Source organism: Rhinatrema bivittatum, chromosome 7 (genome assembly GCF_901001135.1).
Source record: "Rhinatrema bivittatum chromosome 7, aRhiBiv1.1, whole genome shotgun sequence".
Classification (NCBI taxonomy): Eukaryota; Metazoa; Chordata; class Amphibia; order Gymnophiona; family Rhinatrematidae; genus Rhinatrema; species Rhinatrema bivittatum.
The window spans coordinates 141,093,638-141,165,726 of NC_042621.1; the positions used below are offsets into that span (position 1 = coordinate 141,093,638).

The 72,089-nt window shown below is 47.0% G+C and overlaps 1 protein-coding gene across 5 annotated transcripts; it reads right to left on the bottom strand.

Moving 5' to 3' along the window:
* Positions 1–1,039: 1,039 nt before the first annotated feature.
* USB1 (U6 snRNA biogenesis phosphodiesterase 1) lies at positions 1,040–52,902 on the bottom strand. 5 transcript variants are annotated; one of them, XM_029609262.1, is made up of 8 exons: positions 52,831–52,902; positions 42,021–42,325; positions 25,635–25,792; positions 25,175–25,358; positions 18,226–18,279; positions 8,705–8,810; positions 8,495–8,578; positions 1,040–6,516 (listed from the first exon to the last, which is right to left on the bottom strand). In XM_029609262.1, exons 2-8 carry the CDS (start codon positions 42,179–42,181, stop codon positions 6,412–6,414), a joined length of 852 nt encoding a protein of 283 aa, XP_029465122.1. In that variant the 5' UTR covers positions 42,182–42,325; positions 52,831–52,902; the 3' UTR covers positions 1,040–6,411. The 5 variants fall into 5 exon arrangements, with proteins under 5 accessions (XP_029465122.1, XP_029465120.1, XP_029465121.1 ...); XM_029609260.1 differs by lacking the exon at positions 52,831–52,902 and adding an exon at positions 52,445–52,801; XM_029609261.1 differs by lacking the exon at positions 52,831–52,902 and adding an exon at positions 52,326–52,801.
* Between the last annotated feature and the right edge of the window lie 19,187 nt (positions 52,903–72,089).

A 72,089-nucleotide genomic window follows, 5' to 3' on the forward strand; every position in this document is an offset into this window, starting at 1 on the left:
GGGAGTAGATTTGTTCGCTCCGAGTTGCGCGAACAAATCTACTCCCACACGCACCTTTTAAAATCTACCCCTTTGCGTCCAATGATGGTGATGAAAGAGCGGGGAATGCGACTGAATGCACTGAAAATCCCTCTTAAGAATGATCTCTTCTCCCTTCCCTTGGCAGCTCTGTAAGAGAGACACCAGACGCCAGATCCCAGACAGAGAAGCAGGCTTGTACAAAGCATGTGGGGATTTTATGTTGTTGCTGTGAGAAACCATCCTTGCTGAAGCTGTTCCAGGCTGTATTTGCTGTTTTGCATGAGTGAGCTATAAAATCTTCTCGTCAAGGCTGGTGCTGAGAGCCCCAAGAACACAGACAGGGGCCACTGGCACCAGCCATGCAATGCTGTCTGATGAGCATCTAGGCTGCAGAGGAAACAGCACACAAAAGACCAGAGGGGTGCTGCCCGGGATACATTCTGGCATGGCAGAAAGAAGTCAAAATTGCAGTGAGCATGCAGTTTAAGAATAAAGCAACTTAAAAAAAAAAAAAAAAAGGTACCCAGAAGGGGAAAAAAAAAATGAAACCTTCCGTCTGCAACTCCTAGTAAGGCAATGAGCAGAATATCGAAAATCTGTGATGGTACTTCCCCTTTAATTTAGGGGAAAGCCCCAAAATAAGATCTACTGTGACTTTATAAACCCAATAGCGACCAGCAACAGTGAGACACAGACCCTTTGCAACTAAAAGTACTATGACTTTCTGTATTCCTTGCCTTTATTCCGATTTGTGTCCCCCCAGTGTTTGTAATATCCATCTCCTCATTCCATGGACCACTCTGACCCATTAAGTGTAAATGCTCGTGTTTAGTGTGATGCTCAGGGTGGGGAGGGAGTCTATTCAGCGCTTAGCTGCCCTTGTTGACCCTTTGCACTTGTGGCACTGTGCCAGCAAAAGACAGACAGCTCCTTCACATGCAGGCAGATGTTTCGCAGCAACTCTAATGTCAGAAGAATCTGGCTTTTGTAAGTTTGGCTCCAGTTACACTACTGCAGGTTTTTTTTTTGGAAGGAATATATTTCTCATAGTCTCCGCCTATGCTACTGTAACTTATGATGCATTTTACATAAGATCCACTTAACCAAAGGTTTTTTCACTTTGGTTGCCATAGGCTCCCATCAGAGACCTGACGGTCCTTTCCCCACAGATCCTTCCACGCTGTGCAATTCTAATGTTTCCCTGACCTTCACTGAAATGCAAGAACAAAAATGCATTAAACGAAAAGAAGTGTGGTGGCCCTATTAGTCCACTTAAATGCACAGAAAAAAAAAGGTTTAAGAAAAACAAAAAAATATATTTCTGTGAAGTAAAAGAAAAGCACATTTGTTCCTGGGCCTGCTCTGCTGTTGCTTTACATCCCCTGCTGCAGCCACTCCCCTCCTGTGCTCTGGATCTGCTACCTCTTCCCTTCCTGCGCTCCAAAGATGGCCAATAATTCTGCACTGTGCTGGCAGATGCTACCGATTTCACTTTGTTTTTTTTAAATGGATGGCACTTGCAAGGAAACCTGTTTCTGCTGACTATACAGTGTACTTGCTGGGAGAAGCTCCACTACCACATGTGCACTGATAGGTAAAGCATGCGGGGGACTAGCTGGATGTGGGAAAGGCTCGGGTTAGTGGATAAGACTTCCTTCCTGCAGGAAGGCAGAGTCCTGTAGGATTTAAAAGCCTATGATACCTGCTACTGGGCTAATAGCATAACAATGTGGCAGCCTGCCTGAAAGGAAACCCTGAGCTCTGACTTATAGATTTCCTCCCATACTGTGCCTAGGAAAGAATTTTTTTTTTTTTTTTTAACAAGGCTTTGATTTTCCCATCTTTTCTTTTTTTTTTTCTCCCTAAGATAACACTTGACTGAAAGTTCTCACCACAAAACCTGCTGTCTCCCACTTGCAGTCGGTGACAAAGTTCCCAAACTTAAAGAATCCTATTTCTTTCCTTCTTTGTTCAGTTTTTGTTTGGTTGCCGAGGCAGTGCATTGACATACTTTGTCGACCAATTTGGTTGCAGGTGTTGGAAGAGGGCCAAGTTTTAAAGGTTTTAGCTGGGACGTTGGGCTTAATTCCAGGTCTCAGGCCCCTGCTAGACTCTGAGAGGACCGTGCGACTGCAGAAATCGAGAGCCATAGGCAAGCAAGCCCTATCTGTGCAGCATACTGTCCTCAACAGAGAAGGAAGGGCTTCAGCACCAGCTGCACACCAACCTCCAAGATGCCTTCGCGGGCTGAAGCAGATGCAGAGCTCTACTCATCCCATCCTGAGATTTTGCCTTAGGGTCCTGCTTGCCCAAAATCTACTGCTGCCCTCCAGTCTTCCCAAAGAAGCATCTGAAGACCTGCCATTGTGCCATCCCCTCCCTCCCTAAGACAAATACTAGACAGCCACCACTACTCTTATCTCCTCCTGCTACCCCCGCCCTCATGCTCCAGCAGCCCACCCAGAAGCAGCGGCCAGAGAAAGACGCCATCGTACCTTCTGCTTCCTCCTCCTCGACAGGGAGGCAGTTCCCCAAGCAGCAGCAGCTGGAGAGTTGCCATTACTACAAAAGCCCCTGCCTCCCTCGAGGAAGTAGCTAAACCTCTACCACCACCACTGCCAAATCCAAAGAGCGATAATCAGAAGAAATGGGCTGCCTGAGAGCCACTACCTCTTTCCTTCCCTCCGAGGAGGCAACAGCTTCTCCTTACAAGCATGGAGCCGGGGTGGGGCTGTACCTGCCATGGGACTTCTCATCTGCAGATCAACACTTGCCTAGCATGCAAATCCTTTTTTCTGCTACAGAGGACCGGGCAGTGATGCTCCAGCGTTCACTCAACCCAGGCAATCGGTGCCTTATTATCAGACCATGAAATTCTCTTCTTGCAGATTTACTCTGCATTCTGCCCAATGCCTTTGGCTCATGCCACCACTAGGAAGAGAGCGTGGGATCTCGCTCCCTGCGCATCTGGTCCCTTCAGGTAAGATGCTGCTGCCACATGGGGACCAGACCTTCCTGACAGAGTGCTTTCTATGTCCCTATTTTCTCCTGCATTCCTTTTTATTGTATCTGAATACTAAAACTGCTGCAGCATTATTTGGAAAGGTGGGCTAAAAATCCAAATACTATTATAGATTATTATTCTAATAGCAGAAGAAAGAAGAGGCGTACAATGCCTGGATGTAGCCTGAGCTTACATGGGTTGAGACACTAACGGCAGGGCAGGGCGTGCACAAACCACACACACTTTTCTTTAAGCAGAAGTCAGCAATGATCCCTGTGGGGTTCCTGTAGCCTCTTTATTAGCACCACTAAGAGAACAAAACCAAAAATCAAGCAAGCCTCATTTGTAAAACACTAAACGTACAAACATCAACTGGATACATTCATTTCAGTCTTTGCTTTATGATATCCAGTGCAGAAAAACGCATCCAAGGAGAAAAACTTGCTTTGGTCCAAGTCCTTAAGCATCACGGCTCCATTACCCAGCAAAGGAGGACATGGGAATACCAAAAACCCATGTTCCTTCTGCCTTCGTAGGGGCAAGGGATAAGGTCTGTAGGTACTCGTTACCCACGCACTTTGCGCCAGTTCTAAAGCTAAACTTGTGCGTGGATTTTTTGCTTTGAAACGGGATGTGAGCACAAGGTACTTGCATGGGCAGACATTTTCTGGAAAGTGCATGCAAAGGTATGAAAATGCCATCTAGGGACATAGTCTTCCTCCCGTGACCTAAACAGGCCCCAGGGATGCCTCTTCTCAGACAGGCTAAAAGTACATGCATTAGTAAACAAAGCACCGACGCTTGGTCACTGCAAGAGAGGGCAATTTGCAGACAGTCAGTTTACATCGCTAAAGTTTTTCACCCATGTAAATCAATTTGTCCTCCTCAACACCCCCTCTCCCCCCAAAATTTGCCCCAAGTGTTCCCCAATCCCGAAAACAACCATTTATCATTTCTTGAAAATTAACGGCTACCCATTTTTTGTCGACACCAGGTCTGCCGTGTGTGCAGCACTACATGCCCACCCCGCCAGTCATGGAGGCGGCCAGGCAGGGGGGGCATACAGCGGTGGGAATAAAGTGTATTGCTGCCGACGCAGCTGGCAGGCAGCCCGGGCCCCTCTAGCCAAAGAGAACATGCGTTGGCAGCAGCATGGCTGGTGGGAAGCCGAAGGGCGCCAGCTAAAGAGGATGCACCCGCAACAGCCCTAAATGGTGGAGGTGTGGGGGGTGCCCAGGTCGCACCACCCGAGGTAGAGATGGCAGAGCTGACCGGTGCTTCACAGGCCAAAATGCAGTAGCGGCCAGCAAGAGAGGTAGGACTGGGTAGAAATGGCACCAATAGTAGGGGATGGAGAGAACAAGAGTGGGGAAAGAGAGGAAACAGGATGGCGGGAGTTCAAGGGAGAATGAGCTATACACACGTACCTTCTTCCCTACATCTCATTCATACGCATACCCTCATTGATACAAACCCCCACTCATGCACATCCCGCAGCTAGATTCACCACTATTCACTCATAGTCTTCTATCCACTTTCATGCAAGTACACACACATGTATCTCACACACATATCCTCCACTTACTCATAGGTCCCCCATCCCCAAACATGTACACGTTACAGCTCCGACCAACCTACACAGTCTCCCACACCCACCTCACTCTCAAACAATACTTGCTGCAACAGCCCTACCAGCCACGAAACCCCAAGAGAGAATGTAAGAAAAGTTAGGGTCCCACAGACTACCTGGAGTAGGGGGGCCTTTTGTGGGCAGGAGTTTGTAGGACAATGGGAAGGGAGTGAACGGGACAAGTTTACTCCTTGGCATCTAGGTTTCCCATCATTCAATGGCAGACTTTTCCACAAGTGCACGGGTGGCCAACTCCAGTCCTCAAGAGCCACAAACAGGCTAAGTTTTCAGGATATCAACAACAAATATGTATGAGATAATTTGCATGCAGTGAAGACAGTGCATGCAAATCTATCTCCTACATATTAATTGCTGATATCCTGGAAAACGTGGCCTGTCTGTGGCTCTTGAGGACCGGAATTGCCACCCCTGCACTAGTTTTAAGCATAAAACCTTTAAAAACCCTGTCCGACACCATTTTTCAGGGCCCAGTAAATCCCAAGCACCGTACCATTTCCAAGAAGTGCGAGTACTCATCTGGTGGCAGCTGTCTGTATGGATGAGAAGACCTGTAGCAGAAGACAGGCAAAAACAGCCCTGTGTGCTTCTTGTTCCTGAGCTTGGACTGCCGAGAGGACAGATTATCGCTGAAGGAACCAGGGAGAAAGAGGCAATGGGAAGGGAAGATGCAGAAGGACCTAAAAAAAAAAAAGAATTACCTGTCATAGCCAAGACCTGAGAGAGACCAGCCTTATCACCCAGGAGGAGAGAGCGGGCCCAGCTTACTGCCATGGAAAAGGGGATGGAGACAGCCTGAATCCTGCAGTGGGAAGCTGAGGGGTGGGGTGGGGAGGGGAAGAGATCAGTCTGCTGCCAGGGGGGGCGGGTCAGGGAGAATGAAATGGGAGGGCCAGAGGACCCAGGAAAAGAGAAAACCTGAGTTGCCAAAAAGACTGGAGAAAAAAAAGGCAGGGAAGGACAGGCACAAGGGAGCAGAGAGAGGCGCAGCTGCAGGGTTTCTGGCTTTGCCTCCTGCTGCGAGTTTTCTTATCCATCCAGACAATGCTGCCAGATCAGCAATGAAACCATATGATGGTGCCAAAGGCATGCTGAGACCTAAAATAGAGATAGATTATTGTATGCTTAAATAACAAAAACAAAAAAAAAGAACTATATCAATTACTGTCCAAGAAATAATGAGGAGTTATATATTGGAGTTTGGGGAACATTTAGGGTGAATTAAAGATTTTGACAGTACTTCCCCTTTAAAATAAACTCTCATACTAAAACACACCAACTCCTTATCCTACTGCTTATACTGAGACAGCAGGACTATACATGGCTTTCTGATGCAAAATTTCCATTTGCCCCGTTTTTGACGTTAGACATCCCAATGTATTGTATATATGACAGCTATATGCAAAGTCTGTCTAACATATCCTCCCCAGTTTTGTAGAAAAGGTTCTGATGCTCAGGAACCATCTGGTCTCTCGCACCCCGTAGAGTATAACATATCTCTGGGGTTCACGCAAATCATCTCTCTCAGTTAAACATTGCAACCCTCACTCCCATCCTGATGGCCAGTGGCCGCAAAATGGGAGCACCAAAGAGGTCATGTGGGTGACGATCATCCTGATTTTTGTCCTTTTGTGCAAGCCTTCCAGCTGTCAGATGTTCATGGGCTGGGACGCAGATCCTTCACCTGCCAGTCGTGAAGCACACAGAAGCCTCTGAGGGGACTGTGGAGAACTTCGCCCTATCTTAAGGGGAGGGAGAAAACTTTATTCCCAGCTTTGCAATTAATTTGCTCCATGTGATGTCTTAATAGCACCGCAGCGTCCTCAAAGCCGTCCACCATCTCCTGCAAGACATACGAAGGGACAGTGAGCTTGTGACATATCGAGGTACGATGACGCGGAGCACGCGTGGCCAGTGAGCCTCATGAGATCTATACATGGAGAGCTGGTGAGTCAGTAATGTCTCTGGACCTACACGGAAGAAGCTTACAAACGTGTGAAACTGATGGAATTCTGGTAGCCCTAGCAGTCCTGCAGAAGACTTTATAGGTTATGACAAGTGAAAAAGGGGCTTGTATGGACTTCAAAGTTTAAATGTTCCTCGCTGAGACACGGAGTGATACCGCTGGCTGTGCACACTTCTCAAACGCTGTTATAGCACACAGAGGACACAGTTTTCTTCTAAGACCTTAGACAAGCTGCATCTTTTTTAAGGCTGACAAGGTAAGAACATAATAAATGCCCTGCTGGGTGAGACTAAAGGTCCATCGAGCCCAGCAACCTCTCTCTCACAGTGGCCAATCCAGATCTGGGTCCAAAGAGAAGATTCAGTTTCTAATTGCTCACTGCCAGGGATAAGAGGTGGCATTCTCATCGTTTCTGGCCTTTTCCTCCAGGAACTTGTCCAAAACCCTCTTATACACCTTTATGCTCGATGCCTGGACCACATCCTTCAGCAACAGTTAGCTTCTCGGAGCGTGCCCCCAGTCCTAGCACTGTTTGAAAGGCTAAACAAGTGTTCCCTATTTACCCATTCCACTCATAATTTTATAAACTTCTTCTCATATCCCCCCCCCCTCTCAGTAGCCTCTTTTTCCCCCCAAAAAGCTTTAATTTGTTCAGACTTGGTCAGGGAGCCATTCCATCTCCTTTATCAGTTATGTCAGCCTTCTCCGCATCTTTTCTAGTTCTGCTTTATCTTTTCTGAGATGGGGGTGACCAGAATTGGATACACGACTCAAGGTGCGGTCATACCATGATCTACAGAGGCATTAAGATATTCTGTTTATTCTCTATTCCTTACCACATTTTTTTTTTTTTACATCCTATTTGCATTTTTGAGGATTTTAACGTATTGTCCACAACGACTCCAAGATCCTTTACGCGGGTGGCACTCCTAATATGGAACCCAGCATAGTGCACCTACAATTTGGATTATTTTTCTTTCTGTGCATCACTTCACACTTGTCCATATTAAATTTCATCTGCCATTTAGATGCCCGGTCTCCAAGTCTTATACAGTTCCTCACATTCTGCTCGTTTTTTGGGGTTTTTTTTTGATAACTTTGAATAATTTTCAGGCATTTGCAAATTTGATCACCTCACTCATTGCTCCCTTTTCCAGACTGTTAATGAGCAAGTTAAACAGCACTGGACCCAGTACAGATCCCTGGGGCACTCTTACTATTTACCTCTCTCCACTGGAAAAACGGATCCTTTAACCCAACTCTGTTACTTATCTTTTAATCAGTTACCAATCCAGAGTAAGAAATCACCTCCAATTCCACCCCCAATAACTGTTTGGTTTTCACTATATGCCAGGGAATCCAAAAGGATCCTGACATGAGTACTTTTTATTTGAATCTAAACATATGTGCATGTGTGCCTCCTGAAAAGCAGCTTTACTAATTCTATCTGGAACTTCTCTTTATTTCCATTCCAGTGAACACTGGTATTCATAGTTCTTCCTCTATGTAGATAGCACTAGCAGACTGGGATGAACTTGGAAACAGCGCCAGGTTCAAGATTTTGGTGCCTGGAGGCAGAGTGCCACGGTGACACCCCTTTGAAATTGTGCCAGCACATGACCCCATGTCAAGCAGAAGCAGATATCTATTTGGCCTGGAGATTTGGTGCCCTAGGCGTTTGCCCTTGACTAAACTCCAGGCCTGCCTGAGAGGCATGGTAGTCTGTAAATAGTCAAGGTATGCACAGCTATTATCACAGGCTATCAATGATTCACAATTCAGGGAGAGGCAGAACCCAGTCTTTAAAAACACGTCATTCTCTCTCCTTCTAAAAGGGAGCAGCCATGCTGCTTACCTGCAGCTCCTGGAGACACGTCCCGTGCAGCTTCCCACTCAGATCCCCGACACACCAGGCTAGGCTAATGTGGAAAGAGGGATTCTGGAAAGAGAAGAGCCAGCAGAAGCTGAAAACACTGTGATCCGCACACACTGCTGGCCCAGCCTGCTCTCACACTGAGCTTGCCACCCCTAGCAGTGACTGCCTCCTGTGCAAAAAGAAAGTCACCTTATAGAAGGTCTGCAGATTAAACTCCTGGAGGACTCTGTCTATCTCTGAGATCAGTTCCATGATCTCAGTGTGCCCAGAAGAGACCGCCAAACCCAGGAATGTCCTAGGTGAAGTAAAAAAAAGAGAGTGAGAAACTATGTGCACAGGCATTTTCTTTTTTTTTTTTTTTTTACAAAACCATAAATACAAAAGGACTTTCTAGTTATTTGTCCTTCATTTCCATTCCTCCTCCTGCAGTCATTTCTGCAATAGAAGCAGGAAAACAAAGTGCTCACTCCTCACCACAGATTTCTATGGCACCAACTGTCTGTTGCTGGTAATGTCCTAGAATCAGTAAAAAGGCAGAGGTCATCTACCTTGGTTTGGAAGTACAAGGTCACTGCAGATCTAATGCCGAATGACTCGAGTGTCCCAGAAACAGTGTTAATGAATACCGTCTACTGTACAACCTGTGCCTCTCCCATATTAAAAAGGGCTGGGTTTTGTGGAAATTATTTTATGCTGGAATAAATGTTTATCCTCGCCATATGCAAAGGACATCACCAAATGTACAGTGTGGAATGACAGTGTGGGACTACACACAATACATAGTAAATACAAATTAACATATTCCTGAATTGCATACACCAGGCATTAATATTCTCATGAAAATGAACCCAAAAAGGTAGGTGAGAAAACCTCATACAAGGATATGTGTGTATATATAAACAAACTACAAAGGCGGAGTAAACAACACGCACATATAGATAAATATCAAACACAAAGAATGTGTGGCAGAAAATAGTACAATACTGTTCAATACATGTTCACAGGTTTATTAATTTTATAGCAAAAAGAGACTGCATTAATACAATGTGCACTTGTGGGGCTTCCTTGAATAATGAGTGCACTGTATTAAAGGCGTTCTCCTTGTTTGCTATAAGATTAAGAAATCTATGGAGGAAAGTCTCACAAAGATGAAATTTTGTACTATGTTCTCTCACCCTAGCTTGATGGTCCCCTGTTATAGAGTGAGAGAACATAGTACAAATGTCATCTCCGTGAGACTTTCCTGACTCCAAATGATGGCAAATCTTCACCGAGGTGTACTGTGCTGTTCACACGTCTCACTCTGCATGAAAAACTGGCCCCTGAACACTAAACCACCAACATCTCTTCTCAAGCTATTAGCTAGCCCTTCTCTAGAAATATAAATACTTGATTACTATGAAGGCCTTACAGATAGTCTCTCTCTCTCAGCACGGGGTGGAAAAGTTTACTGCACCTTGCGATACTACCTATGGTGCAATAACTCTAAAAATTACCCTAAACATGCCCCTTTTCCTTATCACGGGCCTATGCCCACGATATCACAGCATTTTGATGAATCTAGGGGATAGCTGGTTGAGGTTAAACTTATCTGAGTACATGTAACCTGAGGCAGATTTAAAGTTAATCAGATAATTTAGCTGGATAATGCTGAATAATGATGTTATCCAGCTAAGACATCTGACTAATTTAGCTCAACTCTGGAACATCCTTGACTAATCTGACTACGTTTTTAGCTGGCTAACGACTTAGCTGGGTATGTCAGCAGCGTCAAACAGGCAGAAATTTCAAAACCCAGGGTTTGTCCGGCTAAATGTTAAGTTAGCCAGATAAACTCCTTTGAATATGGACCTCATCCTGTTTTGGGTGCCAGGATACTTAGGGGCAGATTTTCAAAGGGATACACGCGTAACCCCCGAAAACCTGCCCTTGCATAGGCTCGGCAGTGCGCGCAAGCCCCGGGACGCGCGTATGTCCCAGGGCTTCGAAAAAGGGGCGGGAAGGGGTGGGTCCGGGGGCATGGTGGGGGGTCTGGGGGCGGTTCCGAGGCCTCCTTCGTTGCAGCCGTGCCAAGGAATGGTGCGCCAGCAGCTGCCCAGAGGCAGGCGTAACTTCTGCAACAAAGGTCAGGATGGGGGTTTAGGTAGGGCTGGGGGGCGGGTTAGGGAGGGGAAGGTGGGGGGTGGCGGAAGGAAAGTTCCCTCCAAGGCCGCTCTGATTTCGGAGCGACCTCGGAAGGAACTGGGACAGGCATCGGGGCTCCCTTAGGGCTCGGCGCATGCAAGGTGCACAAGCATGCACCCCCTTGTGCGCACCGACCCCGGATTTTATAACATGCGCACGGCAGCACGTGCATGATTTAAAATCGGGCGAAGATTTGTTTGCGCCGGGTTGCGCGAACAAATCTACGCCCGCGCGTATCTTTTAAGATCTGGCCCTTAGTGTTTTTCAGTGACATTAATATGATTCTCCTCTGCCACTGCTCTGGGATGCAAATAAGAGAAAAATTAAATTTTTTCCTGGAAAAAAAATAAATTTAGCAGGGAAAATACAAGTTGGGGAAAATGAGAATTTTCACACTTGGCTTTGATTGCCTACTTGGAGCAGTTCCAGTTGATTGTACTTATGGCTGCTCAATTTGTTGATGCAGGAGCAGACAAGGGTGTGAGGCTGAGAAGTTTAAAATTAGTACGTATGAGAATTCACAGAAATCTATAGCCATCAAAGACTGACTTATTGGTGAAAAGAGTTTTGCAGTCATGTATGAATTTAATGGATTCTAATATGGTGATGTGATGGTCATGGGCAGAACTTAAAAAAATAATAGTGATTGGTGGCTATTTTATCAATAGGTCTTCTTTTGTAACATGTGCCATCGTGGTATAACTTCTAAACTATAAAAACAGTAGCAAGCTGGACAGGCATTTGTATATCAGGTCTGTGAGAAGATAGTCTACTCTGGTGTAAATTTTGGTATTGTTTTAAATAGCTTTCTCATGTAACCTCAAGGTTTGGTTTTGAGGTAAGAAAGGAATATGCCATTGAAACAGATATGTGAAAATTTGGCCACATAGGAGAAGTATAGGAAAATTGGTTCTTACCTGCTAATATTTGTTCCTGAAGTACCACAGATCAGTCCAGACAAGTGGCTTTATGCATCCCTACCAGCAGATGGAGGCAGAGAACCAAACTTTGAGGCACTGCTACATAACCAAGATTGCCACCTGTATATCCTCAGTATTGAACCTCTACCCAAACCAAGATGTCTACCTTAACAAACCCCAATAAACCTGGGGCAAACAGAGACAAAGTTGGAGCCTCCTGAAAACTAGGCCCCCTTAACTTAACACAAAGCACATACCAAACTTTGTACACTTCTCATTAATCCGAGTATATCACATACCAGCTCAGCAACATCCAGAAGTGAGGAAGTCTTTCAAAAGATGGGAACGGGTCTCTGGACTGATCTGGGGTACTTCAGGAATGGAAATTAGCAGGTAAGAACCAATTTTCCTTTCCTGTTCATACCCCAGATTAGTCCAGACAAGTGGGATGTACCCAAGCCCCTCTATTCTGAGCAGGAACTCGAAAGATCCACGCGGAACACTTTCCCCAAAAATCGCCTCTTCTGGTGCCCGCACATCCAAGCAATAATGTTTGGTAAAAGTGTGAAGAGAAGACCACGTCACCGCCCGACAAATCTTCTGTGGAGAAAGCAGCTAACACTCCGCCCACAAGGTTGCCTGCGCCCTAGTGGAATGCACTCTCAACCCCGCCGGCACTGACTGGCCCTTACAGATGTAAGCCAAATCTATCGTCTCTTTTAACCATTGTGCAATAGTGCCCTTGGAAGCTTTATTTCCCTTCTTTGCTCCACCGAACAGGACAAATAGATGATCAGATCGCCGAAAGGCATTTGTCACCTTAAGATATCGCAAAAGAATTTGTCGCACAGCCAGTAAATGAAGCTCCTCACCACTGGAGCATCCGCTGACAAATTCAGAAAAGCCAGGAGCCTTTAAAGTGGAAGGAAGAAACCATCTTAGGTAAAAAAGAAGGAACCGTACGTAAAGAAACCCCCTCCTCCGAAAAGCACAGGAAAAGGGCCCTACATGACAATGCTTGCAGCTCAGAAATCTTTCTAGCTGAACAGATAGCCACCAGGAAAACAGCCTTCAGGGTTAAAACCTTTATCAAAGTCCTTTTAACTGGTTCAAAGGGAGGACCACACAGCACCTGAATAACCAAATTCAGATTCCATACTGAACAAATCTTTTGAACTGGAGGATGCAGATGTTTTGCCCCCTTGAGAAAACGAACCACATCTGGATGAGATGCCAACGGTCTTCCCTGAATCCTACCTCAAAGGGAACATAAGGCTGCCATCTGAACCTGAAGGGAATTATAGGCCAAACCCTTAGCCAAGTCACTTTGCAAAAAGGCCAGAATCTATGGAACGTTCATGTTCAAAGGCTGCACCTTGTTCTGCAAACACTATGATTCAACCACTCTCCACACTCAGACATAAGTCAACGACATGGAAGACCTCCTTGCCCAAAGCAAAATTGCAATCACAAGCTCTGAATAACCCTTCAAGTGGAACTGTCGCCTCTCAAAATCCAAGCCGCTAGACAGAAGCAATCCTCCCGGTCTAAAAATACAGGTCCCTGACACAGCCCTGACAGTTGAGTCAAGCAAACAGGACTGTCCACCGCTAGATGAAGAAGGTCTGCAAACCATGGCCTGTGCGGCCACTCGGGTGCCACCAGAATCACCCTGCCCGGATGAAGCTTGATGTGGCATAGCACTCAACCTACAAGAGGCCACTGTGGAAACACATATAGCAACAGATGTGTCTGCCAAGGTTGAATGAGAGCATCAATGCCCTCCAAGCCGACCTCCCTTCTGCGACTGAGAAATCAATTCGTCTTCGCATTTTCTGAAGTCGCCATGAGGTCCATCGCTAGTCTGCCCCACCTGGCCTGAATCAAGATGGAGGCCTCCACCAACTCCCACTCCCCCAGATCCAGACACGGTCTGCTGAGGCCACATGGGAAGCAGCTATTCTTACCAGATGTTTCTCTATCCAAACAAACAGTTCCTGCGCCTCCAGGACTACTAGATGGCTTTTTGTTCCACCCTGTTGATTGATGATGTATGCCACTATCGTCGCATTGTCCGAAAACACTCGCACTGACTTGTCTTGAATGAGTGGGAGAAACGCCAGTAAGGATTCGCGCACTCCCCTGGTTTCCAGCTGACTGATGGACCAGGTTGCCTCATCTGATGTCCACTGACCCTGGGCTGATTTCCCTTGACAAATCACCCCCCAACCAGAGAGGGTGGCATCCATGGTCACCACAACCATGGATGCCACCATGGTTGTGGCATCCATGGTTGCCACCCCATATCCATGTCACTTCCATATCCATCCCTTTCTGTGCCGAGACATCCACCACGAGAGACTAGACCTGGTATCCTCTGGCAACAGCAAAGGAAACTGAAATTCCTCCGAAAGTGGATTCCAACGGGATAATAGAGCCCTCTGCAGAGGACGCATGTGAAAAAAGGCCAATGTAACTAATTCCAGCGTAGAAGCCATGGAACCCAGGACCTGTAAATAATCCCAGACCCTGGGAACCGACAGATGTAGCAGCTGAAGGCCCTGACTCTGCAACTTGATTACCCTCTTTGTTGTCAGAAACACCTTCCTTATCTGGGTATCGAAGTGCGCCCCCAGATATTCCAATGACTGGGCCAGCTTCAAATGACTCTTTTCCAGATTTGTCACCCAGCCCAATGAATCCAGGAGTTGCAGGACTCACTGGACTGAGCAACAACACTCCACTTCCAACTTCGCCCGTACTAGCCAATCGTCCAAGTATGGGTACACCAGGATACCTTCCTTCCTGAGCGCCGCCGCCGCCACTGCTACCATCACCTTTGTAAACACGTGCGGTGCTGATGCCAACCCAAAGGGAAGGGTCCGAAATTTGAAATGTTCCCCTAGGACCATGAACCTCAGGATCCTCCAGTGTTCAGCCCAAATGGGGATATGGAGATAGGCTTCCGTCAAGTCCAATGACACCAGAAACTCCCCTTTGCTGACTGCTGCCATCATCATGTACAATGTCTCCATCTGAAACCGCAGCACCCAGAAGGCAGCACTGACCTTCTGCAGATCAAGAATGGGCCGAAAAGTCCCCTCCTTTTTGGGCACCACGAAGTACATGGAGTACTGACCCTGCCCTCTCTCCTGAGGGGGCACCAGCACAATAGCACGCAAGAGCTGTAGCCATTGCAAATTATCCCGCACCACCTCCCGCTTGTACCGGGAGATGTAGAGGGAGATTACAAAGGTGTCCCTGAGCGGATGAGAAAATTCTAAGACGTAGCCATCACTTACCACCTCCAGGACCCACTGGTCCAACACGATCCTGGTCCACTCCTTGTAAAAGAGGGACAGCCTCCCTCCGATCGCTTCTGGACTAATCTTACTTCCACTTCCCCCTTGGGGGACACCGCCCCTCCAAGGTCTGCATTGGGCTCGAAAGGACTGCTGTCTGCCTGAATTCTGCTTTTGTGCTGCCGGCCAAGGGCTCCTGCCTGCATGAAACCTCCTCGCCTCTCGGAACTGAGCTTGCAGAGAAAAGGACTTCTTGGGGGTTTTCCGTCCTCAGGTAACTTATTGCCCTTCGACTCCCCCAACTGCTTCATGAACTGCTCTAGATCCTCCCCAAACAGCAGCTTTCCTTTGAAGGGGAAATTAGACAGCTGGGCTTTAGATCACACATCTGCTGACCAATTTTGCAGCCATAGGAGTCTTCGCGCCATAACTGCAGAGACCATACTCCTAGCCGAAGTCCGGATCATGTCATAAAGGGCATCCGCCACATAGGTCATTCCTGCTTCCAAGGGGGCAGCCCGACCGCTTATCTTGAGCCTTCTGCAACCAGCACAAGCAGGCTCTCTGCATCAAGCTTCAGCACACTGCCGTATGAAGGCTCAAAGCTGATACCTCAAACAGTCTCTTAAGTAGAATCTCCAGTTTCCGATCCTAGATATCCTTCAGAGTGGCCAAATCTATCACCAGGATGGTCGTCTTCTTGGTAACCATGGAAACCGCCGCATCCACCTTGGGAATCTTCCATGACTCCAAGGTCTGTTCCGGCAAGGGATATAACTTAGCCATAGCCCTGGCTACCTTCAGGCCCACTTCAGGAGATTCCTACTCCTGATCCACCAACTTCTTCACCTTCTTAGGCAACGGAAAAGCCTTAGGGGGGCCCTGTAACCCCTCCAGGATTGAGTTTACCCTCTCATTATCCGAATCTTCCTGTGTGACCTTAATCCCCAGCTCATCCAGCACCTGGGGAATTAGCAGGCCCAGCTCATCCCTACGGAACAGGTGGACCACCCGAGGATTGTCATCATCTGTGATCAGAACCTCGTTCAGATCCTGCATTGGATCCCCCAATGCACTAACAGGATCCCGGTCCGGATCCTGCATTGGATCCACCAGTGTACTAATAGGGTCCTTGCCGGTCCACCAGACTTCCCTGCATCAGATCAGGATCATCCATCTCATCAGCGGGAAACAGAGTGGGAGAGGAGTCCCGAGGCTCTGAAACAGCATCCTGACTCCCAGCACGTGTAGACAAAATGGCTGCCGGCTTCCCTGACCCCTTTCCCCCCCCCTCCACCGGGATCTCCAGAACCAGCCCAACTAACCTTGGGCTCCTGCCAGTCCCTGGGGGTCCCACAGAGGTCACAGCCCCTCCGGAGACACATTCCAGGCAAAACATGGTTGAATTTAGCCGAGCCCATTTCGATCTACAGCCATGACAAACTTTGCCATGCAGCGTGGGAGGCAGCATGTCGGCATGATCAGGCCTAAAAATAGCCCCTGCAGATGCGAGCTAACAGCGGCGCTGTCCAACGCCAAAAAGGCACCCAACCCCGGACATATGAATTTGGCCCCACTTACCCTTACCTGCCTCCCGGCAGAGAAAGAAGTCAGCCACTCAAAGTGCTGCCTCAGCCCTGCTCTTGGCTGCTGCCTTCCTGTTTGTTTTTTTAACTTAAAGAAACACACACAGAGTGACCAGGACAGGGAATAAAATCAAAATACTTCCCTGATTCCGGAAGGAGGCTGAGCGCTGAAGGTGACAGGGACCCAGAGAGGGTGAGGGAACCAGGAGCCCTGGCTTTCACACCCCCCCCCCCCCCCCGATGACAAGGTGCCAGCACAGGGATCACCAACCCCCTGCACATGCTGCTCTATCCGAGGGATGGCCCACAAAAGAACCTAACACCTCTGGGAGCCGAATTCTCCTTACTCTTCTTTTCTCTCCCTTTTTTTTTTTTTTTTAAACTCTATAATGCAGGTTTGCACCTCTACCATCTGCTGGAGACAGAGAAATACTGAGGGACTACAAGTGGCACTCTCGGTTATGCAGCAGTGCCTCAAAAGTTTTGTTCTCTGCCTCTATCTATTGGTAGGGATGCATAAACCCATTTGTCTGGACTGATCTGGGGTATGAACAGGAATCAGTGGTATAAGTTGGGCCTTTTCACTAACAAGCAGCCTAAAGGGAACAGGAGAGGACAGGGATGAGGCTGATGAGTGTAGGAGGAAAGGCATTCTGGTCCCTAATCCAGCCCCTCCCCTTTTCCTGTCCTGAAAGGATCAGGAATGGAGGGGAGGGGGGAGGTTAGCATGGACAGAGAAGTAGCCAAAATGTTTGATCCCTCAAAGATTTCTTAAATCAAATCAAAGATGATTTTGATATAATTGCTGGATGGAGTTTTTAAATTCTTCTAAAGGGACATATTTATATAAAGGTTCTTGCACCTGCCTATGTGGCCACTCATACACTAGCTACAAAGACTTGGATGTGTTTTGGAAGTCTGCAACTGCTGCTGTTTCACTGCTGGAGGAGAAGGGATTAACTTCAATTCATGGAAGCCCTGATGACTGGCGCTACTGCTCACAAGTTTCAAATTTGTGCTAATTCAACCTCTTTTTGTCTCTGTTACCATGTGTCCAATCTATGTGCACATATTTTTCTGTGTAATTAACAGCCAAGACAAACTGCTGATACTGAGGGCATTTTCAGCATACATAAATTCATATACTCAGAAAGAAGACGAGGACTCTCTGAAGAAAATATAAAAAGGAGGGTTGCACTATATTATTTCAATTCAAATCCTGATATTTCACAGTTAACAGTTTGCAACCTATATATTTCTACCTGATAATTAGCTGATGTCTGTAATAAGTAAATGTATTTGTATAATAATATAATTTACATATTGTTTAAAAAATGTGAAATATTTTCAATAAAAACTGATCTTTTTGCACAATGAGAGGTGAATCTTTATGCAAAGTTCTGCAAATCTGCCACATAACTGCTGTAGAATTTTGAAAAAAATCTGACACAGAATTTGCTCTTGCCGCAGAATCTTAAAAATCTGCCTAAATGTGCTGTACGTAGCTCTACTCTAACAGTTTTCTGCCCCAGGGAGACTGCTTCCTCTCATTCTGTGCAGTGAAACAGGCCATTTACTATTCCGCAGCAGTACTGAAGTCAATCATCCCACTAGGGGAGGAGGTGATGGCTTAGTGTGTGATTTCATTGGTTGAAAGCCCTCGACGCTTTTAAACTGATCAATTACCACCCTGCTTTTTCCTGGTCCTTAACACCTACCGTGTTTTCTCCTGGTTTGTGTAAACCTTCACTTGGTCTATGACGCAGAAGAACCTAACAATTAACAAAAATACATCATCAAAATGTATACACTGAAAACATCTGAACCTCCAAAATTGTGGTTTCCTTTTAGCCCAGGCAACAAGGGAGTTAATAAAGAGCAGGTGACGCAGAGCAGCTTCAATAGTGAGGGGCCTCCAGCAACATCTGTGCAGCCACCTCTTGAACGGAATGCAAAGAAATCAACTCTCATGACACTCAGAGTGGAAAGCATAATATGAAGGCAAGGAGGAGGAATGCTAATTTATTATTGCAGACCGCAAGAGGAAAAATTAAGACAATGTAATCTGTCCAAGAGTAAAGACAGGAGGCAAAAGAGTTGGGATTAGAAGACATGCGTTTTCCCAACCCTACCCACTTCAGGGGTAAGCAACACTGCAGTAAGGGGGGGGGGGAGAGAGAGGGGTGAGACTGCTATTACTACTAAACATTTCTATAGCACTATAGACGTATGCAGTGCTGTACAAACACACAACAGGGAAACTGGCTCTTGCCTACTAATTTTCGTTCCTGGAATACCACAGATCAATCCAGCCAAGGGTTTTCCCTACCAGCAGATGGAGGCAGAGAATAAAACCTTTTCAGGTTCTACTACTTAACCTGTACCCAAGCCAATATGTCTAACCCCAAACTCCAAGGATCTCTCCCTCTCAAGCAAGCTGAGGAATAAGTTGAAACTCCCAACCAAACTGAACCCCGAACTAGGGTAAAGCAAGAAATTTTGAGTCTCAAATAACTGAAAACTATGTACAACCTCATTCAAAATTCTGCAGTACAAAACTTGAATTTGGCATCACCAGCAGCATCCAGAAGCAGGATAGGTCTTTCAAAAATAATCATAATAATAATCATAATGGGAGGGGAGTCTGGACTGATCTGGGGTATTCCAGGAACGAAAATTAGCAGGTAAGAACCAATTTTCCTTTCCTGTTCATATCCCACATCAGTCCAGACAAGTGGGATGAAGCCAAGCCCCTCTACACTGGGTGGGATCCCGAAAGACCTACATGCGGCACACTTGGAGGCCTCCTCTAGAGCCCTGACATCCAAACGGTAATGTAAAAGTGTGCAAAACAGGACCAAGTTGCAGCTCGACAAATCTCTTGTGGAGATACCAACTGACACTCCGCCCAGGAGGCTGCCTGTTCCCTAGTGGAATGCGACCGACCTTTACAAATATAGGTCGAAACTATCGCCTCCTTTAACTGAGCAATCGTACTATTAGTCGCTTTGTAACCCTTCATTGGTCCACTGAATAACAAAGAGATGCTCCGAAATCCATTAGTCACCTTGAGATATCTTATGAAAACCTGACACACATTCAAAAGATGAAGTTTATTTAATTTATTTATTTATTTATTTAATTTCTTTTTATACCGATGCTCAAGACTAGGTCTTATCGTACCGGTTTACAATGTAACTGAGGGGAAACCAATTAACATCAAGGTAGAAAGTAAAGTTACATTAAACAGGGAGCATAAAACCTGGGCAATGGAAGACAGTACAGAGTTTAAACTAAGAAACAATTAGAGAGAGATAAATATATAAATCAACAAAAACTGTAAGATACAAAAACATAGGTTTATCCTAGGCAGTTATTAGCATCCATTGAATGGGTTCCATTGAATGGGAAGAATCAGACGTCAGATGTGAAAACCCCAGCAACGCCACCATCTGGCTAAGATGAAAAGCTGACAAAGGAAAAAAGGAAGGAACAGCACGCAAAGAAACATAATCATCGGAAATTCGCAAAAAGGGCTCTCTGCATGACAGGGCCTGGAGCTCTGAAATTCATCTCACCAAACAAATTGCAACCCAACACACCATTTTCAGGGTAAGGTTCTTCAAAGAAGCCCTTCTCAAAGGGAGGTCCACACAGCTTTCGGAGACCCAAATTAAGATTCCAGGATGGCCAAATTCTATGGACTGGAGGATGCAAATGCTTCGCTCCCTTAAAGAAACATACTACATCCAGATGAAATGCTAAGGGTCGTCCCTGCAACCTTCCCCCTAAAACAATCTAAGGCTGCCACCTGGACTCAGAGAATGATAGGCTAAACTCTTTGACAAGCCCTCTTGCACTATGTCACTATATGATATAATTTGATTGATGGTGTGATATATTATTAAATTTGCCAGGATTGTTTATCTCTTGCAAAAAGGCCAAGACTAGGGCAACATTCACCTGCAAAGGCTCAGCGCCATGGACCCCACACCAGGACTCAAACACTCTTCGAACTCTGATATATGCTAAAGAAGTAGAGGATCTTCTAGCTTGAATAAGAGTAGTAATCACTTGCTCTGAATACCCCTTCAAGTGGAAACGCCGCCTCTCAAAAGCTAGGCCGCTAGACAGAAGTGATCTGCCTGTTCCAATAAGATGAGTCCTTGATGCAGCAATTCCCTCAGGTGGCTTAACCGGAAGGGCCCATCTACCGCTAGCTGAACTAGATCCGCAAACCATGGACGGCATGGCCACTCCAGCGCTACCAGGATCACTCTTCCTTGATGCTGCTCGATGTGACACAACATCCGACCTATGAGCGGCCATGGGGGGAAGACATATAGCAGGAGCCTCCCTGGCCATGGCTGATCCCTGTGGAGCCGAACCCCCTCTGGCGGCTGAGAAACGTGGCTGCCTTGGCATTCTTCCTCATTGCCATGAAATCGAACTGGGGAATGCCCCACATGCTGAATGAGTGCAAAGGCCTCCGCTGACAGTTCCCATTCTCCCGGGTCCAGCTATTGCCTGCTGAGATAATCCACCTGCACATTTGTCCACACCTGCCACATGAGAGGCTGCAAGTGCTGCTAAATGAAGTTCCACCCAAGCAAAGAGTTCATGAACCTCCTGAGCCACCAAGCGACTCTTCGTTCCGCCCTGCTGATTGACATAGGCCACCATCATCGTGTTGTCCAAGAACTCACGTATCGCCTGTCACTGAATCCAAGGAAGAAAGAACAGTAGCACCCTCTGGACGGCCCTTGTTTCCAGATGGTTGATTGACCAGGACACTTCCATCGGAGACCACTGCCCTTGGGCTACAGATCCCTGACCTACTGCTCCCCAACCACTAAGAATGGCATCCGTGGTCACTACCACCCAGTCTGGAACTTCCAGATCCATTCCCTTCTCCAAACTGGGCCGCGACAGCACCACGAGAGACTGAACCTGGACTCCTCCTGGAGCGGCAATGGTAGCTGAAATTCCTCTGATAATGCATTCCAACAGGACAGGAGTGCCTTCTGAAGAGGGCACATGTGCGCAAAAGCCCATGGCACCAAATCAAGTGTAGAAAAAGCATGGACCCTAGCACCTGTAAATAATCCCAGACTCTGGGGACTGGCAAGTCCCGTAGACAAACCACTTGTGACTGTAACATGATCACCCTTTCTAGAGTAAGAAACACCCTGCCCAACTGGGTGTCGAATCATGCTTCCAGATAATCCAAGGACTGAGACGTTCTAGATGGTTCTTTGCCAGGTTTATCACCCAGCCCAGGGACCTTAGACACTCTGTCACTCGCTGAATAGAACAGCAACACTCTACCTTCGACTTTGCCCGAATGAGCAAATCGTCCAGGTACGAATGCACTAGTAACCCTTCTCTTCTGAGGGCCACTGCCACCACCACTACCATCACGTTTGTGAACGCTCTTGGTGCAGTAGCCGGCCTAAAGGGAAGAGCTCAAAACTGAAAATGCTCTCCTAGCACCATGAAACAAAGAAACTTCTGATGGTCTGCTCTGATGGGAATGTGGAGATATGCCTCCATTAGATCCAAGAAGAATAGAAACTCCCCCTTGTGCAGCGCTGTGATCACTGTTCGCAATGTCTCCATCTGAAAGCATGGCATGTGCAAGGCTGCATTGACTCTTTGCAGATCTAGAATGGGCCAAAATGAGTCCTCCTTTTTGGGAACCACAAAGTACACAATATACTTTCTCGACCCTGTTCTTCTTGTGGCACCAGGATGAGTGCTTTCAAGTGCTGCAGCCGTAGAAGAGTGTCCCGCATTACTGCCTGCTTGATGATCGAAGCACAATGGGACAACACAAAAGTCTCTTTGAGGGGTCAAGAAAATTCTAAGGTCAGAAGTGATTCTGGTCCACTCCTCATAAAAACGGAACAACCTTCCTCTGACAGCCTCTATGGAGGAGTGGACCAGCCCTGTCTTCATTGGACGAGCTTCGCACCTCTGGAACACTGTCCTGCACTATCTCTGGTCGGATTTCCAGAATCCTGCTTGTGCGAGGATCTGGAAGAACCTCTGTTGCAGCGAAATTTCCTTATCTCACGAAAGCCAGCGCGCAGTGGGAAGGTCTTCTTACTTCCTTTCTTATCATTGGGCAATCTATTCCCTTTAGAATCTGCCAAATACTTCATCAGCTTCTCCAGGTCCTCCCCAAACAACAACTTTCCTTTGCAGGGGAGATTAAAAAGTTGCACTTTTGACCAAACATCCACTGACCAATTGCGTAACCACAGGAGTCTTTGAGCGGCCACCATGGACAACATATTCCTGGCAAAAGTGTGAAGCATATCATAGAGGGCATCTGCCACATAGGCCAATCCTGCCTCCAACTGAACATCCTGACCAGGATCAGCAGAGGTCCCCGCAGTCTTCTCCTGCGCCTTCTGCACCTGTCACAAACAAGCCCTCTGCATCAGACTAGTGCAGACCACAGCCCTAAGGCCTAGAGCAGAGATCTCAAACAGCCTCTTTAACAGGATCTCTAGCTTCCAGTCCTGCCATAGGGATGGTCATCTTCTTTGACACCTCTGCATCCACCTTTGGCAGCTTCCAAAGCTCTAAGGTGTCCTCCGGCTGGGGATACAACCTGGCCATAGCCCTCACCACCTTCAACCCTGCCTCTGGGAAATCCCATTCTCGGTCAATCAGCTTCTTCACTTTCTTCGGTAAAGGGAAGGCCTTCAGCGGTCCATGCAGCCCATCCAAAACCAGGTTTGCGCCCTCGTTGTTGGAATCCTCCTGCAAAACCTTAATCCCCAGCTTCTCCAGAACCTGAGGGATGAAAGGCCGCACCTCTTCCTTACGGAATAACCTGACCACCCTTGGGTCATCCCCTTCTGCCAGAAGGACATCATCGGCATCCAGGTCACCACCCACTGGACCATTTGCAGGATCTCCACCCTGACCATCACCCTGGTCGATATTCGAGCTCCCTGAGGATCATCGCTGTCAGAATCCTCAGAGGAGTCGTCCTCCACTTACGATCGATCCAGGCCCAGCAGGTGCAAAATGCCCCCCGACCGCGGAGGTGTCCCAGCCCAATACTTCTTGGCCTTACCTCGGGAACTCTGTGCGATCAGCCGCTAGATCGCACAGAGTTCCCGAGGCACAGAGTTCCCGAGGCACAGAGTTGCATGAGGCCTATTTTGCCAAGAAGGAACTGGCGGGTGCCAGTTCCTTCTTGGCAAAATAGGCCTCATGCAATAACAAAACAAAATCTGCAGAAAATCCATCGTGGTCCCCCTGCTCTGCAGCTGCCAGGTCCTCCCCTGGTCCCGTTGGCACCTCTCCACCTTCTCTAGACTCCTGGTGCTCTGGAGAAAGCAGAGGAGGGGAGTCTCTGTGCTCCCTGTCTATGGCAGGGCTCCTTCCATGTGGAGCTAGAATGGCCGCCGTCTCCTTCACCCCCCACTGGGGCCTCCTGCACAGGGCCTGCCAGCTGATCCTCTGCCAAGGCTCCCTCGCCTCCAGAGGCACAGCCAGAGCAGAGAAGGGCTGCATTAAGGCGGGATCGCCTCCCACCGCAGGCTTGATAGGCTTTCCTGTGCTCCGTAGGAGGTGGCATGATCAGCAACATGGCCTGCAGCTAAAAATAACCCTGAGTGGGAATGAAGAAAGCCGCTGCTGCAGCCACCACCATCCCTAGCTCTGGGTGTTGAAAAACAGCAAGAGCTGCGTGATTCCCTGCACTCCCCAACGCAGAGTCGACTGACGACCACTGCTGCCGAGAGTAGGCCTACCCAACACTACTTTCTTTTCTTAAAGAAACAGTCACCTGAGCAACCCAGGAAAAAAAAATGCAAAAAGAAAGATACACTTTCCTGTTTCTGGGTGCTCCTGGATGTTGCAGATGGCCAGACTGGGTGAGAGGGACTCAGGAGGAGTGAGGGAACCAGTACCCCTGGCTTTCCCTCCCTCTGGAATCAAGGGTCGAGTCTAGTCAGGGATTTCCAACCCCTCGCCCACCCTGTTCAACCAGAAGGATGACCCATGAAGGAACTTAACACCTCTGGGAACTCCGTCTTCACTTCTTCTGTCTTCTCTCTAAATCTATTCTATCCTAAAACTATATCTTCTTCTTCTTCTTTTTTTTTTTTAATTAAGATCAGACTGCAGGTTTGCACCTCTACCATCTGCTGGAGACAGAAATACTGAGGGACTGCAGGTGGTACTCTCTGTTAAGTAGCAGTGCCTCAAAGTTTTTATTCTCTGCCTCCATCTGCTGGTGGGGATGCAAAACCCACTTGTCTGGTCTGATCTGGGGTATGAACAGGAAAAGACAGTTCCTTCTCAACAGAGTTTACAATCTTATAAGACAAACATCCAGGACAAGAGACTTGGGGCATTTCATAAAGGAAGACAATAGTTAAAAAAGAAAAGAAAAAGGAAATTAGTTAATAAGGTTAAAAGCAGACAATCAGGCGTGATATTTAAAAGCAGCCTCAAAAAGGTGGGTCTTTACTTGGAATTTAAACACGACAAGAGAGGGAGCATGATGCACCAGTTCAGAAAGACTATTCCAAGCACACCGTGCAGCCAGGTGGAAAGCACGGAGTCGGGATTTGTTTATAGACAGAGATGAACTTACTGCTAAAGCACTGCAGCTTTGACTGATGGGCGAGCCCTGGCTCCTACCTGTGAACAGAGAGCAGCCTGTCTCTCAGGGACTGAACAAAGGGGTTTATCCAGTGATGGCGCAGTACCACTGTCTGGGACAGGCTGATGTGAAACTCTTCCATCCTGACCAGTGACAGCCCATACGTTCGAGTGTGACACACGAGGAGATCCAGCAGGTCAAAAAATTCCTCTTTGGCTTCATCTGATGGGAGAGCCATGCATTTAAATACTCATTACTTTATTATAGCTCATGGCTAGACTAACCCTGCCTGCACTATCTTTGCTCTATGGTGAAAGGGCTTCAGTCTCTAGTATGGCCGGTCTGTCTCTGTCTCGGTGATATACAGAGGGGTTTCAGGCTCCAGCACTGTTTGCTCCTGTCTATCCTGGTTTGTGGTGTACAGAATAGGTACAATCTCCAGCAGTCTGTCCCTCCTCTTTGAGATACAGAGTTAAGTTATAATAAGGATTTACTTACAGGGTGAATAGACATATGTTGCCCAGTTGCCTCGCTCATGTGGGAAGCTGCGCACACGTCCACCATGCCTGGCGTCATCAGCACTGCGGTCTTCTTCCTCCTGGTCCTGGAACATGTTTAATACGCTGGCTGGTACCGGCAGGCAGACCTGGGCTTTGCTGTAAGAAGACAAAGTTGTTAGGAAGAGAATGAGACAGGGCACATTTTCTACAGCCGCCATATATGCAGCACTAGAGGGAGCCACCATGAGCCGAAGGAAGAGGGAATGAGCTGCCACCAGGGCCCCACGTTCCAAAACTGAAATGTTTTAATATGGTGCAAAGTGTGTGTGTAGTCGGTGGGGCTTGGCCTCTGTGCTGGCTTGTGCACACAGGACCCCAGGTGTTGCTTCCTCTCGAGCAGGTGGGACCCGGGTTCCTTGCCTGCCACTCTGGTCAGTCTCCCCTGGTACATTTGGTGTTTGTCAGGCTGTGCGTGTTCAGGCTGCAGACTGCATAGCACTATGTGCAGGCCATACTAACGGATTAAGCACACAAATTACTACCTTTTAATGGTGGAATATATTGCTGCTTCAGGAGCCAACCTGGGACACTGTTGGTGCGAGTCCTTGATCGAGACCTGTTTGCCAGTAAACTAATACCCTTCTGCTGTGCGCCACCTCTGCCCTATCACCCACTCCACTGCAATAAGATCATCTTCACCTGACCATAAAGCCAAGCCAGATACCTTCTGAAGGGGCAAACCTAAGGAAGGTCACCTCTTTGGGAGCTCCTTCAGGAATGACTGGGAGGGATCTGGCTTTCGTCACCTGGCCAGGGTGACAGATGAGTAGGATTTAGGTTTTTTGATTATTGTTGCATTACTGGTTGGGTGGGTTTTGAGCTGTGGCAGCTTACGTTTTGTTTAAATTTATTGCATTTTATTATATTATTTATTGCATGGTTTAACACTCGGTATATATTTTATTTTACTGTATTTATACTTGACTTTTTTCAAGGAAAGTAGTTTATAAATGTAATATAACATTAAAATGGACTGTGATATTTTGGTTTTGTAACTCAGAGTGCATATTTTTTGTAAAAAGGTGAGTATTATAAGCATTAAATCAAATTCCATCCCTTTCTTTCCAAACACCTTTAAAAAAAATCTTTATCCACTCCCTCATCGCCTCCTCACAGGTCTCCCACTGAACCATTCAAAATTCAGCTGTACAACTGATCTTTCTCCAATATTACTATGGCAATGTAATCCCCTCTCTCAGGCGATTACATCAACTCCCCATCCATAGGCACTTAAAGCTTCTCTTCTCATCATCTTGCCTAACTTCTCCTACAACCCTGCTTGCAACCTTGTTCATTGAGCAGGCTGCTTTTATCTCTACCTTTTTCCTTCCATCGCCAACTCTCCGCTTCCTACCTTGCTGCACCCTATGCCTGAAACTGCCTGCCCGAGTTGGTGTCTCTGGTCATATTCATATCCCCATCTAAAGCACCAACATTTTGAGACTACTTTTGATTTTTAAACTATGGCTCTTCCCATTCAGTCTTGGTTTGCTACGTTTTAAATAAATAAATAAATAAATAAATAAATAAATAAATAAATAAACCCCCCTCTCATCTCTCTGATCAGTCATGACTGTGCAGAAGTGTGCACATGAAACTGGGCTGGCCGAGCGGCTTAGTGGCAGTACTCTACACTGCCAGGCAGAAAGCTCCTGGTTTGATCCCCGAGTTGGGGCTTCTGCTCCCTGTTCAGCTGAGGATGCTGCGGAGGCTGAAGGGTGAGAGTCATGCGTGACTCCTAGTGGACAGATTCAGGGCTCATAACGGCAGGGTTCTGGAAGGAGATCTGGTGCAATAATCAGTCTAGGATTGTTGTTTGGAGCAAGGGGTCCGCCCTCACGACCGATGGCCTTGAATCTTTAAGGTATCTAGCGACACACCTGCCCTGGCTCCGAAAACTGTTTGCTTGGCACCTAAGTTTCAAAATATTTTTCCATCCCAGTTTGCCTAAAATTTGGGGCATGGTGTCTTGAGCCTGGTACCACAGCAAGCCCAACAGGAGCCGCCACAGTTTTTTGGGGCCCAGTGAAAGATGCTGCTGCTCTACCAACCCAGAAAACAGAGCAGTGCCTTTCCTGTTGCCACTGGCCCGGGCCCAGAAAGAAAGGGTTTCTGTTGCCACCAGCCCAGGAAGAGCACATTCAGGCCACCTGTCCGAGCCAAGAGCACCACTGCTGCTGCAAATGGCCCAAGAAGAAAGCACCACCAGCTAGGGAAGGGGACTAGGCAGAGAACAACAAAGACAAAAAGAGAAAAAAAAAAAAGAATAAATAAGTTAAAACATCTGTCAAAAAAAAAAAAACAAAAGTAAAAGAAAGCAACAAACAAATATTCAGGGGTGGGGTGAGGGGGACCTAAAAAATTGATGGCTGGTACCCAGCTTTTCAGAAAAGTTTTCCACCCCTGCTCCCTGAAAATCCTACCCGCGTCTTCCTCTGACATCTTTATATCCAGCTCTCATCTGTCAAGCAGCCTAGGATGAGATTCCCCACAGACGGGATCCAGAGAGCTTGAAAAGCGCCATCTCCAGGGCAGCCAGCAGGCTTGAGAGCTGCAGATGCACCTCCTTGTGACAAAGCATTGCCTGCAACTGAAGAAAGGCAGACAACGAGACAGAAACCCTGTAAATCAGAATCCAGGCACTCGCTCAGAGGTCACCCACCCTAAACAAGTGACTGAAGAGGAAGCACCTCTGAGCAAGCTAGAACAGGAGAGGCTGGAGAAAGAACCTCAGGGTTTGTGTAGGTAACTTCAAAAGTGAGCCAGACCCTGACCGCTAAAGCATTGAATTTAGCTGGCTTCTGACCACAGGCAGCTTTCTATATATTTATTTACAAATATATTACCTGCAACAGCCAAAGGTCTATGTGAATTACAATTTAAAACACATTCATAAATACAACCTACACATACCATAACACAATAAAACAAACAAGAGCCACTGCAGAAAAACAGATAAAACCAAGGTCATGTATTCAGGTCAACTCAGTCTGCATCTAATGCATTACCCACTGACCCCTCTCCCTGATGGTTTGAATGTCAATGTATAAAGAAATATTTTCAATTGCTTTTTGAATGATGGTAAGGAAGCCTCAACTCGCAGAGTCTCGGAAAGCAAGCTCCACAACGTGGGGCCTGCAACAAAAACAGCCCTTTTTCGAGTCTTTACCAAATATGCCACCCTAACGAGGGGGAACATCTAAAAAAAACCAAAACATTCCCGTTGAGCAAAGAGCACATGGAGGTCTATAATAGCGCAGCTCACTGCTTCAACGGCAGGGGGGAATGAAGATAAGAGGATGTACATTCAGAAATCTACCATCAAGGACTGAATTGCATAGTCTGGGTAAACAAATAAGCGTGGGAGTAACTTGCTTATTGCGGCGGTTACTACCCCTAACCAATTAGGCTTGATACTTCACTTTTATGCAGCTCCAGCACTGCTCTCTACATTAATGGCGGGGGTGGAAGGAAATTAGAACCAAAACGTTACCAATAACTGAACTCAGCGGTCAAAGTAACAGATAAGTATGAGAAAAATAAGTGTGAAAGCTTGCTGGGCAGACTGGATAGGCCGTTTGGTCTTCTTCTGCCGTCATTTCTATGTTAAAGATTTACATAGAAACAAAGTAGTGAAGTATTCCGGATCCTCACTGCTCAGTGTCTTATGGAAAAAAAATGTTTTGAATTTAATGTGAGCTTGAATGGGAAGCCAATGTAAAGCGGCAAGAACAGGAAAAATATGTTCCCACATCAAGTCTCCAGTCAATACTCTGGCAGGCACATTCTGAATAGTCTGCAAAGCTCCGATAGATGACAGAAATCAACATATTACCCTATGATAGTGCCAAAGCTTGTAACACTGATCTAGAGTCATTAGCAGGTAGATAGGATTTTAATCTGCACAAAAGACGAAGCTTAAAAAATGAATTCATAATCATTTTTAATTTGTGCTCGCATTGAGAGGGAGGAATCAAAGATGACCCCCAAGATTTCATACCTCGTAAGACATGGGAATCTGAATATTCTCAAACAGGAGAAAAGAGGATACTTCTACAGTGAGAAAATGGTTTAATATAACAATTTCGGTCTTAGAAACATTCAAAACCAGTTTGTTGGAGAACAGTCAAAACCTCAGCAGGATGAGACAAACAACTGATGACCTCCACCACTCCCGACTGCTTGTGCTTCATTACTAGTTGCCTTTTTCTATTTCCAACTAAGCCATCCTAGAATCCCTCTTTTTTTCTTCTTTTCGGCCGCAATAGCAATCACAGAGGCAATTTTCCCAACTGTCCGCTTTTGTGTTAATTCTGTGGGTACTTTTCACCCCCAGACCAGGCACCAAATTTCAAAGTACGTGTGCGCTTTTCCTTCGAAATTTGGCACGGTACCCACCTGGTTTCTGTGTGGACGGATCTTTCATGGAAAATAGCAGGGTTAGTCGTCTTTCTGGTTAAATTACGGACTTAGCCAAACTGAACGCCTCCGACTTCTCTGGCGAAGAGGTAGACTTTAAAAGCCTGGGGAGGGGGGGAGCGCACATCAATTAGGGGATGTGAGCACAAGTCGGGCTCTCGTGTATCCACCTAATTTAAAAAGCCTCCTCAGACGCGCACCCATCTCCCGCTGCGTGCACATCTCAAAAGTTTTCAAAAAGCGGCAGGGTGCGGGAGAGGTCTGAACGGGACAAGAGCGTTTCAGGGCGTGGCCAAGAGATATGCACGTGAATACTGACACGCCTGGGCGCATGCCCACATCCCCTGCTTGCTAAGTTTACTTCTGCTATGGAGGAGGTGCAAGTTTAAAAAAAAAAAAATAGGGGTTTAAAGGGTCTGGAATAACTGGGGGCGTGCAGACTATCAAAACAGGGGGGGGGGGGGGTGGAGCTGTTAACTGGGAGAACTGGTAGACGAACTGGTGAAACTGGCAATGTTGTGGATGCGCATCCCTTTTAAAATTCCCTGACTTCCCTGGTAGAAAAGGGATTTGAGCGCATAGCTGCCCACCCACTTAAAACTGGATGTACCTCTGGCAGAAACGGTAAGATGAGTAGCATTTTAAGAAAACACGAGTGAGCGGACAAAACACGTCTGTTATTTTTTAATGTCTTTTAAATTAAACTATTATGCATCACAGACTAGCACAATCATTAAACGAACCACAGCAAGAGGGGAAATAAGAAAATGGTATGTAAGCTTATGAGCATAATTGCATGTCCGCAGAGTCAGGTTATTTTATAACATGCCCAGAAAGGTAGAAAATGGACGCATTTCTGGGTGCATGCCAGTTTGAAAGTTTAGCCGGAGAAAAGCTAGCCGACTAGGAGGGAGGCAGTCTAGGATGAAATTAAGTGAGCTGGCCAAGTCTGGTCGTGCCAGAGAGCAGTCTTAAAGTTAGCCGGATATGTTTATCCAACTAACTAGGACTTTATCTGGCTGTATTTGCTAGAGGGCCTAATTAGTGCGCTCTGCTGAATATATCTTTGACAATTTATCTGCTGACTTTAGCCAGATAAATTGTCTGCTCACTTCACTGCTGAATACTGACCTCAATGTGCACAGATATGAAAATGCAATCCATGCGTATATTTTACAATCCTGCCCAAAAAAGGCTGCTGGAAATTCCTCCCTTAAACGTCATTAAATGTATATATATATTGTTAAACACCACATACTTCTCGGTGGATAATGGAAAGCAGGTATTTGGCTGTACAAAGTGCCTCTACATGATCTCTAGAATGACCTTGTCTTTCTATGGATTCCATCCGATGTGGCCACTGAGGAAGTGAAACTCCTCCCACCTGTCAAAGCCTGCCAAATCTGAGGATCACTGCAAACAGAAGTACTGAGCCTTCAGTGCTTTGTGTCCTCAGAGCTCTGACTCAAGTCTACCACAAGGAGCACAGGGCAGGCGCCAAGATGTCAGTCCCACTCTCACATTTCCCTGTCCTACACCTCTCTACCTGACATGTCCACCACATGTCTAGTTAGGAAGAAAAAGCCAGATAAACGCGTAGTCTCTTTCTCTAAACACATCCGCCAGGACAAGCTCAGACATGTTCTTAATTAAAAACTCAGCCCCTTCTCCCAGATGTGCAGAGGAGCTAAGATCTGACCTATCAAGTAGACAATCCAAAATAATGTTAAATCCCCCCTCCCTTACTCCTATTTGTTACCAACCAATGTTGCCTCTAATTTTTTTGGCTGTGTGCACAAAAGTGATCTTGTGTGCAACATACCGTAAGTGTACATTTGTGTGTGCTACGTTCTTTGAAACACCATTCTAATTCCCTTTTCTTGTATGTGCGCTCACAGGGAACATTGGTACCAACCCTTTACCTCCAAGGCTAAGCAGTTTCAGCATCTCCTGGGTAAAGTGTTCAGGAGTAAAATTTTAAAAGCCATCTAGCAGGCTAAGTAAGAACTTAACCAGATAGATCAAAACCATTGAAACTTTACCAGAGCTAAGCAGCTAAAGTGTATCATTTCTGGGAGCACTTAAATTCTGGGCAGCCTTGGGGGCAGGTGTTAGGTTGGGGGAAAGAAGTTGGCAAATGCTAATTTTCAGTGCTAGCTAGCTAATATAGTCCTGCAGATCCTGGTGCAGTGACAGCTGGCTTAAATCTAGCTGCTATGCTTGCATGTGGAACCAAACCATCCATTTCCTTCCTCCTGAAGTTAAAATAAAAAAAAAGGTTCTCACACAGCCCTCCCTCCAGTCCAAATGTTAAAATGCAAAATATTCCCCAAGGCAGTCCATCCATCCATCCATCCACGCTCCCTCAAAGCCCTACAAAAGCTCCCAATGCAGGACCAATCGGAGGCAAGGCAGTTGTCCTCCTGCTAGCTCAGCAGTGGGAGCAATTGTTGGGGTTTGAAGGAATTCAAGGTTTTATATAGTCAAAGAGTTTTGAGAAAATGGGGCTCCATCACAGATTTAAAATATCTTTGACCAGATAGGATATGAATTAATACAGCTGAAAACTGCACTGAGGCCAACAGCAAAAGTGTTGTTGGATAATCTACCTACCAAGCCATCCAATGGCAGGGTACATGTGCATTTTATCACCTGCGTACCTTGTAGCAAAATTTCCAAAGTACATGGGAGGCTCTGGAATGAGAGTGAAAGGGGATAGACTCAGCAGTAATAGAAGGAAATATTTCTTTTCAGATAGGGCGGTGGATGCATGGAACGGCCTCCCAGCAGGGGTGGAGGTGATGAGGCCAGGGCAGTATCTGAATTCAGGAGAGCATGGGACAAGCACAAGGGATCTCCAAGGGAGTGATAGGGACTGGAGCGGTAGACTAGGCCATATGGGGTTTTTCTGACATCATATTATTATGTTTCTAATTTTGGGAGTTCACTGCAGGATACATGTGCACAGGGTGCCTGCATACTTTGCCCCTGTTATTTCTGTGAGCAGCAGAGCAGGGGTAAAACATGAGTACATTCAACAATGCCATTTTATGAGTGTTGTTGATTCTCTCGGTTTAACCTCACAAAAAAAAGAAAACAAAATGCTTTCAAAAACTGATACTGCAGGTTAGAAAAGGTTTTTCTTTCTGCAGATAACACCAAGATCTGTTACAAGGTGTCCACTCCAGATGGAGTAGACAAAATGAGGAATGATCAAGTGCTTGGTAGATAAGATTCAATGTGAAAATAATGTAGGGTCATGTATTTAGGGTGCAAAAATCCAAGGGAGCAGCACATGATGGAAGGTGAGATACTGGTGATCACTGAACAGGAGAAAGATTTTGAGATGATCATATCTTATGATCTTAAGATTGCAAAATAAAATAAAATAATAATAATAATAATAATGCAACACTGCAGTAGCCAGAACCAGAGGAATGCTAGAGTGCACTTGGGAAGAGGTATTACCAATAGAACAAGCTGGAAAGTTATAACAGAATTCAAGACAGCATGGACACAGAGAATCCTCAATTGTAAAGAGAAAACCCTAGATCAGTGGTTCCCAACCTGGGATCCATGAGACCATCCCAGGGCGTCATTCAGAAAGGATGCAAGACATTTTAGCTAGGGAGAAACTGAGTGGGCTGCTGCTACCTGTGATTAGCTGAGCTGCTGCCGCAGGCCAGGAGAGTGAGAGTGGGGCTTATTATGGCCCTGAAAACGTCCCCTCACAATGCTGCAGGCCCAGGAGGAGGAGGGACAGAGAGGGGCAGCTCACATCCATGAGAAGCCTCAAACCGCACTGCCGCACATTTAACGGAGGTGGGGAAGAGAGGAACCAATTGTAAAGCCCACTGCTGCACTTCATGAGGATGGGGGGGGGGGGGGGGGGGGGGGGAAGAGAGGGGCTGATTGTGGCTGTCAGCCTCTGCTGCCCACTGAGGAAAGCAAAGGAAAGGAAAATTAGTTCTTATCTGATAATTTTCGTTCCTGTAGTACCACGGATCAGTCCAGACCATGGGTTAAGCCCCCGTTCCAGCAGGTGGAGACAGTTCAGAATTCTGAGGCTTGCCCATATAAGGACAGAACCTACCCAGGAACCCTCAGTATAACTATTGTCAAAGCAGAAAGGTATAAGATCAAGCAAGTACCAGAATATGTAATAAATAAAATATAAACATCCAAAAAATCCCAAAAATTGGGATAAAAAAACTGTGTAACTAAGCGCTCTTGTACAACTACCCTTGATCATCAAAAGATGCTTCCGGTGCCTTAACAGTAAACTTCAAAAAACATATGATGCAGGAGATCAATAAAAGACAAAAATTCCTGTAAGAAGGAAAAACTATAAATGAAAAAACGAGCGGATAAGAGAAGAACGGGCGGGTGTCTGGACTGATCCATGGTACTACAGGAACGAAAATTATCAGGTAAGAACTAATTTTCCTTTCCCTGTACGTACCCGGATCAGTCCAGACCATGGGATGTCCCAAAGCTTCCCTACAAAGGGTGGGATCCAGACAATCCCGCTCGAAGAACCTGACGACCAAAGGAACCAAAAACTGGAGCCTGAACGTCGAGTCGGTAATGACGAGCAAAGGTATGAAGAGATTTCCAAGTAGCCGCCCTACAAATCTCCTGAGACGACACAGATTGAGACTCCACCCAAGAAGTCGCCTGAGAACGTAAAGAATGGGCTTTCAGACCTTCAGGAACTGGCCTGCCCTTGCAAATGTAGGCTGAGGAAATCGCCTCCTTCAGCCAGTGAGCAATAGTAGTTTTAGAAGCTTGCTTACCTTTGTTGGGTCCACTCCTAGGACAAACAAATGTTCAGAGAGATGAAAGTCATTGGTAACTTCAAGATAGTGCAACAAGATCCTTTTGAGATCGAGACGACGGAGATCGTTACCACCGGAGGCAGAGATCTCCTCCGGTGAAAAAGCAGGAAGTTCAACAGACTGATTAATATGAAAAGATGAAACAACCTTAGGTAAAAAGGAAGGAACAATCTTTAGAGAGACACCGGAATCCGAAAAACGGAGAATCAGATCCCTACAGGATAGAGCTTGGAGCTCAGAAATTCTTCTAGCAGAAGAGATAGCAACCAGAAAAACAGTCTTAAGAGTCAAGTCCTTAAGAGTGGCACGACGAAGAGGTTCGAACGGAGCTGAACAAAGAGCACGAAGCACCAAGTTTAAATTCCACGAAGGACAAATAGACCGAACAGGCGGGTTCAGATGTTTAGCGCCTCTCAGAAAACGAACATCAGGATGAGAGGCGACCGGACGACCCTCGATGGTGCCTAAAAGTGAACCAAGAGCAGAAACTTGAACACGCAGAGAGCTTACCGAGAGACCTTTAGAAAGGCCACGCTGAAGAAAAGAAAGTAAGACCGCCACAGAGGGCGAACGAGCCGAAACACCCAACTCTTCACATACATCCTCAAAAACCTTCCAAACCCTAACATAAGTAATGGAAGTTGACTGCTTACGGGCCCTGAGAAGGGTGGCAATAACCTCATCTTTATATCCTCTGCGTCTCAAATGACGCCTTTCAAAAGCCATGCCGCTAGACAGAAGTAATCCGCCTGATCGGAAAATACGGGACCTTGGCGCAGAAGATGGGGTAGATGACCAAGACGGAGAGGACCGTCCACCGAGAGATTCACCAGGTCCGCGAACCATGGTCTCTGAGGCCACTCTGGAGCCACGAGAATGACCAGACCGCAATGGAGCTCTATTCTCCGAAGGACTTTTTCCACTAACAGCCACGGAGGGAACACGTAGAGAAGAACGTCGGAGGGCCAGGGAAGAACTAGCGCGTCCACCCCTTCTGAACAATGCTCCCTCCACCGGCTGAAGAACCATGGAGCCTTTGCGTTGGCTAGCGTAGCCATGAGGTCTAGGTGAGGGGGACCCCACCTGCGCACAATTAGTTCCATCGCTACGTTCAATAACTCCCACTCGCTGGAATCAAGATGCTGACGACTGAGAAAGTCGGCTTGAACATTCTCCCTCCCCGCTATATGGGAAGCCGCCAGACGATCCAAGTGTTTCTCTGCCCAAAGAAAAAGTTTGCTGGTCTCTAACGCCATCAGACGGCTGCGAGTTCCGCCCTGTTGGTTTATGTAAGCGACAGTGGTGGAATTGTCTGATAGTACTCAGACAGCTTTGTGACGAATCAGAGGAAGAAAAAAGTTGAGGGCCAGACGAACAGCTCGGGCTTCCAAGAGATTGATGTGCCATCAGGATTGGGAAGGGGACCATAACCCTTGAGTGGTTTGAGACTGACAGACAGCCCCCCAGCCGGAGAGGCTGGCGTCCATCGTTACTATGACCCAAGAGGGAGTCAAAAGAGGCATTCCCTTGAGAAGGTGAGCCGGGGAAAACCACCATTGTATGCTGGCGATGGTAGATGCGGAAAGAGGAAGAATCTCCTGATAGTCCTCGGATATTGGCTTCCAACGGGACAACAAAGCTGTTTGTAAAGGACGCATATGAGCAAACGCCCAAGGAACAAGATTGATCGTGGAAGCCATGGTTCCTAGAACCTGGAGGTAATCCCACACCGTAGGAAGCGGGAGAGTGATGAAAGTGTTCAACTGATTGATCAAGTTGAGTGTTCGTGAGTCCGAAAGAAAAACTTTCCCGACTCGAGTGTTGAAAAGGGCGCCCAGGAATTCTAGTTGTTGGGAGGGTCGAAGAGTGCTTTTGGAGAAATTGACTATCCAGCCGAGAGACGTGAGGAGGGCTAAGACCCTGTCTACTGCAAGGGAGCAGAGCGCGGCGGACTTGGCCCTTATCAGCCAGTCGTCCAGGTAAGGATGGACCAGAATTCCTTCCCGGCGAAGAGCTGCTGCGACGACCACCATGATCTTTGTAAAGATGCAAGGAGCAGTGGCGAGACCGAACGGGAGAGCCCGAAACTGGAAGTGCTGACCTATAATCTGAAAACGAAGGAATTTCTGATGATCTTGACGAATGGGAATGTGGAAGTAAGCCTCCTTCAGGTCCAGAGAAGCGAGGAATTTCCCAGGACGAATCGCCGCTATCACCGCCCACAGGGTTTCCATCTTGAAACGGGGAATCCTGAGGGCCTGATTTACCCTTTTGAGATCCAGAATGGGACAGAACGAATCGTCCTTTTTGGGAACAACGAAGTAAATTGAATATTGGCCGGCGCCCCTTTCGTGAACTGGAACCGGAACAATTGCCCCCAATTCCTGAAGATTGAGCAAGGTGTGGCAAACCGCTGGCCGCTTGGAACGGCCGCAAGGGGAAACGATGTAGAGATCCAACAGGTGTCTGGCAAAATCTAATGCGTAGCCGTGCTCTATCACGTCGAGGACCCAGAGGTCGGAAGTGATCTTGGCCCACTCCTCGAGAAACATAGAAAGACGCCCACCTAAGTTTCGTGCGGAGGAATGGACCGGCCACATTTCATTGTGGGGTAGACTTAGAAGAAGTGGACTGCTGATGGCCGTCTCGGAAACCACGGCGTCCACAAAAGAAATGGGACCAAGAATGGGAAAAGAACCACGGGCTCTGCTGACATAACTGCGATTGCCCCTGAAGCGAGAACGAGACGGGACAAAAGACCTTGACTGTTTGGGACGGTCCTCTGGCAGCTTATGGACCTTGTTTTCACCCAAGGACTTAATAAGCTGCTCCAGGTCCTCACCAAAAAGCAACTTACCCTTAAAAGGAAGATTGCCCAACCGAGCCTTAGAGGAAACATCAGCAGACCAATTGCGCAACCAGAGAAGACGTCTGGCAGAAACCGCTGACACCATAGCTTTAGCTTGGACCCGAAGCAAATCATACAGAGCATCCGCCCCATAAGCAATAGCACCCTCCAAACGTTCAGCTTGCTCAGCCTGTGCAGACGGGAGGTCCTGGGTGCTGAGTAACTGCTGCATCCACCTAAGGCTTGCCCGCTGCATAAGACTGCTGCAAATTGTTCGCTCGGACACCAAGAGCCAAAACTTCAAAAATGCGCTTTAAATAAAATTCAAGCTTACGGTCTTGAATGTCCCGTAGAGCAGTCGAACCCACCACTGGGATGGTAGTGCACTTTGTCACAGCTGTGACAGAGGAAGCCACCTTGGGAATTTTTAAAATGTCCAAGCAGTCCTCAGGGAGAGGGTATAGCTTATCCATAGCTCTCCCAACACGAAGTCCAGACTCAGGAGACTCCCATTTCCTGAGGAGGAGCAAGCGGTGTATGGGATGAAAAGGAAAAGAACGCGGTAAGGCCCTAAGTCCCGCCAGGACCGGGTCCGCGTTTGGAGTCATAGCTGTACAGACAGAATCGTCTGGGGGAGGGTCAATTCCCAGTTCTCGAAGAACGAAGGGAATAAGAGGCTCCAATTCTTCCCGCCTAAATAAACGCAGAACACGCGGATCATCACCCTCTAGGGGAGGGGGAGTAGAATCCTCATCATCCCCTAAATCGCGAGGGTCCACTGGAGGGGGGGGGGGTGTGTGGGTCCGCGGTGGGAGGGGGGGCCCCCGGGACCACGCGAACCCTAACGGGGCCCTGAGGGTCCAAAACTTCCTCAGAGGAAGGCCTAGGTGGAATTGGAGGGGAGGGAACAATAGGAGGGGGGTCCATATCCCTTTGCAGACTGGCCAGATAAGAATCATACATTAAAAGTACAAAATCAGATGAAAAACGGGTACGGGCCGAACTTTTCGCGGGGGGGGGGGGGGGGGGGGGGGGGGGTTGAAAAGGTGAGGGGGGGGGGGTCAGAGCCAGCACCCCGAGAGCGAACCGGGCTCAAATCGGGCGCAAAAAGCGAAAAATTCGAGTCCCCTGCATCCAGAGAAGCAGGGAGAGAAAAATCCAAGATGGCCGCCGCAGCCGTGCAATTCTGCGACGAAAAAGGCTTGGCAGCACGACGGGGAGTCCTTCCCCGATGCTTAAATGCTGGCGATTCAAGAGAGGGACCTTCACCCCCTGAAAGGCACCGAGAACAAACCCCTTCACGGGAGAACCGGGAGGCCGACTCTCCACAAGCAGTGCAGCACAATGGCCGCGGCATGAGAGCAGGAGCCGCGATGTAATTAAGCAAAAACAGCTGAGCTGGGAGCCCCAGAGGAGTTAGGCGGGAACCTCGCTCTCTCCTCAAATAATAAAACTGCTGCCTTAAAGGTAAAAACCTTAAGAATTGTAATATTATTTATTAGTTCTTTATTTATTTTTTTTTATTTTTTTTAAAGAACTGTGTGAAGAAAAAAACAAAGCTCTGTGGAAAAAGTTTAAGTGCCTCACAGAGTCAGGGGAATGAAACTTGTCCCTGAAGCTCAACCGAGGAATGGACCTCTTGGGGCTCAGCAGCAGATAAGTGGGGAGAGGGACTGGCACCACCAGTATCACCCACACAGGTCACCGGGAAGGGAACCTAGGCTGATAAATATCGAGGGGCAAAGCCCCCCTAGGATCCCCAAGAGCGAGGGAGACAAAACTGTCTACCCTAATACAGTCAGAGGAAAACAATTCTCAGTGTAATAAGTACTTTTATTATCTTTTTTAATAAAACAAACTAAAAAGGTACTTGCGTGAGCTTGCCCTTAAGAAAAAGAAAGAAGAAGAACCCATAGGGCAAGCTAAACAGGGAACCGAGGGTGAGGTGTTCCACCTGCTGGAGACAGACGAATACTGAGGGTTCCTGGGTGGGTTCCGTCCTTATATGGGCAAGCCTCAGAACTCTGGTCTGTCTCCACCTGCTGGAACGGGGGCTCAACCCATGGTCTGGACTGATCCGGGTACGTACAGGGAAAGCTGGGTTATCTCAGCAGTGAGAAACATTTCCCACTACCTCCACAAGCTCTGCCACTGGCCTGAGAGAGGAGAGCTGCACCAGAAAAGAAAGTAAGGAGGAAATAAGTCTGGGGCTGACAGTATGAGGGGAAGACAGAGGGGAGAAGGAAAGACAAAAATGAAGGAAGAAGAGGAGGATAAAAAGGGAGACATGGAATCCATGACTGACATGGTTACGGGGAGTGAGCGTGCATGGCAGACTATCCGGGGTCAGAAGGAGAAGATTCCCCAGGAATCATGCCGGACAGAAGTAGAGAGAGAGGGTCACCATGGTCCTGGAGAGAAGAAGGGAGAGAGGACCACCAAGGATCAAGGAGGAGGGCTGACGAGACAACAGCCAGGTTTGGATGTGACAAACACAAAAGTTATTTAAGGGGACACAGACATGGAGATCTTCTTAGCCTTCTTCCCACTGAAAAGCAGGCTATTGTTTTGCTTTTCCCAAAATATAAATTATTTTGTGACTATTATTTTCTTTGTGTGTTTGTAAGAATCATAAAAGGAAAAGCAAGATGAAGAGGTGCTTTTGAAAGCTGCTGCTCCCTGCCACTGAGGGTATAAATGAACAGCGTGCAGACCTTTACTTGTGGGGTGGGGGAGGGAAAGTACATGCAGGGATTTCATTCGAAAATCCTCGGGCATACGTTTGTGCATGTACTCTGCACTTGCTGCAAAGCGCATGAGAAGTACACAAGAACCAAGTATGGGCTTTTCCCCACGGGCCCAAGTTTTCAAAAGGAAATTCCATGGGCAGTTTCCCTTTTTGAAAATTGCAGGTCTGTTGGTGCCGATGCTGATTCTCTACCAGGTCAGGTCGAGTTGCAAGCCTGGAACGTCTTTGAGCTTACTTCCTTTTCCCCATTGCAGCTGGCGTGGGAGGGGCAATGGCCTCAACCTCAGTTTTTACATAGCTTTTGTGGAAACCTTGAAACTTACCCCGCCTGGTTTCCTCCCCAGAGAGGGCACAAAGCCAGTGATGAAACAGCCTTTCAGTTTCAAAACAGCATTTATTAAGTAGCTTAGAGATCTATAATCGCCGGCAGGTTTGTTTTTCATACTTACAAAAGTTGATAGCGGAAATCGAAGGAAACAAGATTGTGTTTCCGTAAGGGAGTAAACGGAGCCCGGTTTACAGAATAAACTGCTTTCTGAGCAATGCCAGTTTACTCACCATTTTGAATTTTATACACTGTTAAACATGGCTCGCACAATTTGCCCCTCCTCCCCTCTCTCATGCCCTACATTTGCTGGTACTTTTCCTTCATGCCTCTCTCAGACATCACATATTGTGCTTACTCAGTAGTTCTTTTGTTCTTGTAGCTTTCTTGGCACCTTCTTATCTCACATTCGCTCTGCACTCTTATGCCATTCTTTTTTCACACTATTGCACAGCCTCTGTTTTTCTGTCTCTGGGCTGACAGTTATATTTTTTTTCTTTGGGCCTTTTTATTCTAGTTACTAGTCAACATGGGGCATTTTCTTAAAGCAGCAATTAACAAATAACCTAAATCCTCACTTTGGAACTTCCCTCCCTACGTATTCAGTTTAGATTAAAGTTTTATCTTTTACAAATGATTCTGGAGTGCATATCATTTATTTTAGGGCATGCAAAAATTAGAGACGTGTGTGCTGGGGGAGGGGGGTCCGTGTTTTCTGAAAGGTTGGGAATCCCTGTCCTAGATCGAGTGGGTTCTATGGTATTATGTCAGGAAGGAAACTGGACAGACTAGATGGGTCAAATGGTCCTTATCTGCCACAATATTCTATGTTCCTATGGTTTGTTTTTAGTTTGCTCTTAGTTTTTATCTGCAATGATATCTTCCATGCTGGCTTCTGTTGGAGACTAGAAATAAAAAAACCCAAACAAACAAAAAAATAACCCATGTAGCATTATAATCACTCCTCTTAAAAATCTGAACAGACATGATGCAGCCCAAGAGCCCCCGATCACTTTGCTGGACATTTCTCTGCTCCTCTGGGTTTAGGGTCTGGATAGCTACACACCTAACAGGAAGCATGGTTTTCTGTCTGGGCAAATCCTGGCAGCCCCCAGACCTCTCCTGTCCATGAAGCTCACACCTACCTCGACGGAGGAGCAGCATGGAGGATCTCTGCCCCTGCTTCCTCACACCTTGAGGTGTTTTTCTCTTGTTCTTCCTCATAGCAGTCAGAGGTCTGTGGAGCACTTGCTTCATCCTCCGAACAGCTGCTGCTGCTGTATCCCACCAAGACCTGACCACTCATAGGTGCTCTGTCTCGTCACACACGGCTCTCAGCAGGACAAGAACAGTTTTCCCTGCAGGAACTCATCCACGGTCCAATAACCTGTGTCACCATCTCTCTGCTCCTCGGGAGAACGCCAGGCAGCTCACACTGGGTTCTCACACACTACAACGAAACAAATGGGACAAGATCAAGCAAACGGCAACTCTTCCTGGCTTCCTTCTTCATCTCTCACATCACTGGGTCCTTATGGACTGACAAGCTGCTCCTATCTGTGTACAAAGTTACTTACTGGTTACTGTTAGTTGTTCATTTATTTCAATATACAGTCTCAGATAAAAAAAAAAAAGAGCAGTTCCCCTCCCACCTTCTAACATTGAAGAGTGTGTTTGGGTAAGTATATGTGAGAGAGGGAGAGAAAGAGTTAACACCCAACCCTGGTCCTGCACCAGGCCCTTGCCCTAACCATATCACCCCTCACCCCAGTTCAATTTCTTTTGTGTGTACAAATTAAGCCCTGATACTAAGGGAGCTCAGAATTTCAGGCAACTCCATTGAAAGCTCTGTTCATTCACTCTTTGGAGAGAACAGTGATTTTGGAGGACTGGAATCTCTCAAAGAGGGGGGAAGGACCATGGGCACCAGGTCTCACAGGTATCTAAAAACTAGCCCTGGCACCTGCTGCTCCCTGAGCCCAGGAATCGCTGCCACTGCCATGGCGAACTTGAGGACAAGGAAGAGAACAGGAACAAAGTTGAGCAGACCAGATGGACATAATAGCCTTATCTACTGGCACTGTCGACAACAGAAGTACGAACAGGTTTGGGAGGTTGCAGAACTGCAAGGGCTGGAAAACTCCCAGAAGCCAGCTCACCCAAGTGCCTGACATTCAGTACTTAGAGCATGCACCCAGGAAAGAAGCCACTATTGCTGGTGAGTGCAGAAACCGGGTCTGAGCAGGAGTGGAACTGCCTTAGGTGGTGAGAGTAGAAGCTGCTGCCTATGGGTAAGAGACTAGCTGCACTTGGGTTGGAGCTGGGAGGAAGAGATAGAAGGGAAGCAGGTATGACATAAATGAAAATAAGAAACAATTTACCCTGTATTAGACAGGGACTGAAAATGTGAAGAACCCCGCTGTACGGGCAGGGCCAGTTAGGCACCTAAAGAACCGAACCACTGACTGAGCTGTATAAATTGTGAATATATATATTTAGGATTTGACTTATCTTTTTTGTTAAGCTCTCTGTCTTCTCTAGATTTTGTGTGCTAGTGGTGAGTCTCTGAGGCCCTCGGCAAATCTGCTTTACTGAGCTACCTTTTTAAGCCAACACTGGCAGGGCCCCTCTGCCCTAGGGCTGGAATGCAAGTGCAAGAAAAAGGTACACAGCATGGTTGATGGCTGAGTATTAGCAGGGAAAGTCAGACAAAGAACAGATATTCTATATAAACCATCTTATGAAACCAACACTTCAGTACTGGCAGGAATACAAGATGTTCATGGCGCGCCACTGCTGAGATTCATGAAACAACTTCAGGGAAGTGAGCAGATTTAGTTTTACGCTGTAAATATATATATTTCTAGTTTTGATTTACTTGTTCTATACATATACTTTCTTGTATCTTATTTTCTATTACATTTGTATTATTTTTCCTTGTTTACATTATACCTTATTCTTATGTGCATTGCAATTTTTATTAGTCCTGGATTATTACATATACTCAATTTATTGGGACAATAAATGTGAAAATCAGCTAAGTGTAGCATTAACACATGTTCTGTTTGTCTGTGGGAATTAAGAAAGAGAACAACGCCACCTAGCAACCTTAACCACTCCCCAGCCAATATACTTGTTCAAACCACAAAAAAGAAAAGAAGAATTGATGATTAAGAGTTTAGAATAGCAAAAACAGAAAACTGAATCCTATAAGAAAACTTTTTCAATTTTAAAAAGCTAACAAGGAATATATCCTTCGATCATGATCCAGGGTAGCAAGTCTTTACCAAAAGGAGATTATGTCAAACAAATATGATCTATTTCTTTGACTAGGCAACCACATTAGATCAGGTGGGCACTAGATGTGATTATATTCAGATGTCAGTGAAACTTCTGACACAGTCCCTCTCATAAAAATAACGGACTAACCTAGGGGTGGGCCCCAAGATGATTGAATGGGTTAGAAACTGGTTATGGAATACACAACAGAGCGCAGTGGTAAATGGAGCTGACGTTGAAGGAAGATGTGTTATAAGGAATGCCTCAGTTTAGTCCTAGGGCAGGTTCTGTTCAATATTTTCATCAGTGATATAACAGAGGAGTCATGAAAGATTTGTCTTTTGGAACTTGATACTAAGATTTGCGACAGAGGAACCTCTCCTAATGGGAATAAATAAAATGAAAATCTAAGAAAGCTTGAGAAATAGTGACATGCTAGGCAGCTTATATGCAATGCAAAAAAAGTATAGAATCATACATGGGGTGGGGACAATTTTAAGACTCTCGGCATTGCTTGCAGGCCGGCAGGTACAGCATGCACTGTAGAGCTTCCCTCTGAAAATCCCTTCCTCACTGGGAATTGTGGGTACCTAAAGTGCAAACTCCTTCCTGGAGAGTTAAAAATAAACTCTCAATGGAGGAGGCAAGATGGCAGAATAGTAGAGGTCGTGTTGTCCTGTTGCTCTGGCCTTTGTTTCTTGTTTACCTTTTTCTCTGCTGGAAATGTTTATTTTATTTATTTATTTAGGTTATTACTGCCTACATGACCTCCACAGCAGTTCTTCAGGGAGCCGAGGATCCTGATGAATTTCGCAGCATGGGAGAGCCACAAACTCTGGCAGATGAGGTGTCCCTGAGGCCAGGCCTATGAGCCCCTCTAGTGCAATGAGGTATTCAAGTGAGCACTGCTGTGTCGCACAGCGATGACGTGCCGAGCATGCCCGCGGTGGAGGGGTCGCTCATTCGATCTCCACCACTTGTGCAGGATCCATCTTCCTTGCTTGAGATCAGTGGCGAGGCAGCAGAGAGTGTTCTCTTTGCTCCAACTGTGGCTGATTTGCTGAATTTGGAGCCGGGGGGGGGGGGGCGAGATCTTCCTCGGCTGGCCTATTCCGGGAAATTCAGATTACTGAAAGTGGCGAGTCCTTTTTTATTCCATTGCGCCCAGAGGTGGTGACACTTGAGCCCATTTGGGACCTGGTGGCTAGATTCAGGAGGTCTTTAAAATCTCTTAACTCCAAGATGGACCTTTTTTTATCAAATTACCATAAAAAAATCTTTAGAATTACAGGAGGAAATCATTTCAACTAATTCAAAAATTTCCAAAGTTGAGAATACCGTAAAATCTAACCAGGAGTTTAATGCTTCTGCTATGAAAGACCAGAACGCTCTTTCTAGATGTGTTGAATTTCTGGAAAATAATATGAGACACTTAAATCTGCGTCTCTTGAATTTCCCAAAATTTTTAGGGGAAATTTAGATTTATTTTTTTTTTTTTACTTTGAAGACGTACTTTCAAGAGGTACTAGGATTTATGGTTGAGCAAATGCCATCAGTAAATACTTATTTTCTTCCTATAAGAACTTCTGGATTTTCCCCAAATATTGAAATTCAATCTAACTTGACCAATTTCAAAAATTCTACACTGAAAGTTAGGATTAGGGGTATATTTTGTTGGACTCCTTTTTACTTGAGTAATGTAATGTGTAATTACTTCAGAAAGTTTTCTTCTCTTTTTTTATGGCAAATCCGTTAGGACTTTTGCTGATCTTGCTCGAGTTACACAAGTTAAGAGGAAAGGGTTGTTTTTTTTGTTTTTTTTTAGCTTTAAGGCAGGAAATTGTATCTTTAGGTTTCTCTTTTGTACTTCGTTAGCCTTGTAAATACGTTATCAAGAGAGGTCAAAATTGGCAGCCAAGAATTTAATCCTGTTAACCTAACCTGGGGGGGTGCCCCAAGGTTCCTCCCTCTCCCCACACTCTCTTTAATGTCTACTTACTACCCCTTTTCCAAATCCTTGCTGACCTCGGTCTAACATACTATATCTATGCGGATGAGGTCCAAATACTCATCCTCATCACGGAAACCCTACCAAACTGCCTTTCCTCCATCAACCGCCTCCTAACTAACCTTAACCTCACCCTAAACACTACAAAAACAGAGCTACTTCTCATCTCCCCCAGCCACCATAACCCCCTCTCCTCTGATCAACCCTCCCCTTTTCCACAGCACATCAGAGATTTAGGGGTCATTTTTGACAGCCATCTGAATTTTAAAAAATGTATCAACACCACTAAAGATTGCTTCTACAAACTGCAGGTCCTTAAAAAACTAAGACTCCCTCCTCCATCACAATGACTTCCGAACCGTCCTCCAAGCCACCTTATTTAGCAAAATTGACTACTGCAACACCCTCCTCTTAGGCCTCCCTGCTATTTCCATCAGACCTCTCCATATGCTGCAAAATGTAGCCGCTAGAATCCTCACCAAATCCCGCAGAACAGATCACATCACACCAATCCTCAGAGATCTTCATTGGCTTCCGATCCCCTCCAGAATACTACACAAAACCCTCAGAACTATCCACAAAGCACTACACAATCAGAATATACATTGGCTTAATGACTCCCTGCCTTACCATATTTCCAACAGACCCACCAGAGCTGCCTATAAAGGATCCCTGTTTACACCCTCCCACACCCATCACATCTCCACCAAGGAACACGTGTTTTCCATAGCAGGACCAACTCTATGGAACTCTATGCCACCCGAACTACGCCAAGAATACTGCACAAAAACCTTTAAAAAAAACCCTAAAACTTGGCTATTCAAGTTGGCCTATACACAATTAACACTCTCATCCTTCGCTTTCCCAACTGGCCTCTTCTCACCCATGCCTTCCTGCCAAATACCTAGAAACCTAAGCTATTTATATTGGTTATACTCAATTGTACATAGTTTCGCTTACTCCAATCTCTTATTTAATTGCATTCCTTAAATCCACTGGACCCTGCTTTTTCCTCTACTCCGCCCAACTTGTTCCTTCATCTCCCTGTTACATGTAACTTTTATTTTCTCCTTCTAAATCTGGTTCTATTTTACCCTGTTAATTGTAAACCAATGTGACATGAAAATTAATGTCGGTATAAAAAAGTTTTAAATAAATAAATAAACAAAGATTCTCTCTTATTTTGTGTCTATGTGAAAAATGCTTAGTAAATAGGGCCCAAAGAGTCCAGAAAGTAAAGTATAAACAAAATCTGAACTGGAACCACACAAGCCAGCCTCTATATGCAGAGCAACAATGGAAAAAAAAAACCCCCATAATCATTCTTCATAAGCATTAAATAATAAAATCGAGAAATATAAAAACATAAAAAGAATAAATATTTCAAACCAGTTAATTAATAAAATATCCAAAATTTCCCAAACACCAATACAATATTTCAAAAAATCTAATAATTAACAAATGTTCAATTTCCCAAAAAAACAATAAAATATTTCAAAACAGCAAAAACATTAAAACTAATAAGGATTAAAAACATCTTTTGCTCTCCATACCTGAGATCTTTTGATTTCCAGTCACCCTGAGATTTTTTTGGATTCGGGGAGATAGTGCTGCACAAAACGTATCTCCTCTCTCAGACACAATAACACACTGATTCTCTCACATATTCCCTGTCTCATATACAGACCTTTGCTCTCATATATACACTCTCTCTCCCCCAGATACATAAGGGGCCGGATTTTCAAAAGGCCTGAAGACGCATGTAAGTCCCGGGGCTTGCAAAAAGGGGCGAGGCGGGGAGGTCCGGGGGCGGGGTCAGAGGCTCCCGGCACAGCGGCAAATGTCACGTGTGCGTGCCGGGTAGCGCGTGCACATGGACGCGCTTGCACAAGTTTGAAAATCTACCCCACTGTGTGTGTGCACATGCCTGAGAACCTTTATATGATACATAGGCTCTCACAGGTGCACACACACATATACAAAGGCTCTCACACAGACAAACACTCATGCACACGGGCACACACAAGTACATAGGCTCTCACACAGTCACAAACACACAAGCTTTCAGACACACACAAGCATACAGGCTGTCACACAGCCACACACAAGCTTTCACACAGCCACACACATGCATATACACAAGCTTTCACACAGCCACACACAAGCTTTCACACAGTCATACACATGCATATACACAAGCTTTCACAAAGACATACACATGCATACAGGCTGTCACACAGAAACACACACATACATAAGCTCTCACAGACTCAGATGCATACATACAAGGCCTTCTGTTCTCTTCAGGCCAAGCGGGATGAGCTCCACCACAGCACCGCAGGCTCCTCTTTTCTTCGGGCCATGGAGGGATGAACTCCACCATGGCTCTGCAGGTTAACATAAGAACATAAGATATGACATAACGCGTCAGACTAAGGGTCCATAAAGCCCAGCATCCTGTTTCCAACCATGGCCAATCCAAGTCACAAGTACCTGGCAAGTACCCAAACATTAAATAGATCTCAAGCTACTCTTGCTTATTAATTAAAACCAGTTTATGCATTTTTCCTCTATGAACTTATCCAAACCTTTTTTAAACTCAGTTACACTAACTGCCACAACCACATCCTCTGGCAATGAACTCCACAGCTTAACTATGCGATGAATGAAAAAGAATTTTCTTTGATTTATTCTAAATGAGCTACTTGCTAACCTCATGAAGTGCCCCCAAGTACTTCTATTATCTGAGAGAGTAAATAACTGATTTACATTAACTTGTATAAGTCCTTCATGATTTTGTATACCTCTATCATATCCACACCCCCCTCAGTCATTTCTTCTCCAAACTGAACAGCCCTAACTTCTTTAGTCTTTCCTCACAGGGGAGCTATTCCATGCCCCTTATTTTGGTCACTCTTCTCTGAACTTTCTCCAATGCAACTATATTATTTTTGAGATGCAGCGACCAGAATCGCATACAGTATTCAAGGTGCAGTCTCACCATGGAGCGATACAGAGGCATTATGACATCCACCGTTTTGCCATTCCCTTCCTAATTATTCCTAACATTCCTTTTGCTTTTTTTTTTTTTTTAATCACCACAGCACACTGGGCTGAAGATTTCAATGTATTACCCACTATGACACCTAGATCTCTTTTCCGGGGTAGTAACTCCTAAGCTAGAACCTAACACTGTATAACTACAGCATGGGTTATTTTTCCCTATATGCATCACCTTGCACTTGTCCAAATTAAATTTCATCTTCTATTTGGAATCCCAATCTTCCAGTTTCACAAGATCCTCCTGCAATTTATCACAATCCGCTTGAGATTTAACTACTCTGCATAATTTTGCAACATCCACAAATTTGATCCTCATTCATCGTACCCCTTTTCAGATTTATAAATATATTAAAAAGCAATAGTCCAAGTACAGATAGATCCCTGAGACACTCCACTGTTTGCCTTTTTCCACCGTAAAAACAGACCATATAATCCTGATCTCTGTTTCCTTTTAACCAATTTGTAATCCACAAAAGGACATCATCTCCTATCCCATGACTTTTTAGTTTTCTTAGAAGCCTCTCATGAGGGACTTTGTCAAATGCCTTCTGAAAATCCAAATACACCACATATACCGGTTCACCTTTGTCCACATGTTTATTCACCATTTCAAAAAAATGTAGATTTGTAAGGCAAGACTTCCCTTGGGTAAATCCATGCTGGCTGTGACCCATTAAACCATATCTATTTAAATGTTCTGTGATTTTATTTTTTCTAACAGTTTCCGTGATTTTTCCTGGCACTGAAGTCAGGCTCACTGGTCTATAGTTTCCCGGATCACCCCTGGAGCCCTTTTTAAATATCGGGGTTACAGTGGCCACCTTCCACTCTTCTGGTGCAATGGATGATTTAATGATAGGTTACAAATTAATTGACATAGGTCTGAAATTTCATTTTTTTAAAGTTTTTTCAGAACCCTAGAGTGTATACCATCCGGTCCAGGTAATTTACTACTTTTCAGTTTGCCAATCTGGCCTACCACATCTTCCAGGTTCACCATAATTTAGTTCAGTTCATCTGAATCATCACCCTTGAAAACTGTCTCCAGAACGGGTATCTCCCCCAATATCCTCTTCACTAAACATCAAAGCAAAGAATTTGTTTAGTCTTTCCTTGATGGCCTTATCTTGCTAAGTGCATCCTTTAAGTTTAACCTCTCAATCATTAACAGTCCAACTGACACCCTTGCAGGCTTTCTGCTTCAGATATATTTTTAAAAGTTTTTATTATTAGTTTTTGCCTCTCCAGCCAACTTTTTTCCAAATTCTTTCAAATGCACGGTATAATCCCCTGTCACGCTGGGTCTATTCTGGAGGCTGTACCTCCAAAATGAATATAAACAGAATAGAGAGACTCCAGAGAAGAGCTACCATAAAAAACACAGTCTGTGCCAAAAGCCTGATGCATTGAAACTTATGGACCTAAATACATACCCTAGAGGAGGAGCGATAAAGGCAGAATATGATAGAGATCTCTAAATACTTCAAAAGTTGCAAATGCACAAGCAGAAGTACGTACTTTGAAGTGGAAAGGAATCATGAGGAGATTTTTATATGATATTCAAAGGGGCCAGACTCAACTGAAAGAGTGAAGTGGTGGAGGCAAAAAAAAAAAACAACTTACTTGAAGTGTGTTTTTTGTTTTGTTTTTAAGCCTGAGGAAGGGAAGGTAAAGGCAGAGATGAAGTGAGGTCTGTGGTATTAACAGCAGAAGAAAGTCAGTCAGCCTAGGTGGACCTTAGGATGCAGGAGCACCATCCCATTCCTCCCAGGCTCCGGTTACTTTTCGAGTGCCTTTCCCTGCCTGAGGGCACGAGAGACCTGTAACATGCACCGAGGGATGGGAGCGGGGCAGTAAGAAACCCCAAACCAGGCAGGCAGGGCAGAGGCTCAGAGCCCAGTGCACAAACAGGCCGATACTGCAAAGGGTGCTCAGCCGAGCACACTGCTTACCCCGCTGTTGGACGCACATTTTCGATACGTGTCCACTATCCCTTATACAGTAAGGGTTTCAGCGCATCGAAAACACGCGACTAACCCCCCCCCCCCAAAACTAATAGTGCTTATCACATGCAAATGCATGTTGATGAGGTTATTAGTCATTCACCTGGGATACCATTAAAAAAAAAATGTGCAGCCAATCCACACATTTTATGCTCAGAAATTAGTAACTGCCCAAGGGCAAGCATTAATTTCTGACAGGCTGATTCTGTAAGGTCCTTGGGAAAACGCTCTCCCAATGCACGCCCAGCCACCTCTCCTGGGTGTGCGATCCTGTATTTAAATGGTCACGCTAAAAAGGAGGGACAATATGTCCCTAGCACCTCCTTAGCAGCAGAAACCCTGGAGAGGTGGCTGTCAGCAGGTTCAGAAAACCAATACTAAATTTTAGGAGCATCCGTTTTTGTTTTTATTAACATTTTGGTTCCTCCGACTTACTAGGGTATACAGAAAAGCAGTATTTTCTGTACACTTTATCGGGTGCTCAGGGCAGGCATTAATTTCTGAGCGTACAATGTGCGGATTGGCTGCACATTTTTTTCAGTATCCTGGGTGAATAACTAATAACCTCATCAACATGCATTTGCATTTGATGAGCACTATTAGTTTTGGGGGGGGGGGGGTGTTGGATGCGTTAAACCCCTTACTGTAGAGGGGTAGTGGACGCGCATGGAAAATGAGCGTCCAACTGCGGTTAAAACAGTGCACTCAGCAGAGTGCACTTTACAGTATCAGCTTGTGAGTGGCCTGAAAACGTGTTTTTCTGTACATCCTCCAACTTAATTAAGTGGGAGGAACCAAAAGGTTAAAAAAAAGGATTTAAAAAAATTTAAAAAACAATGTGCCCGCAGGTCAGGTTAGGAAAAGGGGGGCTCAATTTTAGGAGTGTCCGTTTTCCAAACCAGCTGAGAGCCACTTCTCCTGGGCCAAAAGAGGTGCTAAGGGGCGGTAATCGTCCCTAGCGCCTCCTTTTAGCGCGACCCCTCATTTGCATTGTGTAACACCGCCCGGGAGTGAGGACTATGCGCGCGTTCTGAGCGGCAGCCGACACGGACGCGCCGTATCGGCCTGATAACCCGGGAAACCAAAGCCGCCCGCACCTCGGGGAAGTCGTAGAGGAAAGGCCGGGGACGCCAGGGCCGGCCGGAGCCTCCCGCAGTGCCGCGACTCGCTGCAGGGAAGGAGGAGCCGGGGAGAGGCGAGTCCGAGGCCGCCTCACCTGCCGCGCCGCCCCGGCGCCCTGCCAGCTCCCTCTTGCCCGGCTGCACCGCGGCCTGCTCGCCCCACCCAATCCCGGCCTGGAATCGGAGCCGCCGCTCGGCGCTCAGGGAGCGGCTGCTTCTTCCTCTTCCTTTCCGGGGGGAGGGAAGCCGCGGCGGCCGCGTCGGGTTCCCTTCCGCGAATCGCGAACGAGGAGGAGGCCGGGCCGCCGGTGCCTCTCTGGGAAACGCCAGCGATGGGCAAGCGGGGGCGGAGTCGGGAGGCGGTGCCGCCCCCTTCCGGGCCCGAGACACAGAGCGGGGCCCCCCGCCTGACTTGGCCCGGGAAGCGGCAGCAGCGAGGTCTGAGGTGCTCGCTCCGGCTGGGCCCGGCGCAGGCTCTCACCGTGAGAGCCCATTACAGAGCTCCTGAGAAACCGAAAGTGCAGCCCGCCCGAGCCCCCTCACTCCAGGAGGCTCGGGGTCTGGTTTAGGTTTGCCAACCTTTGCACAGTCCAAGAATGGACACTTGAGGGGAAGGGGAGTTGGCCTAAACCTCCTCTCCACTAATTTGCATGAATGTTCCCCATTCCCCCCTGCCTTCTTTCACTCACATAAGCGATTTAGAACCGGGTCTCGTGATATTTGACACCAAGCCTGGAGCAAGGTTGCTAGGCAACCAGATTAATTTTACAGCGCCTGCACTATTGCCCTCCCCCATCCCCTCACAGCCCTTCCCACAACCATTAAAAATTATAAATAACTGATTTTATATGAAAAGGCCATGCAAAGTACAATCTTCTGAGGTAAAAATATTACTTGCAACATGTATATTATTTATTTGCACTATTGTGGTGCCAACTAGAAAACCCTGAAAAAAGATACTTGGAACCCTATTGCAATATGCGTTGGATGTGGAGTTGGCCCTCAGAGAGCCGTGAATAAACTGCATTACAATATACTAAACCTCCCCTATCAAAACAGTACTAACTGGCAGCACTTCAATAGTAACACTCCTATCTATAAAAAAGCATGTCACATTTATTTTATTTATATTCTGCTTTTTGGCACTTCATAGTGGATGACATTTCGGTACTGAAGGTATTTCCCTGTCCCCAGGAGGCTTGCAATCTAACAGGCTACTGCAATATCATTTGCATAAAAAAGTTAGTCTAAAATGGTCCAACATTTTTTGAACGCGCGCACATCCATCTCTCCTGGGTGCTCGATGCAATACACAAATGAGCTGCCACGCTTAAAGGGTCGTGCAATGGATAATTTGTGCGTCCCTAGCGCTCTGCATCAGGCACCCATGAAACGTGGCTGTGCGTCCACAACAACCTAGCCGGCACTTCCTTCCCACCCTAGTAGGGCTGTTCCCGATTGGTCCTTATCACTGATGTGTCAGTGAAAGGACCGATTCCCTTTTTGGTCAGCCTTCTGAAAGGGTCTTGGTCATTTCACTGACGAGACAATGAATGGACCAATTGGAGCTCTGTGCAGGTTACCAAAAGGGATGCTCAATTTATGAGCGTCCATTTTATCCCGCAGCAGCTAATTTACTGGCACAATACGCACACAGAATATATATGGCCCTGAGCATGTATGTTGTAGATGTAAATTGTGTGCCCCTCAAATTTTTTTTTATGTCGACTGTGTTTTTGCATGGTGCTGCTTTCTGTGGTTATTCCTCCTTAGTATCATGACAGTACTAAAAAGGAAGATACTAAGTAGAAGGAACCACAGAAAAGCAGGTTTTTTTGTTTTTAAGTTGAGCCTTTGATGCGGGGGAAGGCTTTATGCTTGCTCCGGGCAGGCATAACATTTAATGGATTAAAAAAGTGCGCCTTGGGTGCATGGGGATTTTTTGCATTGCAGGGTAAAGCTAATTTCCCTGTACGTACCAGGATGAGTCCAGGACACCTGGGTTGTGACTCCGCACCAGTAGATGGAGACAGACTAAAACTTGTGGGCGGAGCCATATATGCCCCTGTGCCAGTCACAGCCCCTCAGTCTTACTCTGTCTCCAGTAGATGGTGCAGTTCCAGTCACAGCCCTGCCTGGCCTGCTTGTTTCTGGTGGTTGGTCAGGTTTTGATTTTGGGCTAGTTTTTGGTTAGGCCTAGTTGTGTTTATTCCAAATTGGGTTTTGTTTTTAATTCTGGAGTCCCGGGTGCCTGCCTCCCAGGGGGGTTGAGAGGTCCTGAGGGGACTACCCTCCCCCGGTTGAGGCCGCTGCCAGGGTCGAGGACCCGGCTGGTCTAGTGGCAGCGTCGGGGGTGACACCGGGGAGCCCGGTTCACTCACCCCCGCTGGAACAGGGCTTCAGGACTGTGGACAACGGCAAGTAAAAAAAAAAAAAAAGGTTTGTGGTTTTCTGCCTGCGGGTTTTCTGTTCCTTGTGGCTCTTGGTTTTCTGCCTGCCGGCTCTCTATTCCTCGCGGCTCCGTCTCGTTTCACGGGAGGGGGGCCGCTTGCCGGGGGGGCATTGTTTAAATTTGTTTTTGGTTCTCTGCCGTTTGTTTCTTCCCGCGATTGATCCTCATGACGCGCGGGTCGGCCTGCCGTGCAGGCGGCTCGGCGCGCGCGCGCCTCCCGTGGGAGGGCTTTGCTCGTCCTGTGGTCCGGGGGGGGCGAAGGACCGTCCGGGCCGCGTCGGGGGGTTCGCCTCCGGGAGATTCGTGCGCCGCCGCGTTTTGCAGCAGCATCGGGGGGGGGGGGGCCAGAGGAGCTCTTCCCGATTCGCGCGGGAGTGTCGGCCATCTTGCTTCGGCCCGTGAACTGGTGCAGCTGCCGGTGGAAGATGGCGCCTTGCCCCCCCTTCTCTCTCCCACCACCCGTTTTCCCCGCGCCCGTTTCCAGCGGGCGCCTTGCCCCCCACCCCGTTTTCCCTGCCACCGATTCCGGCGGGGGGGACTCGGAGTGTCGGCCATCTTGATTTCGGCCCGCGAACTCGCGCGGGTCCCGGTGGAAGTTGGCGCCTTGCCCCCCGCTTTCCCCGCGACCGGTTCCGGCGGGGGGGACACCTCCGGGGGGGGGGGGGCAGCACCCCTGTCGGCCATCTTGAATTCGGCCCTCTAAATCGCGCGGGTACAGGTGGAAGGTGGCGCCTTGCCCTCCACGCTTCCCGGCAGCGCCCCCTGGGGAGGTTTAGTTCCAGTGAGGATTTTCGGCCTCCGGTTCTTTTTTTCTTTCTGATGACTTCGCGTTGTTGCTGCGCACGGTCCTTACGCAGGGCCGTAGGCATAGGTCGGAGGTCGGTTCGGGGGCTCACAGGTGGTTCAGTGTCTTCAGCAGCAGAATGTCCAGGGGCTTTTGGGCCTCCCACGTGATTCCTCCAAGGAGCGACGATCCCCGGGGGGGGTTCCGCGAGGTGCCCAACAGGACACGGATAGTGGATCTTCCGCCTCTAATGACGTGGATTCCCACGAGGAGTCCCCGCGGGGGACCGAGGAGATGCCAGGGGGCGGTTCCACCCCGCCCGGAGTGGGCAAAGTGGTGCAAGCCGTGGAAGGCGCTGATCCTAAAGTGGTCCGCCTCTTCCACAGCGAGGAACTGGCCACGCTTATCCCAGCGATCCTCAGGGAGCTGGGGATCGAGGCTCCGCCGGGGGTCGCCCGGCACTTTTAGGTCTCTGGCCCTGCCGTTTTTTCATCACCGGATATCCTGTTTATGGAATGGAATACACCGGAGTTAGGCCTGAAGGTGACCAAGGCCATGGACACGCTTTCTCCTCTGGCGGAGGAGGCGTGGCAGCTGTTAAGGATCCCGAAGGTGGACGCGGCGGTTTCGGTGGTCACCAAACGGTCGACGATCCCTGTCACAGGAGCCACGGCCCTCAGCAATATACAGGACCGGAATCTGGAAGTACAACTCAAGAAGATCTTTGAGGTATCGGCTCTGGGAGTCCAGGCCGCCATTTGTACTAACTTTGCTATGAAAGCCAGGTCGCGTCTGACTCTGGTCCGCCAGGCAAATGCTGGTTTTCTGAAGAGGAAGCCTCACAGGAGGACCGCTTAGACGCGGCGAGAGCAGATGCGCTCCACGATCTCCTGCGGACTTCTGCGAGGTCCTTGGTCGTGGCTGTCTCCGCGCATCGTCTCTTTTGGCTTCATATCTGGGCAGCGGATGGCTCCTCCACGGCTCACCTTGGCTCGCTTCCGTTTCAGGGAAAGCTGGTGTTTGGTAAGGAATTGGATGATTTGCTGCTTTTCCTGGGGGAGAACAGGGTTTTAAATTGCCTGCGGACAGGTCTAGGTTCCGGTCCGCCGTTTCCAGTAGGCCCTGTTGTTCGTGGAAGCAGGGAGTCAGGTCCTCAGAGATTTTCGGGTTCCCCATACCGGTCGTCCAGTGGTCGTAGTTCTTTTGTGGGCAAAGATCCGGAAGACAGGGGGGGAACCCCGTCGGGAGCGGGGTCCAAGGCCTCGCACTGAGATGAGGTTGACCCATTCCTCGCTTCCACACCAGGCCGTATTTTCCAACGTCGGGGCGAGGTTGCCGTTACTTTCAAGGAATGGGTCAAGGTCAAGTCGGATCTCTGGGTCCGCGCCGTGATAAGACACGGTTTTGCATCGGACAGGTTCCTGGTGTCGCTCTGCAAACATCCAGAGTACAGGGCGGCCGTGCTAGGGACCCTCGGGCGCCTGGAAAGATGGAGCCATTTCACCTATTCCGGTCCGGCAGCAGGGCACGGACATTTACTCGATTTGCTTCATCGTTCCATAGTAAGGCGGCACGTCCAGACAGTTTTGGAAGCTGAAAGCGGTGAACAGGTGCCTTCGCGTCCCACACTTCGCGTCCCACACTTCGCGTCCTTTACTTCGCTCAGTAAATTGCCTCGGTGCGGCCCGGCGAATACCTGGCCTCGCTAGTTCTCCCGGACGCGTACCCCCACGTGGCTATCCAGCCATCTTTCAACAGTTTCTCAGGTTTGCATCCTGGGGAGACTTGATCGGTTCCGCGGGACGACTGGTTGGTCCGGGTCAAGTCTGAGAGCCGGTGTCGGATAGCCGTGGACAGGGTCCTCCAGCTGCTGCAGTCCCTGGGCTGGGTCGTCAACTTCTGCATGAGTATCTCGTTCCCCTCCAGAGAGCCGGCTTCGACACGAAACGGGGCCGGGGGTTCCCGTCCGGGGGCACGAGCGCTAGCTGCTGTCTTAAGTCCAATGGTTATGGTCTCTTCAGCTACCGCTGTTTTGCGATTCCCTGATGGTTCTGAGATCTATGGCGTCAACGCTCGCATTGCTCCTCTGGGCGTTCGATCATCTACGTCCTTTTCAATCCTCTGTGCTATCCCGTTGGGAGCCAGTATCGGAGGAATTCCACCAGGCGAGGGACAGCCTACAATGGTGGCTAGTGTCGGATCGCCTGACTTGCGCTGGGATCCCTGTTAGTTCCCGTCTGGACGGTAGGGACCTCGGACGCCAGCCTCTCCGGATGGGGAGCGGTTTGCCTAGGCAAGTCGGTGCAGGGCCACCAGTCGGTGCGGGGCCGGTGGTCCTCGACTTAAGCGCAGTGGTCCATCGGTCAGCTAGAGACCAGAGCGGCTCGCCTAGCGCTGCAGTCCTTCCTGCCGTTGTTACGGGAAAAGGCAGTGCGAATATTGTCAGACACGGCGACCACCGTAGCCTGCATCACTCGCCAAGGCGGGACAAGGAGTCCACTAATAGCGGAGGAGGCGCAGTTGTTGATAGGCTGGACGGAACGTCATCTCAGCTACATCGCAGCGTCTCCCATTGCCGGAGTCGACAATGCCCAGGCGGTTTTCTCCGTCGTCATCACCTGGATACCGGAGGATGGGACCTGGCGGAGGACGCCTTCATGCTCATCGGCCGGACGGGGGGAGTTCCCCACATGGATCGGAGGCCCACGTGGCACATTGCAGAGGCCCCATACTTTTACAGCCGACGCTGAGAGCGGGAGACCGAAGGCGTCGACGCTTTGGCTCCTCCCTGGCCGCCAGTCGGGTTGCGGCCGTGGTTCCGCCATGGCCGATGATAGGCAAGATCCTCCGACGCATAGCGCTGCACTTCCGGGCCCCGTCTGTTTGGAGGATGCGGATCCCTTTTGGCTCGCGGCATGGTTTGCGAGAAGACTCCTTTGTAATGGAAGGGTTACGCGGAGGTTACGCGGATGCGGTGGTAGCCACGCTGTTGCGGTCCTGGAAGCGGTCTACGTCTTGGCGTATGTCCCAGTCTGGGTGTTTTTGAAGGCTGGGGCGTGAAGCGTGGGGTGGTTCCCACGTCAGCTTCCGTCTCCACTATCCTTGCTTTTCTCCAGGCTGATCGTGTCACAGGACTGGCGTGCAGCTCCCGACGAGTACAGGTTGCGGCACTTGGTTGCTTGCGAGGTATGGCTCCGGGGGGTTTTCCCTGGCCCTGCACCAGGGGTTTTCCCGGTTTCTTCAGGAAGCGAAGCATCTCCGTCCTCCATTGCGTCGTCCCTGCCGTCCCGGAGCTTTCTCGGGTTCTCTCTTCCTTATGCTCGGCGCCGTTTGAGCCCTTGGAGCAGTCATCTTTGGCTGATCTCACGGTGAGGACCGTATTCCTGGTGGAGATGGCTTCGGCACGGTGTGTTTAGGAGCTGCAGGCTCTCCCCGGGGGAAAGCCAAGGTGCCGCAGGGTCCCGCGCGATGATCGTCCGCTGGCTCAAGGAGACCATTGGCTCAGCGTACGTGGTACTGGGCCAGCCGTTCCCGTGGGTCTCAGAGCTCGCTCGACACGTTCCCACACTGTGTCTTGGGCGGAATCTTCTCAGGTGTCTGGGGCGGCATCTTCTCAGGTGTCGCCTCAGGAGCTTTGCAGGGCGGCTGCCTAGGAGTCGTTCCACTCCTTCCTTAGCCACTACTGGCTGGATGTTCAGGCTACTGATCCGGGGTATTTGGAGTGAGGGTACTCTGAGCGGGACTCTCTGCTTCCCACCCTCGGTAAGTTGGCTCTGGTACATCCCAGGTGTCCTGGACTGATCCTGGTACGTACAGGGAAAGGAAAATTAGTTTCTTACCTGATAATTTTCGTTCCTGTAGTACCAAGGATCAGTCCAGGATCCCGCCCGCAGTGCTGCGCTATCGTAACGAAGAGTCCGCTCATTGTTGTTTTCAGTATTCTGCCCCTTGGTTATTCGCTCTCCCGGTTGGGGAGTCTAGTCCCTGTAGGGGTGTTGGAGTTGTTTTCGTTTACTTACATGTTTGTATGGTTAGCTCTGGTTGTTTTATGGATTTTCTACTTTGACATTACGTATGACTGAGGGGCTGTGACTGGCACAGGGGCATATATGGCTCCGCCCACAAGTTTTAGTCTGTCTCCATCTACTGGTGCGGAGTCACAACCCAGGTGTCCTGGACTGATCCTTGGTACTACAGGAACGAAAATTATCAGGTAAGAAACTAATTTTCCTATCCTCATCTACTTGGAATTTACATGTGATTAGCGCTATTAGCTATGTGCAGATCCCCTTATTGCATCGGGGGTTATGGATGCACATCCTAAATATGCATCCAAGCGCTCGTTAACCTGTGTGCTAGGCTCAGCACACAATATTGCATCGGCTTGTAAGATTGTACTTGAGACAATAGAGAGTGAAATGCCCAAAGTGGGATATGAACGCTGGTTTTGCTGGCTTGTAGCCTACTGCTCTAACCACTAGGCTATGCCTCCACTCCAAATATTATACCAGGCCCTAAAACACCAATAGAAAAACACAAAAGAAATAGATGCCTTTATCTTTTCCAACGTTTATTAAACCAAGGATGTGTTCGTAAAATTACCCGACTCAGGCCGAGTTTCGCAGCTTAGTAGCCGCTGCCTCAGGGGCTTGAACATTTCAGAAACACAAATGAAACAGAACAATCTGGTTTCATCCGCTGACCAATAATTGTGTACACAACTTTCCAAGCGACGTACCGTACTCAATCTCAGTTTGTTGAGTGCGGTACGTCGCTTGGAAAGTTGTGTTTCTGAAGTGTTCAAGCCCCTGAGGCAGCGGCTACTAAGCTGCGAAACTCGGCCTGAGTCGGGCAATTTTACGAACACGTCCTTGGTTTAATAAACGTTGGAAAAGATAAAGGCATCTATTTCTTTTGTGTTTTCCTGACGGCTATCATAGATCGCCTACCTCTTTGTTTTCTTGGACCTAAAACACCAATATACATATTTGGAAAACAGAACAAGCCAGGCTGCTATAGATCCCTACATAGAAACTACATGTAAGCAGAATATCTCACTTCAGACGCTCATGCAGCCCATAATCAGATCCTCACCAAATATAGAGACCATAGATAGAAACATGCAGACAAAAGCTAAACTGGAAACTGCAAGAAGCTAGACCTTATGCAGTACATCAAAAAAACCAGAAACATCACCATCTCTCATTAAACATCAAACAATAATACCAAGAATTATAAAACATCAATCATAATAGTAAAAATATACTATTAAAAATAAAATATTACAAAAAAGCTGACGACTTGAGCATCCAATAATTAAAATCGCGTATACAAATTTAAAAAAAATTTCCCAGAATAAACAGGGCTGGTATGTCCCAATAGGTGAACTAGGTGGTCGCCTAGGCCGCCAACCATTAGGGGTCGCAAAGAGCAGCCACATGAGGCCACGAGCAGCACCCATCCTGCTCGCAGCCGAGAGAAGCAGAGTGTCGGCGGGCCATGAATAGTGTCTCTGTGTGTGTGTGAACGAGAGAGTAATGGTGTTAGTGAGAGAGAGTCTGTGTAAGGGTGCCTGTGTGAATGAGACAAGGAACCTAAGGCCTGGATTTATCAAAATGTGGTAAGTACCGCATGCGATAGCAAAAGGGGTGTGTTTTATGCTAATATAGCATTTATCACAATTTGCGCTAAGTACCTGTGCGAAGAGCTAATGAGAGAGAGAGAGAGAGAGACTGGCCATAATATTGTGGCCCATAGGCAGGTATTTGTATCCCTATGGTAGGCCCACCTAGTAACTCGAGGTGGGGATTAGGTAAGAGTGTAGGGGGTTAGGGGCCACTTTGACATGCTACGTGACACCTACGAACAGAACAGTGGTCTCTTGTGAAGATTTGCTGGCCTTCGGAGTGAGGAAACTCACTCCAAGATGAGATTTGGGCAAGGTTCTCTCATCCTAGCTTGGGTGTCACGTAGAATGTCAAAGTGGCCCCTAACCCCCTACAGTCTTACCTAATCCCCACCTCGAGTTACTAGGTGGGCCTACCATAGGGATACAAATACCTGCCTATGGGCCACAATATTATGGCCAGTCTCTCTCTCTCTCTCCCAACACTCTGAAGCTGTCAAGTCAGCTGAAATCGGACTTACAGGAGACATCACAAATAGCAATGAAACCTTACCGCATGGTCACAGCAGCTAACGCAATCCAAAGAGGTGTTGTTAAAATCGGCATTATGGCTGTGCGATAGCTCTTCGCAGGCAGGCTAACCCAGTCCACTCTCCGCCCCCAACTCCTCCTATTTTTGGAATTTGCATCGCACCATACGATATAGTGTGATCGCATGCGGTAAACACGTTTTCGCATGCGTTAAAGGCCTATCGCATGCGTTAACGGGGCTTTTCGCATGCGATAAGCCCTTAACGCATGCGAAAACGCCTTACCGCATTTTGATAAATGACCCCCTAAGTGTGTGTAAGGGGCGGGGGGGAGGGGAGGAGGGCACAAGGCAGAAGGTTCACCTAGGGCACCTAATACCCTTGCACTGGCCCTGAGAATAAAATATAGCAAAATTGCAGACTTAGCAAACAGCATGCAATAAACTACAGACCGGTTAGCCTGACTTCAGTGCCAGGAAAAATAGTGGAAAGTGTTCTAAACATCAAAATCACAGAACATATAGAAAGACATGGTTTAATGGAACAAAGCTTGGCTTTACCCAAGGCAAGTCTTGCCTCACAAATCTGCTTCACTTTTTTGAAGGAGTTAATAAACATGTGGATAAAGGTGAACCGGTAGATGTAGTGTACTTGGATTTTCAGAAGGTGTTTGACAAAATTCCTCATGAGAGGCTTCTAGGAAAAGTAAAAAGTCATGGGATATGTGGCGATGTCCTTTCATGGATTACAAACTGGCTAAAAGACAGGAAACAGAGAGCAGGATTAAATGGACAATTTTCTCAGTGGAAGGGAGTGGGCAGTGGAGTGCCTCAGGGATCTGTATTGGGACCCTTACTTTTCAATATATGTATAAATGATCTGGAAAGAAATATGATGAGTGAGATAATCAAATTTGCAGATGATACAAAATTGTTCAGAGTAGTTAAATCACAAGCAGATTATGATAAATTGCAGGAAGACCTTGTGAGACTGGAAAATTGGGCATCAAAATGGCAGATGAAATTTAATGTGAATAAGTGCAAGGTGATGCATATAGGGAAAAATAACCCTTTCTATAGTTACACAATGTTAGGTTCCATATTAGGAGCTACCACCCAAGAAAGAAATCTAGGAGTCATAGTGGATAACACATTGAAATCGTCGGTTCAGTGTGCTGCAGCAGTCAAAAAAGCAAACAGAATGTTGGGAATTGTTAGAAAGGGAATGGTGAATAGAACGGAAAATGTCATAATGCCTCTGTATCGCTCCATGGTGTGACTGCACCTTGAATACTGTGTACAATTCTGGTCGCCGAATCTCAAAAAAGTTATAATTGCGATGGAGAATGTACAGAGAAGGGCTACCATAATGATAAGAGGAATGGAACAGCTCCCCTATGAGGAAAGACTAAAGAGGTTAGGACTTTTCAGCTTGGAGAAGAGACAGCTGAGGGGGGATATGATAGAGGTGTTTAAAATCATGAGAGGTCTAGAACGGGTAAATGTGAATCGGTTATTTACTCTTTCAGATAATAGAAAGACTAGGGGGCACGCCATGAAGTTAGCATGTGGCACATTTAAAACTAATCGGAGAAAGTTCTTTTTCATGGCATCTTTCACATGGCATCTTTCACATTTTTCTGAGACTGTTGAGCTGAGGTTGACTGTGTCTGGTCTCCATCAGGCCGTCAGCCCAGTAGGTGGATCAGCTCACTGACCTCACAGTTTACATTGAAGGTCATTTGGCAAATACTCCGGCTGGTTTGCTAAGCTGTTACTAAGAGAGCAATGGGCCACCCCTGTCACATGACTGGGGGTGGCCCATTGTCAGAGCTGCAACCTTTTTAATTGGCTATGATTTGCGGGTGGGGATTATAAAGGTTCTCCAAACTCGAGTGTCCCATTTTCATAGCCTTCATAGGTTTTAAAGGTGAGGCAAAAACTCCATAACTGGCTATGAAGAACACTTTGACTTTTCTTGACAAGATTAGATGTGAGTGCCAGCTTGAGCTATGGAGACTTGGAGCTTTGTAGTCTGAAGGGAGACTAAATTAAGAACATATGAACATGCCATACTGGGTCAGACCAAGGGTCCATCAAGCCCAGCATCCTGTTCCCAACAGTGGCCAATCCAGGCCATAAGAACCTGGCAAGTAACCCCAAAACAAAGTCTATTCCATGTTACCGTTGCTAGTAATAGCAGTGGCTATTTTCTAAATCAACTCAATTAATAGCAGGTAATGGACTTCTCCTCCAAGAACTTATCCATTCCTTTTTTAAACACAGCTATACTAACTGCATTAACCACATCCTCTGGCAACAAATTCCAGAGTTTAATTGTGCGCTGAGTAAAAAAGAACTTTCTCCGATTAGTTTTTTTTTTTCTGTTTATAGTTTATTAAGATTTTTCACATTATTACAATGTAATAAGTCAAAGAACAAATTTTGTCATCAAGAAATTAATACATAATACACTTAAATAATAATCCAGATCAAAATTTCCTAGTCCTAAGGGAGGATATAATCTTCATAATTAACAAAGGAAAATAGTAAATTTAATTTTACGTTCTCTGAAAAATTTTATTTTTACAGCTATATTGTCTCAGCCACTTTCCTTATCTATAAGAAATGTTTCTAAATGGGAGGGATCTTGAAAAACAAATGTATTCTTCTGGTATGTCACAATACACTTACAGGGACATTTTAGGAAATATGTTGCTCCTAAAGCCAAAACTCTAGGTTTTAAGTTTAAGAAATGCTTCTTCCTGGAGGAGGAATGAAGGAGCCCATTACCTGGTGAGAAGGGTGAGGATTACCCGGCCCTTTTTGGAACATCTACTATCTTTTTCTTTGGAGAAGACGAGGAGGGTGAGGACTGCTTGGCCATCCCGGCCCCCCCCCCCCCCCCCCTGAATACCCGCAATTTCTCCTCCGAGCGCTGACGTCCTCAAGGGGTGACTGGCTGAGTATAAAGGCCATCCCCGTGCAGCGCATCGACACCGCCGGTGCGTCGCTGAAGCCGTGCGCGTCAAAGGGGCGTGCGGCTTTGTTGGAGAATTTGGCCAGGATTGCCTGAAGTTATATCTTTAACGAGAAGATAAAGAAATTGTGAGTAAAAATATTTCTTTCTTCTTCGATAAACCTCCTTCAGCCACTAGAGGTGAATTTATATGTATAAATAAGGAAGTGAGGATTAGGAGGGATTGACTCTGTGAAATTATTCCTGTTAATTAATGCCTCATACCAAAAGAAAGGCAAGGATTAGGGAGGTATTAACCTCATCTCCCAGTCCTATGCCTCTTCAGTCACAGATACCAGCCTTCTCACCAGCTGCTTCAAATGAACCAGTAGATATGGCCGTTGAGGAAATGCTGCTTCAATGCATAGCTGTCCTCGCATCAGCAGGGGCCCCAGTAAGATGATATTCTCTCCATAATATAAATGTATTTGCCGTATCCCAACAAGTTACCAAGACAAGTAATACAAATTAAATTTTAAACATTATATTATCTGTCAACCCCCAGGCAGCCAGCCGGTTTGTTAATTCCCCCCCCCCCCCCCCCCCCCCCCCCCCCCCCCCCCCATGGCCTTGGAACAGTTGATGGCTGCCGGCACCACACAGCTCTCTGAGAGCTTGAGGTACCCAATGCCCAAACTTGGTTGTTTTCTGTCGGCAGGCATGCCATACAGCCACACAAGTGGTTGATGTCAGCCCCCAGCGATGAATTTGGGCATGCTCTCCATATATGGCTTAGAAAGTTCTTGAACATTTAACTGAGCATGCGCTGGCGTTCCCGCCAATGATTCTCTCTCCTCAAGGTATCAGTTTTACTTTGTCCGCTTTTACGAACACAGGGTACTGCTCCAACTCTCACGAAAAAAGGCAAAAAGCCTTTTAAATTTTGCAAACGTTGTAAAAGAAAAATGCTTAGCAGAGACACTCACCAGCTATGCTTCCACTGTTTAGGACCGGACCATGATTCCAAAAACTGTAAGTCCTGTGGCAAAATGTCACTTAAGGCCCAGGTTTACAGGGAACTAAAAATGAGATACGAGATCGCTTTTGCCAGCGATGCTCAACAACAAAAAAAAACATTAAAAAAAATCTTAAAAACATGAGTGACTGAAGAAAAAATCGCCTGCTCACTCCTCATCCCACACTTCCACTTTAAGGGAGGAAAATAGGGGCTGTTTGCTAGAAAAACATAAAGGGGCTGATTTTAAAATTTAAGCGCGAGGGGTACATTTGTGCGCGCTACCCGCGCATGTTGTAAAATACGGGGTCGGCGTGCGCAAGGGGGTGCACACTTGTGCACCTTGCGTGCGCCGAGCCCAAGGGGAGCCCCGATGGCTTTCCCTGTTCCCGCCAAGGCCTCTCCGAAATCGGAGCGGCCTTGGAGGGAACTTTTATTTTACTGCCCCCCCACCTTTCCCTCCCTTCCCCTATCTAACCCACCCCCCAGCCCTACCTAAATCTCCCCCCTACCTTATCTTGATGAGTTATGCCTGGAAGACTAGGTCACCTCCAGGATTAGAATATAACTCAGATGACCTATTGGTGCCTCAGTTAAGCACAATTAGTGACAATTCTAAGCATTCCCTTAATGCTAACTCAGGAGAATCTGAATTCCATACCAAGGCAAAAAGAAAGACTTGCCATATAATCACACTCTCAGATTCTGAGTCTGATTACCTGGATGAAGAGACACATTCCAGAATGTCAAAGAAATCAGAAGATATTGAGTATGACTTAGATGGGGACATAATTCTTCCCGACCGAAAAAAATGAAGACCATTCTTTCATAAGAAAGATGTGATCAAATTTCGTTAAAGGATATATGAAAGGACCAATCCAGTTACCACAGAAAAAGCCATTGAAACAAGCATCCAAAATGCACCATCTACAAGAACTACATTATGCCACGGATGATACCTGTCATACCTTTACTTCAGATATGCCCACTTCAACTGTAGACTTGCTGGAATGCCCAATACCAGATGTTTCCCCAGATTTGCCATCGGCACCATCACCAGATGTCACAAGAAGTGTTATGCCTACAGACGATAACACTTATTCATCCTTTATAAAGAAAATGGCAAAAAAAAATAATTTTGTGATTGGAAAGGAAAAGGCAACACCAACAGAATCCGGTATTCTTCAATTTATACAACCTCAAAAATCCCATAAGACGGATCCAATGCTGGACATGTTCCTAGATGTCCAAGACAATAGATGGAGAGTTCCCCAAACAATCACACCAGTTCCAAATAATGTATCAATAAAATATGCCACTAAACCATGTCGTGGGCTTAAAAAGCCCAGCTACCACATTAATCCTCGATTGCAGAATCTGCCTTAAAATGGTCCAAAAAAAATCTAAGCTTACTCTGCTGCACCACCTGAGAAGGATAACACGGGGAACAAAGTCTTCGCTGCTGCTATCCTATAGGCAAGGATTCAAGGACACCAAGTACAAATAGTACAATATTTGTATAATTCTATTAACACCATACATGACTTTCTAACTTACATTCCAGAAAATAAAAAAGAGGAATACGCTCTCTTTCTGAAAGAATCAGATGAGTCCGTCAAGCATCTCACAAGATCTATATGCGTTGCTTTTGATATCGCAAGTAGAACATCTGCTGTAGCCATAGCGGCCAAGAGGCTAGTCTGACTCCGGGCCTCTAGTGTATGCAACGATATCCATGAAAAATTGGCTAAACACCCCCCCCCCCGCCCCCGAAAGCCTACTTTGAGTTGAAAGTGCCCCTCTTACAGTGGAATATATATAGAAAGTGTCAGTTTGGCCCTTTAAAAGAGTCTTTTTCTCTCTCTCAGGATATTTTAAATGGTACAGCTACACACACCTTTTAAAATTTACTTGAAAGGCTTTAGCTGTAGTAGCGCTTCACTATTCAGACAAACGTCTTCCTGTTCCCATACCTGGACAATTGGCTGATTTCTGTGTCAACAAAATCAGAATACATACACAACATCAAAATAGTATTGAGTCTACTGCAGAGATTAGGGTTTGTCATAAACTACGAAAAATCCCATCTCAAGCTGACCCAAGTAATGGAATTTGTGGGCACTCTTTTAAATTCAAGAAGCATGATGATTTTCCTTCTGGAAAGAAGAGCAAATGTTATAGTGGACATAATGGGCCGGATTTTAAAAGGGTTACGCGCGTATCTTATAAAATCCAGCGTACTTTTGTTTGCGCCTGATGCGCGAACAAAAGTACGCGCGCGTGCTGTCTTTTAAAATGTTCCCCAATATGGTCCACTCTTCAAGAAGAAAATAACCACAGCGAAGAAAGTACTATAGATAATTGGCCATATGGCTTCCATAATATATATATATTACCAAATGCACACCTCAAAATGAGAAAAATGCAATGGCATCTCCGCAGTCATTGGCAGCCGAGTGTGCAAACCATGTCCACTGCAAATCCTATTACCAATCACCTAATAGAATCTTTACAGTTGTGGACAAATCATGAAAATCTAATCTGTGGATATCCAATGCACTCTGCACAAGTGCAAAGTGTAATCGTCACAGAGGCATTGCTCCATGGCTAGGGTTCCCATTATAGAGGCAAGAACACCCAAGGGCAGTGGTCAGTACAACAATTGACAGCACAAAAACCACCTAGAACTGTTAGCATTATACAATGCCATAAGAATATTCAAATCGTGCATAGAAAACTCCACAGTTCAGATCCAAATATCAAGTCACCATGTTTTATGTCAACAAACAAGGAGGGACAGGATCTTACACACACTACAAAAGAGCTGCCAAGATATGGGATCTCGAAATTTTGATAAATGTCACATTAACGGCAATCTATCTTCCAGGAAAAGAAAACATGTTAGTGGATCAATTAAGCAGACAACTACTTCCTCAAGACTGAGAAATGAACAACACTGTTCTACAATCAATCTTCAAACATGGGGGATGCCACAAATATACCTCTTCATATCCCCCTATAATTATAGGGGGATAGGAAACTACCCAAGTTCTGTTCAAGACTGTACTCAACAGCGTCGCTTGCACCAGATGCTTTCACAATCCAATGGACAGGGCATTTCATGTATACTTATCCTCCGATAATGAAAACAATATCAAAACTAAAACAGGAAGGGGGAACAATGATTCTAATAGCACCATTCTGGCCAAGGCAACCATGGTTCTCGTGGCTTAACCATCTAATGATTGCCAACCAATGTCATTTACCACTCAGAGAAGACCTTATAATGCAACACAAGGGAACAACATTACATCCAAACATCAGGGGCCTAGCTCAAACAGCATGGAAATTAACACGCACCCCTATGATTCCTTAAACCTATCTTCAGATAAAACGAACATATTGAAAGCATCAAGGAAAGAATCAACTCAGAGAGCTTATGCCTACAAATGGAAAATGTTCTGCGAATGGTGCACCTCTAACAAGATTCAACCAAATGAATGCACCCAACACTGGCTTCCCCATCTAAGTGTGGGAAATCTAACTAATTCCACCAATAGAGTGTACTTGAGTGCAATTTTGCAATATCATAATTCGGTCTTCACAAAACCTATTTCACAAGTGCAACAATTTATAAGAGGTCTAGCAAATGTAAAGTCACCATTGTGGCCTCCAATGCCAGCTTGGGACCTCTCATTTGTCTTAACAAGACTAACAATGGCACCCTTTGAGCCTCTTGAATCTATCTCAATGCAAATTTTCTCCTGGAAATTGACTTTTCTTCTAGCAGTAACCACCATCAAGTGGATTAGTGAACATCAGGCTTTAGTAGTTAACTTGCTCTACATAATTTTTCATGACGATAGGGTCACTCTAAGAAAAAATTCCAAATTTATGCCGAAGATATCTTCAGATTTTCACATCAATCAACCCATAGAGCTCCCCATTTTTTACCCAAAGCTTCACTGAAGGAGAGCCCTTCTCTTCTACCTAAAAAGAATGCAACCCTACAGGAAATCTTTACAATTGTTCATATCATATTCTGATTATAAGAAAGGTGAGAAAATCTGGAATCAAACAATTTCCAATTGGTTGAAGCATTTTAGAAATGGCCGGGCCATGTGCATAACTCCCAATACACTCAAAAGTGCCGGACCAACAAAAAGGGGTGGGCTGGGGGGCAGGGTCTGGGTAGGGAGGGGCAGGGCAGGGGCCAACCGGGACAGCGGCCATTGGGTCCTGTCCCGGGGAAGTATGCGTTGGTAGCTGGCCAGAAAAAAGAGACCCTCCAGAGGAGTTTAAACCGCATCAAACAAGGGCAGTCTCTTCTGCAACTGCCTTTTGCAATCAAAGACCCCTTTCAGAAATTCTTACTGCTGCAAATTAGTCTAGTACACACACATTCATTAAACACTACTTCCTAGACTGCTTCCTTTCTCAAGGTACTTCTTTTGGAACATCTCTTTTGGAAGGCATTGTTCCTAAACAGAGACTTTGAATCCACTTTGGGGCAGATTTTAAAAGCCCTAGCAGGGGGGTTATGCGCGCTGAGCCTATTTTGCATAGGCCTGGCGAGGTGTGCATGTCCTGGGGCTTGAAAAAAGGGGAGGGGAGGGGTGGGGGTGTGGCCAGAGGCCTTCGAAGGGCTACTAGGCCGGGGGATGCACGCCGGCACTTGGCCGGTGCGCACAACCTACGCCTGCCCAGAGGCAGGCGCAACTTGTAAAACAAAGGTGAGGAGGGGGGTTTAGGTAGGGCTGGGGGGTGGGTTAGGTAGGGGAAGGTGAAGGGAGCGGAAGGAAAGTTCCCTCCGAGGCAGCTCCGATTTCGGAGCAGCCTCGGAAGGAATGGGGAAAGCCATCAAGGCTCCCCTAGGGCTCGGCGCACGCAAGGTGCACTAGTGTGCACCCCCCTTGCGCGCGCCAACCCCGGATTTTATAACATGCGTGCGGCTGCTTGTGCGTGTAATAAAATCAGGCGTACATCTGTGCACGCCAGGTTGCATGCACAAATGTACACCTGCGCATACCTCTTAAAATCCGGCCCTTTCTGCGTAGCCATTGTATGCAGTGAGGAAGGCTTAGAAAAAGCAACACTTCGACATCCACAGCTTGGAAGTCACACTTGTGTGGCTGTAATGCGTGCTTGTCCATGGAGAAAATAAAGTTTCCTGCCTTAACAAGTGTTGTCCATGGACAGCAATGCAAACAGGCACACAATCCCACCTCCCTGGAAAGTAAAGAAAAGAAAGAAAAAGAGAAGAAACGAGAAAAGAAGACATTTTGGACAAACATGTAAAGACCTTTGGTCCCAAGCTTTTGGACTAAACTGACGATGGGAGGAGAGAGAAGATCGTTGGCGGGAACACCAGTGCATTCTCAGTTAAATGTTCAAGAACTTTCTGAGCCATATATGGAGAGCATACCTGAATTTGTTGCTGGGGGGTTGAATTCAACCTCTTGTGTGGCTGTTTGCATTGTCCACGGAGAACACCTGTTAAGGTAAGTAATTTTATTATCTTGCGGGACCACGAGACTTTGAAAACATCACGGGAATTCGGGCACTGCGTAGTTCCAGGGCAGCCGGTGGGCCGTGTTCTAACATAAAACCCTTTTGTGGGCTGGATTCTGGCCCGTGGTTGGTTTGATGGACAACCCTGGTTTCACTGTTGCTAAAAACTGACCTATATTTATTTATTTAACAACTTTTTTTTTATACCGACATTCGTGGGGACATCATATCGGTTTACAGATAACTAGGAAGAGAAAATACAGGGGTAGATTTTTAAAAAGTGCGCCTTCGCGTACTTTTGTTGGCGCACCAGGCGCCAACAAAAGTACGCTGGATTTTAGTAGATACGCGCGTAGCCGCCCGTATCTGCTAAAATCCTGGATCGGCGCGCGCAAGGCTGCTGATTTTGGGTAGCCGGCGCGCGCCGAGCCGCGCAGCCTGCCTCCGTTCCCTCCAAGGCCGCTCCGAAATCGGAGTGGCCTCGGAGGGAACTCGCTTTCACCCTCCCCTCACCTTCTCCTCCCTTCCTCTATCTAACCCACCCCCCCGGCCCTATCTAAACCCCCCCCTACCTTTGTCGGGGGATTTACGCCTCCCGGAGGGAGAAGTAAATCCCCGCGTGCCAGCGGGCCGCTAGCGCGCCAAGACGCAACCTAGGGGCGGTTCCGGAGGGCGCGGCCACGCCTCCGGACCGCCCTGGGCCGAAACCACATCCCCGGGCCCGCCCCCAAAACGCCACGTCCCGCCCCCAAAAATGCCGCGCCGATTGGCCCCGCCCCTGACACGCCCCCGACATGCCCCCCTCGAAAAACCCCGGGACTTACGCGAGTCCCGGGGTTCTGCGCGCGCCGGCAGGCCTATGGA

Bases quoted from the DNA above. Each gene is read 5' to 3' on its own strand.
- USB1 (XM_029609262.1), bottom strand. From the start codon at position 42,181: ATGAGTGGTCAGGTCTTGGTGGGATACAGCAGCAGCAGCTGTTCGGAG. The intron at 25,793-42,020 runs GTAGGTGTGAGC...GTCTTCTTACAG, and splicing joins CATGCTGCTCCTCCGTCGAG to CAAAGCCCAGGTCTGCCTGC. The intron at 18,280-25,174 runs GTAGGAGCCAGG...GTTAATTGTTAG, and splicing joins AGGCTGCTCTCTGTTCACAG to GTTCTTCTGCGTCATAGACC.